Below are 72,089 nucleotides of genomic sequence, written 5' to 3'. Positions count from 1 at the left end.
GATATAAATGATGATTATGACTAACCTGGTACATATGGAGGGTTGTTGTATGAGTTATCTGGGCATCCATCTTTGGTTCCATCAATAAAGTTGGACGGTTCGTTCATATCCTGGAGAAATAATCACATTACAGATTTCATTTGACAGAATCATATCAATCTCGTGATAACTTACAACCATTCATTTTTTTTTTTCACTTCACTTGGTCAAACTGACTGAGTCAAGTAATGTGCCATCAAAACACTCAGCTATATAACTCAGCTCTAAATGTTAACATTTGAATCTGTGATCTGCAACAGATTAGAGACCTAATCAATAAGCTGTCACGACACTTAAATGAATTTGGTTTCCGCACTGGCCCGCATTACGGTATGTTGTGCCAGTGCATACTATTTAGTGGTACAAAGTCCATTTTTGGCCATGTTTAATTTACAAATAGTTTACGAAAGGCAAAATCTTCAGGACACGCGTTGAGACATCATTTTCATGCTATGGATTAATACACATTGTTACACATTAATATTAAATGCCATGACCTACTTGCATTGGTCACTTTTTTCCCCTTTTTAGGTCCTGTTTCAACTTGTTTATATAGGGGCCTACTTCTGCATTGCCCAGCATATGGCGCACACACTAGAAAGGCTAATTTGTGCATACCATGAACAGAAGGTTCACAAAATTTGTCCAAAATTTGGTCGTGCCAAAATGTTGAACATGTTGAACATTCTTCATGTATTTCACTCAATGCCAGCATTGGCCAGTACTCTCCGACATGTCGCCACACATGCGTCCTTCATTGGCACGACATCGAACAGTTGTACATGCCAATGCGTAAACCGAAATGCCTGCAAGTGTCTGCAAGGTGGTTTTACAAGCAATGTGCATGGGTCCACCCCATCATCTCAACATTTTCCTTCTCTTCCATGAGCTGAATTGACTGATACCTTTGACACGATACAAGCCAACTTCCTCTGTGTGTTGGTAAAACTGATTCTAAACTTGACTTGGTGGTCAGGCCATCTTGGCATGCAACTGAAACAAGATCCTGTTTGTCTTATTGAAGGTTCTAATAAGAAAGACTTTCCTAGAACTATAAAAAGTGAATTCAATTCTATTTGCTCAGCAAACTTAAAATCAATGCAGAACGTGGCAATTATGCATCCACATGTTAACAAAAAAGAAACTGCCCAGTAAGAGTTCTGAGATAAAGAGCGTTTGATGCTTGGTATGTAGCAGTATTCAAATCATTCCTTCCACAGCAGTTATGCAGCCTACATATCACAATCTTGCACATTCAATGTACACTGTATATATGTATAGGAGCTATGCCATACCACAACATGTTAATTGCTTGTGTTCAAACCTACACAAGGCAAAGATTATTAACCCTAACTAGGCCGGGCTATTTACTGTATACGCCAATATTTTCGCGTACAGATATTTTCGCGAATCGCGGTATCAGTGGCATTTTCGCATGTTGCTAAATTCACGATTGATACTAGTAACGTTAGTAGTAGGGTCTGCTGCCAAGCCCGAGAAACACGTTCAAACACTTGCCAACGTACTCGTAACAATTTTCCATTTGCATTGTGACTTCCCAAACATGACAACAGAAAAGACACAGTAGAAGATTTATAAAATGAAACAATTATGGGAACTTGCAGTGAGGCACTCACACACGGCATTCACAAGCACCTACCAAATGTTGCAACAAAATGTAGATGACAAATTTTCAGAGCTGCACTAGCGCTAGCGAAAGTTTTACATGCATCCCTTGGCCTCACCCAACCATGTCGAGCCGGTGTTCGTTCACGTAGGCAAACGTAGCACGTAACTGCGACAAGCAGGCCCATACGCATATAGCATATAAATGATCCTAAATCCTAAATGCTACAGTCCGCAGCCCCACGGCCATAGCGTACGTACTAGTAGGGAGTGTGTGTACGTACTGGCCGGTGTAACAGCCACATTGGTCTGGCCAGCGTTGGATGCATTTTGTCATCGATTTGTACATAAGGTATGACGGGGTAATATTTTCGCGTGTTTTTAATTTCGCGATCAGCCCGAAACTCGCGAAATTTGCGAAAATAACTGCGTATACAGTAGGTAGATCATAGAGCCGGAGGGGCCTCCCAGGCCCCCCCTCCAGATCTCGGCCGTCGACTGCGCGATCGCGACGAAAATTGGCACACACATTGCCTATGATGTAATCTACAGTACCACAAAGTTAAATTGAAAAAAAATTATCATTTATGCTAAATTATGCTAATCTATGCATAATGATGCATGAAATCACACAATTTGGTATAAATCACTAAATAAAGCTCAAAATGGGCACATTTTTTGTGTAAATATTCTTTTTAGTGTCCTGATCAAATATAAGACAAAAAAATTGTGCCATCAGAAAAAATATCTGATGTATTTTATTGTTTTTTGAATTTCTTATGTATTTCTCTGTTTTTTCGACCTTATGTTTTTCAATGTTTTTTCAATGAAACTTGTCTCCGACATTGCTCCAAACAAGAAAATATATTATTAATTGATTTTAATCAATAAAACCCCAAAATAATCATGCTTTTGTGAAATTTGCCTGTAAGCACAGTTTGCATTGAAATTGTACACGAATTCATGTTTTTGAGCAATTTTTGGTCTGACATGCACGTACATATTTATGCGAACTTCGGAACCGCGCACCCGGGCATCGCAAATTTGGTGTCAAAAGATGCGGAAGACTTGAAAGAAAAAAGTCATGAAACGTCGCGGCGATAGCTTTTCGCATTAGCGATACATCGCGCGAAACGACGAGGGGGGGGGGCCTCGGAGGCCCCCCCGCCTAGTTAGGGTTAAAGTTTGAAATATTCCAGCCACCATTAAACAAAGTCTATCACAGCTTGATGTCTTCCTACCAGCCACATGCCATCAAAGTCCACAGTGTCATGAAACTTTTGAGCTAGAGTCTCCCACCAGGAGGAGGTGTTTGGATGGAACCAGTCTGGGAAGGCGGTGTCACCAGGCCACACCTATCGGTTGGAAGAGAAAAGCTGATGATTAGGCAATGTATCAAATCCTCTCTTTCATGGTAGAAGACTATTGGAGATTGAAATAACATGATCATAGTTGATGTGCTCAATTGTCTGGTGAGGAAATGGCCTCTCATATGAAACAGGCTACTTTCATTTAACAAGTCTTGACTGTCTTGGACTATTTAACATAACTATGTCAGAATTTCAGAGCCTGGGTATTTGTTACAAAGTCATCATGTCATTGCCAGCAACCAAGGATAGCCTGGTAGTAGCATCACTGCCCTGAAAGCAGATGACAGGTTGGGGTTAGGGTTAGGTTTAAGGGTTAATGCCCACTGGTTCCCTTTTCTGACATGGTTGTTAAAATGTAGATCAGCAGTTGCAATCTTACAAATACAGTTGTACAAAGAGTGACAATTGAAAAAAAAAAAAACCTGCCACAATTGTTTCACTAATACATTATTTAATTTTCTTTCATATTCTACAATAACTATCAAATAACACTGACTTTTGGTAATTTTTTTGATGTGTGCTATACTCATTTAATTTTTGTAATTTCCTTTCAATGTAAGTGAAGTGAAATAACAGTAAGATTCAGTCATTCATTATTCTACAGGACGTACCTGTCCAATGAAGACCTTCCCATCCTCAGTCTTGATGAAGACATTATCTGTTATCCCGGTGTCATATGGAGGGTAAGTCCCTGGGGTCTGGGAGCTGCTGATTGCTGGATCCTGGAAGAGGGTGTGGCAGGGGGGCAAAGTTACATCACTCTCTACCACTCATCTACAATCTAAGGCATAAGTCTCAAATGTAAATGAAGATCTTGATTGGCAAATTACAACTGTTAAGTGGCTATCATGACACATAACATGACAAAAGATGACATCTTGATGTGTGATTCAATACAATAATCTTGACAAATCAATCATGTCTCTGTGAAAATAAATTTCAATCTTTTCTGGTTGATGCTGATAAACAAAGTTACAACAGTTCAGATCAAGCATTGCTGAAAATAATCTTTTGAATAGCTATGCGTAGTGTTGTGAAGTTTGTCAACTTATCAACATTCGATAGTACTTAAATGGTCTCTCTCTGTGTGAAGACTGTCACATTAGTGAAACAATTAAATAGCACATCCAGTTTCGTCTAAAATACAATTCATATGGAGTTCAAATACCAGTCTAGAATGGTAATACATGTGAACTCAGCTAAAAGGCCACCCGTACAAGCATGATATCCTACAAGGAATGACAACAATCCGATATGGACCGCGACAGCTGTGACTTGGCATTGACACAATGATTTTATAATTATGTTACTATGTAGCAAAAGTCTTAATTTTGAAGCAAACAAACAAACAAACAAAAGAAGCATGCAAATGCTAGCCAAAGCATGTCAGTGAATGTTGCAAACAATATATGTACCCTAAAAACTGAGAACAACAACTTAATTTTTTCATGAACACTTCCTATTACTGTTATAAAGAAATGGAATGCGATTGATGATTTACTTTGCGTACAGCATAAACATGAAATGAGTTTGATTAATGCAGTACTGTTCTTCAATACACATTTTTAAACCTGAGGATTTCACTTTTAAAAATTCTGACTGTTCTGTAAAGTTGCTCATGGCTAATGACAGCGTTTGTATCTTTGATGCAAGCCAGAGCTTAACACCAGGGCATATTTTGATATTTTGCTTCAGTTGTGTCTAGAGAAAATCTATGATTTTCCCTGAAAGAGGGCTGGTCTGACATGACGAAATGTGGTTGTGCATTTGATATTTCAAAAAGCAAAGCAAACAACTGCTGAAGGGTCACATTTCCTTACACTTTGTTCTGCCGGATTGAAGAAATCAAAATGTATTTGAGGGGACAGCTGAAAACATAAGGACATACTTTTTGAAATCTATATTCCATTGCGGATATGTCATGCTATTGTTTTACTATTTTACATGGTCTGTCATTTTGTAAGTGCTGTAATACTTTTGTGAATGGCATCGTCACTGATCAGTACTACAAAAGAAATTTGTACAAATCAAAATCAAAGAATGCTGGCATGAAAAAGAAAGTCGCGGTGCATGACGTACAATGATGGGAATGTAGTGCTGACCATGAGCATGAATGTTTGCGATCAAGTCTGGCAGCGAGCCAAACGTCTCCGTATTTAAAGTAAAATCCTTCCGGCCGATGGAATATTCTATATCATTCCACTGTACATCCTGCATGCATTGAAAAGGAAATAATGCAGAGTGGACTGACGTTATCATGTCTGATGTACACAGCAAAAATGTAGCAAGAAAAGACAAAAGAATGTTCAGCCATATCAGTCAACATAAATTGAATATCCCATTAGCATGTTCGGTAATATACAGAGAAGGAGAACTGTTCGTTTTTTTTTTTTTTTATTTTTATTTTTTTGGTCCCTGACTCAGATCAACATCTCTGTGCTTTGATGGAAAGAGTCACCATACATGTTTTGGGTTTCTTTGTACTCACATTGGCAGGTAAAAGCAAACACAAACAAAATTATTTTACAGAAACTAAAAGTAAGAATACATAGTAAGAGGAAGTAAGGTAGTCTAGAGTGACTTACTGATTGGTTCTCCAATCTCCTTATCACATCTCTCTCTTTTTACTCACAGTGTTCTTTCTAAATACATATTGACTGATACGGCAGACACTGCTTTTGTCTTTGGACTACAAAATGAGAATAAAAAAATTGAGACAGAAACACTCCACAGCAAATGGGGGATAATGAGCTACTCCTCAACATACTAAGATCATTATGTAGCGCTGGCCGTTGTCATGGAGATTGCTGACTACATTACTCATATCATTATATTTGGTCGGATCGAGAGTCCAGTCACGGTGGCTGTTCATGTAATCGATGTCATTCCACTGGACGTCCTGCTCAGAGACAAAGAGTGGAATAAGTTAAGAACACAAGGCATGTCTGCAATCAGTGAGGCAATCAATTCTTGAAACATTTCCAGTTTATAGAATTAATAAATAACTAATGCAATCAACCAGTTATCTAGCAATATCCATGGTCATTTAATAAGATACATTAATGTAAAATCTAGAGCAAGACCAATGTTTGTGAAACTGGTGTCCCTATTATCTAGTCCTACAAGAGTTTAGTTGTTTAGATCCAACAATTAGATCAGTGCTGTGAAACATACATAGGGGCAATTACCATAGATTTACAGCAGCTCCTGATATCCATGCATTTGATTGACACTGCAGTACACACACACACAAAAAAACCAAACACTTGTATCACATCACAACTTTACAATCTTCTTCTCCAACAGCAAGAGGAAAAAGGAGTGATAACATTAGTAGGAAGCATGTATAAAATCCACCTTTATCAATTTAAACCTGGACTATCAGATATAACTTTAAGAAAAACATCCCAAAAGTACAGAAACTGAAGATAATCTGCTTACAAAAACCAAACCAATGGACTAATTCCTCTAGAACCAGGAAGCAGCACCTGAAAATTCAAAGTTACAAAAAAGTCAATTTGACTTTTATAAGTGACTTTTTATTGCTGCATATTTCAGCCATTATGTAAGATATTTCCCCAACCCAAAACAAATCTGGTTCCTTTAAAGGGGGTGGCTAGTAACTGATCAGTGGGAATCAGTGGGAATGCTGGGGATGATTGTTCCAATCCTTGTGGGATTCATTTAAGAGTACATTACATATCTATTGTTGTGTGAAAATTATTTGCTTCAAAATGGTCTCATATTCGAGTAATGTGCAGTTTAATGTTTCCAGGTTAGCATGCCTGTACAGTGACAGGGAATTAAACTGCACATTACTCGAATATGAGACCGTTCTGAAGCAAATAATTTTCACACAACAAATAGATATATAATGTACTCTTAAATGAATCCCACAAGGATTGGAACAATCATCCCCCAGCATTCCCACTGATCAGTTACTAGCCATCCCCTTTAAACAATGACAGATAATAATGCATACAGTAACTTAAACTCACTTTAAAGTACAAATTAAGATATTTTTTTTCATATCCTGACCTGTGCTGTCCCTAGAAGAGTAAAGCCTTCTCATCAGAAGTCAACAACGAACTACAAACACATGGCAAGAAATGGCTGCCACCTTAGACATACCACTGACTGGAGCAAAGCACCCACCTGGGGAATCATTGCATTGCGCATCCTTTCTACTACAGCCAGAGTGCCGTTGGCTGAGTTATAACCCCAGCGGCACAGGTGAAAACCAAGGGCCCACATGGGTGGCATGAAAGGCATGCCCACGATCCCATGGTACTGGCGCACCAGGTCTATTGGGTCTGGACCAAGCAGTATGTAGAAGTCTAGGATCCCACCAATGGTACGGTAAGTGAGGGCTGGAGCTGGTTGCAAGATCACATCTACAGTGCAGGGAGAAGATTTGTATGGCTCATGATCAGATTCAATCCAGCACAATTTGGTTGAAAGTCATCAAATCATCTCACTCTGTTATGACAGCTGAAAAGTGTCTGTTGCATGAAATATTTGTGACTCAATACCATGGCAACAGAAAACATTTCTTTTTTTATGCATTAACAGGTGTTGTGATTGGCTGATTGGTATAAGTTCACTTTTAAAATCTGTATAAAGACTTACGTAGTACAAAGGCTTTTTAATAGCTACAGTAGATGAGAGAAGAGGGGAAAATATGATTTTCAAATGAATATATTCCATTTTGTTGGGTTTGTTAGAAACATGACTATTCAAAAGTCTCCTATGTACCAGTAGATATGTGCCTGTAGTACATTTGTATGATCCATATGCAATGATCCTGAAAAAAATACACAGACATCTTTAAAGCAATTAACCAATTGCATGCATGTTTATTGAGTAGACACCCCATCATCAAAGTTCAGGGCTCAGAGTTTACACTGCAAACAGTAAACCATGATATAAGCTTCTTAAAAACTAGCCAGGAAAAAGGTGCAAAGAGTTCATTTTGTATTCATATCCAGTGAGGATAGAGACTCTCTTAAACATATGTTCATGTAGATTAATGATATGAATATCGCCAGTTCTATAAAAACATAAATTTACTAGACAGTGATTGTAGTGTTGGGTGGTAGAAGGCTTAATGGTGCACCACATATTCTTTCTAGGGTATGTGTTTGGCCGTGAAGGGGGCCTACCCAATCCAGACGTTTCGGTAAGCATGTTCTCTTCGTTCTCAAGGGAATGGCGAGAACATGCTTCCCTTGAGAACGGTGAGAACATGCTTGCTGAAATGTCTAGATTGGGTAGGCCCTTTTCAGGGCCAAAGACATACCCTAGAAAGAATGTGTGGTGCACCGTTACACCCAATGTTCTACCGCCACGGAAGCCTTGAAAGATTTCAGTGTTTGTAGTGGCCTGGGTGACAAACTTTGTGAGATTGAATTCCATTGAGGACCAACTTTCGCTGAATGCTGTTCACTCTTGAAGAGAGAAGTCATGGAGAGAGTACATATAGACTAGGCAGCCTTACAGACATCTACAGAATATGGAACTTTAAATTGGTTATCTCATGATGAAATATTTAAACAATGTCAGAACTGTGTTAACTTATTTTGATTATGTAATCATACAATAAATCTTCCATGCATGTTATATTTGAGGGAAGAGATTTTTTCTCACCCATGGCATTGCTGTTGAGTAGGAAGACACCGTGAGCCAGACCATCTGGTTCCATGTTGATGTAGAATGGATGAACGCCATAGAGATTGGAGTTTAGCTGTGTCATGTGAGAAGTCATGTGACACACAGAGAAAGATGCTATTACATGTCTGAAGATGAACTGAATTTCTTAACACTCATTTCCTCTAGGATATAACATGAGTCTATGATAAACTACAGTCCTAGATGGTCATAAATCAATATATTACTGTAAGAGTGGAAATTTTCGAGGTGCTGAAATTTTCATGCATTTCGCACAACCAGAATCTAGCGTGAAAATAAAAGGACACAAGTATTTTTGCTTGCCATATGTGCCAGTAGTTAAAACATCTTGATTCCGTGAAGTTAAAAACGCGCAAAACTCTTCTTACCCTGCCGAGCGCGAAAAATTAGTCATGCGAAAATATCTACTTCTCTTGTAATCATACAAGTTGATCACACAATAACTTTGTTTAGGTGTGACATAGAGAAAATCCCAAGAACATCAACCTCATTTGTAGAAAAGTTAAGTTCAGTGGTCTCTGAAATACACTTTTTTTTAAATTCAATCCAAGCCATTTAATTGGGAACAGCACTCCAGTTTGATGATAATATCCATAACTCAAACAGACTAAAAAGACTGAAAAATAAAGTAAATTAGATAGAGTACTAAAAGCTTGTCTTACAGAGGGTGGTTGGTCTCGAGCCCAGAAGGTGAAAACCTGCCAATCAGTGGGCAGGGCTAGGCTGCTCCTATGTTCACCAAGACCATAGATGAAGGAGGAGCTGAGGGGCGTCGACATCTGGATGAACTGATCTGCATAGATGAAGCCCGGGTTGATGCTGGTATTGAAACTGGAGAAAAAGAGAATACTCCAATGTTCATCATCCGCTGAAATAGTAAATAGTGGTCATTGCTAGCAGGCATGACACCTTGTATTCCTCTAAATATTGGTGAATAAAATAACATATTTGTAAGGGAGCACTCATTATCTATTTTCTGAACTCTCTATAACACCGAGATTAAAACAGGTAGGACTAAGATACCCTGACTTTACACAACAAAGCTTATCATAATAATCATCATCATCATCATCATCATAATAATAATAATAATAATAATAATAATAATAATAATAATAATAATAATAATAATAATAATAATAATAATAATAATAAAATGTAACTATATTATCATTAAGAACCACAGTGCAGATCAGTATTATTAGGTACTGAAAGACAACCTTCTCATTAAAAAGATGAATTATTGACATCAAACTGTCACAGCTTGGAGTCATAACTTTATGGTTGATATTTAGTCCCCACAAAGCTGAGGTTAGTAAAGTTTCCTTGATTTACAATGTGAGGGAAGAATGGACTTTGTTCCAATACATTAATCAGCCTCCTATGACCGGAGATGACATAAGAATGTTATATTCACACCTACTCATACCTTAACTTTTCAGTGACTTTAAATACAATGTACCCTTGTTTTGCCCATGGGCAGAACAATGGTATCATAAAATAGTCAGGAAACACTGTGGAAATTGAGAAAATAAAAGAAGATACTAACCTACCAATCCCATATTTACCATTTGTAATGGTGCTCAGAATTTCACAATGTTGTGAATTTGACACGACAAACACTTGGGAGATATTGCAGTAAAAAGAACATAAAAAGAGTGACCTCATGGCAGATCAGTATTATTTTTTAACACAAATAACAACATAAAGTTGTATGCTAAATCATACTGCATTTAAATGACATCTAGCCTAAATCCTTTGCAGTTCTAAAATGCTATTAAGATTGCACCATGAGGCTATAAGCACACTTTTCATTTATTTTTTTTTTAAATCATACATTAACTCAAAATTCAGGTTCACATGACAATATTGTACACCATGACAACTTGAGATACATGTACTCTAAATATGGAAACACCAGGAACAATGGTTTATTGTGATATTTTGTGTTTTAATGTAAACAAGCTGAGCTGTGCCATGTTTCAAGAATTACAATTTGTACCAATGACAATTATTGTACTCATGTGACTCCATTGTGAGACTGATGTACACAAACAGATGAAGGCAACTATTACCGTTGGGCAAAGTTAAGAATTTTATATTTAATGAAATGGAAAGTTCTGGTATTTTCAGACACAAGCAAAAGGTCCCTTTGTTATCTCACAATGTACCATATGAAACTTCTCCACACTTTCCTTGTGTGTACACATCACTCAAGTAACAAAATGTATCCTTCACGAATTTCATGAGCTCTCCACTATAATCACGACCTGAAGTAATCCCTTGTGAGTATACTGGCAATTTGGCATTGAATTTGACAGTAAGTGACCAGGTTGGGAATGACACAAAAGTTGGGAAATAGTTCCAACACAAGTTTGCTGAACATCACTGCCAAGGAAGTCCTAACATTTTGTTTGCTCGTCAGAATAATAATAGTAATGACATTTTTATGGCGCATATAACAAATGTATGTTCCCTATGCGCTTTACAATCTCATCACAAAACATACTGTAATCAACAATTTACTTTCAATACACACATACATGTACATAGAAAAAAGAAAATATCAATTCACAAATAGATAAGTCTTCAAAGAAGATTTGAATGAGACCAATGAAGACGACTGACAGATATGTTGTGGCAGTGAATTCCACAATCCTGGGGCAACAACTGAAAAAGACCTGTCACCATAAAACTTTGTATTAACTTTAGGTATGCGGAGAAGGGATTGATGTTGTGATCTCCGACTACGTGTGGGAACAGATGAGGTGATCAATTCCTTAAGATATTGTGGACTAATTTCATTTTGAACTTTGTAAACTAACATGAGAATCTTAAATATGAGACGCTTTTCAATGGGGGGCCAGTGAAGTTGAGTAAAAGTATGTGAGATTTCACTATACTTGGGGAGCTTTTCAATGATGCGGGCAGCAGTGTTCTGAATCCTTTGAAAATGAAAACAATCAATACGAATAAGTTGAAGTCCGATCTTTCCAAGCCTGTGTGTAGGTGGGGTGGGGATGAAAAGTGGCAGTGCACATAAAAAGAGATTATAGCTCATGCTAAGGGTTTCATCTTGGAAGTAAAACTGAAACACTCCTCAGCACAGCACTTTACTGGCAGAGAGGAAGGACCATCAACTTACATGACTTCCCCTGTGGATATCCTGAGGACTGTGACACCAAAGGGAGGGTCGAATGCCAGCTGGTAGAGAGGGTTGCTGGCTCTCTGGGTGAAAGGTGGTGTGTCAATGGGCACCTCGTACCTCGCCTGACTGGGGTCATAAATCTGAAGAGATTCAGCAGCAGAAGACAATGGACATGAGGGTCATCAAAGAAAACACTGCCATAGATGGCAGAGTAATGACAACAATGAATAGAACAACAGAGAAAATTTCACTTTTAGAGGAGACATCAATGTACTGCACATAAACTATCATTTAATGACTTTCCACAGCTTGGTAAATTGATAACTCTCAATACCACTACATTAATATTCCAGAGCTTAGATGAAGGGAAGCATGATAGTCATGTCATGACTATCATGTGACATGAAGCATCATTCATTCTTCCACGTGAACAAACGATAAAGCTGACACATTATGCAGCTTCCTACAATAAGTGACATCATCTAGAACAATTCGTGGCCACTGGAATTCAGACTTCTATTCATTATCATCTTATCAGAATAGGACAACTGGACTTAAGCAATAGGGCTGTGGCATTTGGCGTTTTATCGATTGGTTTGGACGAGTTAGTGCGTTTGAGCAGAACATTATGCGAACTTGGCATGCCATCGACTGAGTGGGATGTGTGAATGTTGCACATAGAGAATTAACATACACTCTTTAGTCCATTGAAGACTAATTCTCTAATTCTAAGTATTCTTGGGCTTGGGGTAAATAAGAAATTGGTCTAATAAGAATATCAGATTGAAATTGCATTTCGCTAGACTGACAAAGGACAACCATGGCCTCACTAAACTGATATCAGTCAAATTTAGAGATTCAGGCAAAGGATAATTGTAAGTCAGTATGGCACAAGAGAAGGATGGTATTACATATAAACCTCAACCGATTTGATGTTCCCAAGCATCCATATTCCAAACCAGCCCGTTAACCCGTTGAAGACGAGTCCCGAGAATACTCGGACAGGCATTTATGGGAAATTATGTACAGCAAAATCAGTCCATCCTCAACTGGTTAAAATACAATCCTTCTCCCCCACATCAAACTTCCCCTCCTCAACCCTTCTTTCTTCCTCATCCCCATTCCAACTCCATCCCTCCTCCTCATCTTAGCCCCTCCTCTATCCTAGAGTCCTTCCTCCTCAACACCCCTGTGGCCAAATTTCTTCTCCTCCCCCATTCCAACTGCTCCTCTTCCTCCATCCCTTTCTCCTCCTTTTTCTCCTTCCCTCACCTTCTTCCAACTCCTCCTTCTCCCCTACTCGATCGCCCTTCTCCTGCACCCCAACTCCTACTCCTCTTTGTCGGCCATCTTCCTTGCCTAACCCTTTCTCCTCCTCCTCCTCCTACCCTTCCTTGAGCACTTCCACCACCTCCTCTTCCGAAACCCAATCCCCCTTCTCCCGCACCTCAAGTGATAGATGATTTTATCATCTCTAACCAAGTTGACAACATGGAACGCTTGACACGACTATTTTGGCCTACATTATTTCCCTCTGTACATCTACTTTGGTACCAAGTACTCAACAGGATCCATCACTCTGAATGTAGCGTCAAGGAGACCAGTGAGTGTCCTGCGCAGTGCAGACAGACTGTGCTAAGTTATAATACAGTATGTCCACCAAAAAAATTACAATCAGATTTTCGCATTGATAACACCCAATATGATCAAATTGTCAAAATGCTACTTCAGGGTCTTAAAATATAATATCTTAGCTCTACTTTGCCTTTAACCCCATTTAATTTGGTTAAGCAGTCACAGAGAAATGTGGATTGTTGTAATGCATATCACGAGTCTGATTCTTCCAAGTTTAGCACTTGGATGATTTTGTGTGTCAACACAATAGACAGAACTTGGAAGGAAGAGATTCCTGACATGCTCTACAAAATTCCTCAATGTTTCTCTTTGACCACAGAAGCAAATCGAATGTGGTTTTTTGTACAGCAGATGTGGGCAATGAGTTATAGTTTCGTACCCGGAAATTGTATTTGTTGGATTGACTCACTATTTTTACAGTTATTATTGCGGAGGGTCCCGTTGTAATTTTTTTTTTTTTTTTTTTTTTTTTGGGGGGGGGGGGGACATACGGTACAGGGTGAGTAAAAAAAGCCATATGATAATTTCTAAATTTCTAACATTGTTAGTTGTTATTGGTAAACCAGTGCAAGAAGAAGAAGTTAATAACTGAAGCTGAACAGGTTTCTCACCTTGATCCGAAGTCGATTGTCATTTTCAAAATACGCATCCAACCTCAAATTCATGATGTCATTGGGATAATAGCTTTTCGTACTCCGAGTGAAATTGACGGTGTAGCCATAGCTCGTCGTGGCTATCCCGTTGAAGCTGTAGCCAGGATAGTCGGATGGGTAGTAGCAGTAAGGCACGTTGATCTGTGGACCGCCTTTCGTGGTGTTCCAACGCCTCGGTGGCTTCACATCTCCCGACTTCGCCGGCGCCCAACAGCAGCCTCTCGCCTCACATTTCGACTGCGAGGCACCAGACTCTGGGTAACAGTCGAAACGCAAATTGTCATTTGTTTGAGTACATTGCAGCGCTAAAGAGGCCCCGAAAGTAAGGGAGAGTAGAATAAAGAGCCGCTCCATTTTTACTTTTTGACACGGCTGAATGGAATAAGCAGGGAGGTGAGAGAGCAGACAAATCTCCCAGACTACCGCTAGCTAGCTGATTCCGCAAGCTCGGCTAATCGCGGGCGGGCGGGCGCGGCGATGATCGATGCGATTAGCGACCACACAACTTTTGTCCAGGGGAGTCACATGTTGCGTACAGGAGCCCAACAATCATGTGACTGCATGCCGTATTTTCCAAGGACTGCGCTTCGTCACGTGATCGAATGCTCCTAGCATAAGACCGTGCATGAGACAGATCGACGAATGGTGGTGAGATTGTTTGAATATAATTGTTTTGTGTTGTTTTGTAATATCTATTGTCTCTTTTACGATGTAATTCTATGTGCAATTCAGTCGTATGACTGCGAGACATGAATACTTCAATAAAATATCATTTATCTATCTATCTATCTATTTATCTATTTATCTATCTATCTATCTATCTAATATTTTCTAGTGGTTTACCTTTCTTCTTCTTCCTCTTTTTTAAAATTCTTTAATATCAAATATTTGATATTAAATATATACTGCAACCATAAAAAAAAAGAAAGACCAAGCCAAAAAAAAAAAAAAAAATGCATGGCTACAGGGATATACATTGCCAAGTTAGTAATTATATGAATTTCTTTCACAAGGTAAAATGAAGAGTAAAATCTTCAGCAACTTTGATAATTTTCTCATTTCAGTTGAACATTCCACCTGATCAAGATTGAATATGATCATTTCTACAGAAATGGGCCTTGTTGAATTCCTATGTGGACTATAGGCCTCAAGACCTACCTTTGTAATTTAAATCGACTATTATTGTTTATCCGTATGTGTATGTGTATGTACACAGTATTGTTTGTTTATTGTTCTCATCATTTTCTGTGATACTCTGTTGTAACGTGAGACATATGTACTCTGTTCTACAGCATCACGAGTATCTTTTTAGGTATAGAATGAGGGTTTTATAAGAGTCTCTCTATTATCATTATTATTATTGCTTGATATGTATATATATATATATATATATATATATATATATTTATTTATTTATATATATATATATATGTACATGTATATATATATATATATATATATATATATATATATATATATATGTTTGTCTTTCATTTCTAATATTCAAGTACGTAGGTGTGATGATGGTTATTATGCCTACATATAAAAGTGTAGGCCCTAAAGGGGAACAAAACCCAAAGGTGTATGTATTGAGTGAATGCAGCAATTTTTATGGAACGCATCTGCAAAATTAGAGGAAACTCAAATAATCAAGAAGTTATGAATTTTTAAAGTTGGATAACAAAACTGCATTGTGTGACATATAATGCATGATGGGCAATACAAAGAACATAATTATGAAGAGAATTCCACAAAATGTCATTCTATAAAATGAAAATTACACATTCCCTCAACTCATTACTGACAAATGCTATAGGTAATATAATTCCCCCTGGTTTCAAATTCTGAAAGAAATAAGTCCAGTGCTCTTTATTATGCTGGAAAAGTAAACATATGTTGCTTTGTTTTTTACATTTTCTTTATGTAGCCCAGTTAAGATATTCATGCATGACATATATCACAAAATATTATATAACTTTAAATATTCATAACTTTTCAACGGAATGTACGATGTTGTCTGATATGTTCCACAGTACTATTGTCTTAATTAAATTGCTGCATTCCCTCAATCCATCTTGATTGGATTTCTAACTCTTTTAAATCATGTTACCTCAGTAGTGAGAATATCAATGGAAAATGAGCAACATGGTTACTGTTAAAGAAATAAGTTTTATATAATAAATAATATATAATATATAATATATATACAATTATATAATTCATACACTATGTACAATGGCTCTCTCTCTCTCTCTCTCTCTCTGTATGTACATGTATGTATGTAGTCATAATGAAGATGGACAGACAAGAGAACTTCACAGATGAACTCGATCCCAGTTTATCTATTTTATATTCAATTTTTCAGACAAGGAACCATCCTGCTAGAAAGCGTTCACCCTTTTTTACCATTTTTTTCCTTATGCTTCCTATACATCAGCGAACACAAGTCTGCACCTCTTGAACAAAGAACCTACCCCAGACCCATTTTTTCACACCACACATTCACCTTCAATCAAACATCCACCATTCCATCAACCCCAAGCTAACAAACAATAGGTAAATATATTTCCACTGTTGTTTCATTACAACTTTTTAACTGTGGTATAAACAGAGCAATCCGGTACTATCTCTTGCTAGATACTAGCATCCAGCAATGCATTGTTATTGTTTATCACAATCAGTTTGTCTGGCAACTGACAAAGGTCCAGAGCAAAGAGTTATGAAATAAACAGACTCTGGGAGTTTGCACTTGTGAAGTCTGTCAATGAATCCATCTTATGCTATTTAGCCTCCTTGACATGACACAATTAAAGTGAACTTGAATGCATTAATGAATGAACGAACGAACAAACGAACAAATGAACGAATGAACGAATGAATGTGTGAATGAATGAATGAAGACCTTTATTGGCAAGGTCCTGTCTTGGAAAGTACATGTACTTTGTTCTTTTTTTAACCTGCATTTACTCTGAAGGGAACAATTTGGTTTGCCCTTCAAAAATCTAATACGTGAGATGCTGAACCTCTGACAGAGAAGGTAACATGATAAGGTTAGCATGTGCCAGCAAACAGGATTTAACCTGGAGTTTGCAGCTGCCGGACATAGTACTGTATGATTTATTACTTGTGGGAAATAGATAATTAGGGTCTTGTCTACTGGCATGTTATCATTGCAACCAAGATCTCTACATATGATCACTCTATTGGGTAGTTTGAATTCATTACAGAAAGCAGCTGTGTGCTGCTTCGAAATGAATATCGCCTTGAAAACAGATTAAAGATTGATTGAACCTAAGAAACTCCCGTAACACGTAAAGTGAAATTATTACAGCAATAATCGTTGCATGCACTTCTTCAATGTCAAACAACAGTCAAAATATCATACACACGAACAGAAATAAAAATACAGCAAGCCTTTTGGTCTTTTAACATATATTTACTTTTTCTCCTGTTTCACAGAAATGAAATGAACATATTAATGACAAATAAAGGAAAAATGCTTTGAAAGCAAGTTGCAACGTTGTTTTCCTAAAAAACAAAATGAAAAGTTTGAACACATCACATAACAGTACATTTTTTTTCTTTTTCTATGACAAACTGAAATGATTTTACAAATCACAAAATAATATGTACTCAAATTTGACAGACAATAAAGCCACCAGAATTTCATCTATAGACTAAACATAACCATGAAATTAGGTCAGTTTTCTTGGCTAATCTGTGATCACCTTCTATACTGTACTGCCTTCTACCTTTAAATGCTGAGACTATAAGACCCCAAATGTCTCTTAAAAGGGAGATTTTCCCACCTGGACACCCGCCAAACCAGAAACTATGGCCTGAATTCACAAAGGTGGTACAATCTTTGTCTGTGGTTTAAACCATGGACAAAGACAGTGGTTTTGTATGGGGCACCGAGTGTCGCATGACCTATTTCGTTACAAAGACAAGTCATTTCGTCAACGAAGTTTTGTTAATGAAATATTAACATTGTGTTGATGAAATGACTGATTTTGTAATGAAATAGGCCATGCGATACTTGGCGCCCCATACGTTTGTCCATGGTTTAAACCGTGGACAAAGATTGTACCACCTTTGTGAATTCGGGCCATTGATTGCACGAACAGGTTTACAACATTGTGTGCATTATACACATACACACTTCACGCACCAAGCGCAATGCTCCTTGCAGAAGGTCTGGAAGCTCTAGAGTTGTATACACCTATGGTGCTAGCCAACTCTTATTTTTGTTTTGTGGATTCATTATAACAAAAGACAAATTTGTTGAGAGAAAGCTAAATTTTGAGCAGGAGAAAATGCATCTTAAGCGCGAAACACACATCTAGAGTGGGAGAAATTCAAACTCGGTTGGAGAATGGGAGATTTTTAGAAAATGGCTTCAAAGCAGGAGATTTCCAGCTGAAAGCAGTGGAGTTGGATTCTTTGTAAATGCCCAGTGTCCACTAACATTGGTTAATTGTACTCCAATCCTTTACAAAAGCATGTAGGAAGGCAATAGGAGTGGTATTCACATTGTTATTGATCATTACACGATGCACCTTAAATTTTCCTCTTTTTTTTCAAAATTGGCAATGAATGCAGCCACTTTGTGGAAAATACATAGTTTTCCTTCTTTTCTATCTATTCATGGAACAACATGCTCCATATTACATAGTCTGATCAATCTAATGCACATACTCAGCTGCACTCTGCAAACACTGGAGATGTGGGAGGTAGGTCTGTAACAATATAAAATGATTACTGCATAAATTTAAGCTGGCATATAGATACTTACTGGCTAGATGTAATGCATTGCAAAACACCACAGGGGTCTTCATCAGTACACATGCTAAAAATGTTGGTACTCCATGATTCCTGAGGTTTCATACAATAATAACTGGACAAAGGTTGCAACTGATTGAGAAGTTTATTAATTTGAAGAGATGAAAGTTGGTATGCCTTCAATTCACAGTAGCCCCTACATTTGAAATGTCTCATATTTTACTGAACATTATTCTGAAAATATCCTAGTGAATATTTTACATATATCATTTTTTGCTTAAAAGAATGAGGTAGACAGTAAATGTAGCAATCTAGAAATATATTTGATATATTAGATCTCATATTCTATATATTTCAACTCAACAGATACACATATTTATCAAGGGATTGCTCAATCTGTGTCTGGAACTTCCGATTGAAGATGGTTGCTATGGAGATCACATCACCATGCCTTCATAAACGTATCCTTGGTTTTTCCTGCAATGATAACAAGCATTCCGTTGATAATTTTAGAGAAGGTGTGACAACAGGGAAAATCATTCATTTGATAATATTGCCTGTTATCAATCTCCCATAAATATGGATACCTTCAGGTAATAATTTCTAATTTGATATCTCAGTGAAATTACTCTGACAAAGTTCAACTTTATATTCAGTTCTTAACTTATAATGTTCTTCTCAGATATGTATGTCATTACAAGGAGGGTTGAAGTGCCCTACTTAGTAATGGTGGACTTGTGCTCTGCTCGCTCAAGTAGCATTTTTACAAAACATACTTGAACTTTTGAAGTTTTACACAAGAAAACACTCCTTGATTTGGCTGCTCCTTGGATGCTCAAAATGCGAATGTGTTATCACAGGGGTGAGCCTAACACCTCACGTCTCCGCCCCATGTAATCACATAGTAATTACACAGGGCGTATGGCGAGTGAGCACTCTAGAACCTGCTCATAACATTATAAAGTTCTTTGAGATACAGTGCACTCCCGTTGTAACAAACACTGTTATAACGAAATTCCAGTTACAACGAAATAAAACTTCATGCCGCAACGTATTGACTCTTTAATTTTTTAACGTTTATTTGTTCGGTTAATTATAACGAAATTTCGACATAAAAATAGAAAACTACTGGTCCCGAGGACTTCATTATAATGGCAGTCCACTGTATACTTCCTCACCTCTGACTGTCGCCCTCATGAGTTTGGATTTCCAGGAGTAGATGTCAACCGAAGTAAACGCAGGCCTGGCCAGGGCTAGCATGATTTCACCATTATGGATGAAGGCATGTGCGCTGTACTGGTTACTAAAGGGCAGCTCCTGGTAGACTTCAAACATCCCGGCATGATGCCACTCAAAGACGGATAAAATACCTCCTTCAAGACTCACACTCACCAGGTAGACAAACTCTGTGGACATGAATAGCATCACATGAAGCAACAAGTTAGAATGAGAGACTGCACAGAGCCAGATGGTCATTACTTTGAATTCATCCCAGGGTCCAAGGTCAATTAGATATTTCTATATGCTTTATTGGTTTGGATATAATGAAATATCTATATAAGAAAAGAAAAATGTCATTCTCCAGGACTTTGTTTAAATAAGAGTTGCCTGTACTTGGATGGTAAATGTGCATATTGGATCAAGAGTGTGGAATTCACACTATCATCTTAAGAAAGATGGGTATACAAGACATGTGAGCCTTTGATTGATATATTGTCAACCCATAGTATCTTATTCCCCGGGCCTGTATCAAGACGTTTGTGTTTAACCACAGTGTCATGCCATTATTGACATTCTCAATACAATCAACTCCCATTATAACGAAATCCTCAGAAATAGTAGTTTTCTTTTGTTATATCGAAATTTTGTTATAATCAAACAAATACAGTATACAACGATGTATAGATAATGATTTTTGGACCTGAATCTTTTAATTCGTTGTAACATGAATTTTATCATAACCATGTTCATTGTAACTGGAGTGCATTGTATTTAAACAACTTTCAAACTGGCCATTGCACTACATTCTAGACATGTCAACTGCTAGTGATAAGAAAGAAAACTTGGAAAGATTGATTTCTATTATGATAAACTTGTAAAAGACATAATTCCTTCAAAACACATATGAATGCACCACTATATGATGTGAACTGAAAGTTTGGATGTTTAAAGATTCTGAGTTGTGAAATGTTATCAACTGTCTCTTCCTGTTTCTCCTCAAAGAAAGTAGAAAATCAAAGTTGAACCCAAAACAGAAAAAAAAAATGAGAGGAAGCCGATAAAAATGACAAAGAAAGAAAGAAGACAAAAAGGAAAGGATAAAAAAGAAGACAATGTCAGAAAAGATAGCATATAAAGAATCTTCAAACTCACCACCAACTGCAAAGACTGTGGTATCAATGATGCCATAAGCCTGAATACTTTCCAACAACACCCAGCCACCATCCCGGTAGGCCAGGACAGTGAGATCCCGGTGGAACTCTGCCTCACGCTCATCACCAATGAGCTTCTCACTGGAGATGACAGTAAATGGAACACCGTCCACCAGGAACATTGATACATCAGAGGCATGGTTTGTGCCTTGCTCTTCATCTATCACAAACTGAAATGTGCAACAGAAATGGAGGAAGAAAATGTCAAGATGATACATAGGTAGTTACAATTGAAAATGAATTACAGAATCATAGAATCATGCGTATCAATAGCTCAATATCACTTTCAAAATCCAGGGATGAGTTTTCTCCGATCATGTAAAAGAATGCATTTTGACAACATCAAGGAATTCCTCTTTTACAAATGCAAGATGCAAAAGCTCTTCCTACACTATCTTTTGTGTTTTTCAAGGTGTCAAGATACCGTCCCTTCTAGCAAAAGGCAAAATACTCTGTAACTCGGATAGGACATAACATTTGAGGTCCCGTGTATGAGAGAATCACAACTCATGTAAGTAAAAGATCCTGCTTCATTCATTCATCCATCGCAAAGAGCAGGGTGTTTAACCCAGTGAAGTGGTCCCACCTCACATCCAACTGGACCCCATGGAAGACCAGCTTAGCTTACGTAGCTGAATGTGGGCTATCCAGCCATCTTCTCAGATGGAAATGAACAACAAACAGAGATGAAATTGACTTAAATGACAATGTGTCATTAATGCAAAGAAATCTTACCCCGTTAACTCTATTCTAACTGGGGGGGGGTCAATTTGACCCCCCTCGACATTTCGCGCCGAGATTCCGCAACGCGCAAAGATTTTGACGCGTCATTTCATGACTTTTTTCTTTGGAGTCTCCCGCATATTTTGAGACCAAATTTGCGATGTCCGGGTACACCGTTCTGAAGTTACGTAATGTTTTGCATTTGCATGTCAACCCGAAAATGGCTCAAATTCATGATATTGTGTGCAAATCCAATGCAAATTGTGTATTTTGGTTAAATTGATATAAATTAGATTATTTCAACTTTTAACCATTGAAATTAATCAATTTTAATGTAGATAGGTTTGAAAAAGTGCCTGCAACAAATTTTGGCAAAAAAAAGCAATAGAAAACAAAAGGTCAAAAAACAATGAAATACATAAGAAATTAACAAAACAATAAAAAACAAAAGAAACTGATTTTGATTGTACAATTTGTTTACAAGAAAATTGTTCAATGTGTCTTGAGGAACTCTCACACAAAAATTTAGCAATCATTCAGTCTTTTTAATGGAGTTATAGGTGAAAATATGATTTCATGCGTAAATTTGCATAATTTACTAAAAATAAAAAATAAAAATGTTTCTTTTGTATTACCATGTAATCTTGTAGTTGACATCCGGCTCTATGTTAAGGCAAAATTTTGCGGCGATCGCGTGATCGGCGGCCGAGATCTGAAGGGGGGGGTCAAATTGACCCTCCCAGTAAAAACTTGGTCTCAAATGGCCCAGTTAGAATAGGGTTAAAGACAAGTCCCAAGTAATACTCAGGCAGGTGTCAATGGAAAACATATATTATTACAAGTGTGTAAAAAAATCAGCTCATCATCTATTGGTTAAGACTATGAAGTAACAAGGAATGCAGACCAATATATAATGTCCGAACTATAAGCTGGCTGCCAGGAAAGTTTTAATTGATCATAATCACATAACAGGCACAGAATGAATGTCGAACGGGAAGATAAATTACCATGGAGTTTTAATAGGCAGTTTTCATCACAAATGTTGGTATACTCAAGCTTGGGAAGAGAAAAATGAAGTATGTTGTAAAATCAATGGAAATTTTGTACGATACTTCTGTGTAACTCTGGTAACATTCACCTGGTTGGTTTCCTCATCAAAGACATAAATTGGCGACTTGTGGTCGAGAGCATTGTTTGCAAAACACAGCCAGGTCTTGTCTCGCCAAGAGAGATGAGCGACAGAGTAGGCACCGTGGGTTATTATCTTTTGGAAGACATCAAAGTCTTGTGTGGTGTCGTTGAACTGGAATATGATGGAACTCGTATCCGTGTCATCTGGAGAGCACATTGCAGGCACATGTCAGAAGTCATTTTTGAGCTTGGATGTAGCTAAAGTCGTTCATCACTGCACCATAGTATCCTGACTACATAAATTGAGTCCAAAAACAGTTAACACCTCCATGTAGAGAAAAGTGGAAAAACAGTTGATTTATTGGGCAAAACATGAAATTTACTTTACACAAGATGTGACAAGTAGATTTGGCATGCATCCAATTTAAGAGCAGGTTTAGCTTCTCATAAGAATTCAATGGAAAAAAAAAGAGGAAAAATCCTAATATGCTGTCAAATATTTACTCTATAGGTTATTAATGAGGTTAGGTTGCTTTTGTTCATATGGAATGGTAAAATGAAGAGCAAGAATGGTTCAGACTTACGATTTTCATCATCCATGAAATCTCCTACAGCAAGAAAGAGATTACCATCCATCTCGAACATGGCTGCCCCCAAAGCGTGAGGGGTTTCCAGAGTGACATTGAAATCCTCATCCTCCAACTTCAGCACGGTTAGGACGTTGACCTTCTCATCGTGATGCTCATCGCATTGTCCCGTCTGCTGACTGGGGAGGAGGACAATGAATGTATCGCCACGGTAACTGTAGAGATACGCTAAGGTGGCTGCAGGCAGTAGGTCTTCCAGAATAAGAACGCATGAAATCCAGTCTGCAGGGCACAGGTAGAGCTGTGTTCCAATGCAGCGATCAACAGCAGAATGATACGATTCCGCAAGGCTGAGAATGGTGTCACCGCCCTCTAAGGTCACGGAATGGAAATGTCCCGCAGCAGGATTCTCAATGTCCGCTACGTCTTCCCAGTGTGTTAACACAAGAGGTTGTTCTGCAATGAGATTTTAAGTTGCTGTTGGTTACCTTCAGCTTCAGGGGTTTTGTGATGTAATGTAATACATTGTACATATTTATGCAGATTTGACTGTTCAATACTGAAGAGACACTTCATTTACTTTGGTTTTTTTTTCTTTTGGCAGTCCTGCTATTTTGAGCTGTACTTTGTGAAGCAGAGATATACACACTCGCTGCCTGGAACAACTCTTTCTCATCTCAAACACCAGGCCTGTCTAAAACAGATGTGAACTTTTAACCCGTTGAGGATGGATTGATTTTGCTACAACACGCATTTCCCATAAACACCTGCCCGAGTATACTCGGGACTTGTTCTCAATGGGTTAAGTATACATGGAGAGAGAGAATGAAAGAGAGACAGAACTTTCTTCCTGTGTCCACATGGTGTTTGTATCAATGGGTTCAATCAGCCAAGAACTTTGGCTGCCATGCTGTACTGACATTTGGCATTAACATCTCTACAAACTTAACTCTCTACAAAACAAAAGCTTTCAAGCTGGTAGTCCAAACCCTGCTCAGAATGAAAGCAATGTTTTCAGATTCTAATTGAATATGTATATTTTGATTTTTTTTTTTAAAAGACACAAAATTGGCAGGACTATATAACTTGGATGAAACTTGGATGAAAATGGCAACACATCTGGATGATGTGTTGCCATGGAGACTGATATCTATCATCCTCACCTCCTAGTGATGACTGCATGCTGGCAGCTGAGATGCACTGGTCCCTCATGGAGGTGTTGAGACTGGCCAGGGAGGAGTCAAAGTTTGAGGTGGAGGTGTCATAGCTTGAAGACAGGAGGCCCACATCTACACAGTTCACCAACCCTGTGACATCAGTGTCTGTTTCTATGGTGATGGCTGACTCGAATGTCTGCCAGAGAGTGCAGAAGCGACAGTAGAACTCTGAGGATTTGTCATGATTTTATGAATAAGACAGAAATAGAAATGAATATGATATCCTTAACAGTAGTCGAGTCACAGTTAAAAATAACCATGTCTCTGACAATCTGTACACAAAGTGTCATAGTTGAATCAAAAGAGCAAACGTTTTTAGGGGAAGAAATATTTGCATATTTATTAGGCATCCTGCTAGTTACTATAAGTTGACACAATTTACAGTCGAATCAGTGAGATCAATACCTTCTCATATTCTCTTCACTGTAAACAAAAGCTATGTTTTGGTCTTTAAATTACAAAGTATTTCCAAGGTGTTGGAATACACTCATATGAAAATTACATATAAATTACATACAGGACGTGTATGACGGACACTGGATAATTTGACCGCTGATGCATTTTCTAACCTTTTGTCCATCAATAGAAAATGATCCCTCATTGAGAACAACTTTCTGAGAAAGAGCCACTATGTCGACATCATTGATCTCAGCAGAGTCCAGGTCTTCGGTGACGATGATATTAGCATCAAAGTCTTTTGTTCCTGTGATGACCGCATTGTCAGAGATGGTAACCAGATCTCCCCCAACATCAATGTCATTCAGTGTCCCATCGATGTCCACATCACCTGGACAACAGGAGAAGGGATTGAGATATGAAGCACATCATCAATCAACATGAGAGCTAAAACTGTCTCGTTCTTAGAGAGGGAGAGAGTTGATGGGACAAAGATTCCATGACATTTGCTCCTGCAGCAATTGCTCCTATGAAATATCTGCAAGCTTTATAGCCAAACATAAATTCTACCCATAAACATAACCCTAACCCTAATTCTTATCCTCACATCAAATTAAACATATGACCCTATCACAACCCTTACCTTAAGTCCTGAGAGAAATAAGATTGGAATAATTGTCGCAGGAGCAAACGATATGTCACCGTTCCAAAGTTTTAAAAAGGATTAGAAAACTTACATCTCTATTGCATTTGATTAAATAAGCTTACCCGGCTTTCCTTTTACTTATCCAATTGTTGTAAGTCAGAGAGAGAGAGAGAGAGAGAGAGAGGGAACATCGTAGAGAGCTGATAAATATTATGTAAAGATTAAGTCGTTATGTTTGTGTACAGATATTTTCACGATTGAGGAGGTCCGGGACATTTTCGTGAGATGCACTAGTGGACTGACACCGAGGCCATGGTCAGTGCACCATTACCCTAGCGCATGGCGACATTTTATCACGCTGTTTGATTTACAGTTCAACTGTAATTCATGAAATTGAGAAAATTGAACCCTTACAAAAATAACAGCTACGGTACAAAACAGTACAAAATAACAACCTGCCAAATATCCATCATGCCCCCTTCCCCATCCCTAATCTGGAACAATTGCCCTTACCATCAGTAGTTACAGCAACTGCAGTTCCATGGCAAAAGGCAGTTGCTCAAAGCTAATTGGTTAGTACTGGCTGTCGCCATAGAAACTGCTATTGCACATCATTATAATTGTAAAGATTGTTGAAAAATGGGTCCCTAGTTGATTAACATGTAGTGACTGAACGTCCTTTTACCATTTGCTGTGAAGTCCGCCAGAGTCCATGTCCCAGTGATGGTTTGAGCGGTTGAGTACGTCACTCTCTCTGAGATGAGAGTAGCGAGGTTGACATCATCCACGGTCCCTCCCACCGTCATGTCCCCGTTGACACGGAAACCAGCCTGGAAACGGGTGCAGCCTGATACGGTCTGCTCTCCGCTCTTTAGGACAGCATATTCCGACAGGTCGATGTTATCGGTTGTACCTGGGGTAAGAAAATAATATTTCAAATCCAACTGGTTTGATTTTTCAATCATGTTTTTCAGAAGCGAGGTCAGCACTTGGATGCTGAAAAACAGAGGGCAACATTTCGTAAAATCTGTTATAGCATATATTCTTCCCTCTAACCTGCATGAATAATTTCTTTAGAGAATAAAGTTGTCGAGAAAGAGAAGATTATAAAACTGTGATTGATGATGAAAAAGGTATTGACAAAGATATTAGAATACCATAGGAGAACGCTTATTGTCTGATATTGAAATGAGGTATATCATATGTACATCAAATGAGAAATAATTTACACGTACAAGTTACTTATGCAACACGTGAACAGTTTTTGTGGAAATACGACAGCATGAACTTTTACAACTAGTATAGCATGAACTGTGACACTAGAGGACTATCACAACTTTAGGAAAACCTATTGTTTCCTGTGGACTCTAAAAATGCCAACTCCAAATTTTGCTCGTGATTTACCATCAATACTCAGGCATTTTTGGAGCACAACGTTGTCATCAAAGACAACATTGCCTGTGATCTCTTGCTCTGTCGAAGCCAGGACAGTGGTGGTCAGAACGTTGCTGAGTGTCGTCCGGTCTAAGGTGACCGTCAGAGTGAGATCATCCTCAAAGGTCATGTCGGTCATTATGATGACCGCTTCGGAGTCAAAGACCACAGTCCCGGTGATATCCTTATAGAACAAAGAATGAAAAAGAGTGATAGGCAAGATGAGAGACTACAATGTTGGCTTATATTCAGCATATAGCTGACATTTCAAAAATGTTTGGGTTTAACAGCTTACTACCACTGTTGATCAAATGGACAGGATGAATATTGATTACCTTTTGTATGTTTCTACAGATAAATGGTGCTACTTAAATGATGTTCATTATATCATAATCATCATCATCATCATCATCATTATCGATATCATCATCATCATCATCATCATCAGGAATTTGAAATCAAATTAAAATATGAATGCAGGCAGTGTCTATGCCATGGACGTACAGGGTATGAACTAGAAATGCTCATACTCTTAACAAAGGTTTTTCTCGGAATGCACTGTAAATCCTGAAATTTTCCAATGCATGAAGCTTTTGAGAATTTGCAAGGAGCCAAGATTTACCAAAGTAAAATGCATGTGAAAGTATTCGTCTATACAATGCATTGAATGTCAGTGGCGATTCACAAAAAATTCACGCAATAAAGAAGACCATCAGCTCCAATTCGCGAGAGTTTCATGCAGTGAAAGTTCTGGTTTGATGGTATATCCTTGTGCTCAACAACTTTATGGAATGGGGAAAATTTCTGTTCTGAACTCACAAAATTCTCACTGAGCAAGACTGCATCCTGAAGGAGATTGCCGATGTTGACTCCTCCTATGTTTGCTTCCGTATCCAGGTTACCAGAGATGGTGACACCACCACTAAACACCGTCCTCACTGAGATGTCATTACTCTGAGTGGAGACGAGAACTCTGTCTGCTAGATCTAGACAGAAGGAAGAAAAATGAACACTAGATGTAACACAACTTGACCTTGCAATGAAGTGCATAAAAACCCAACCTTCCGTGGTAAGGATATCTACCCTTTAAGATGACAAGTGTCGCCAGGAACATCTAATCGTGGCAAGCAAGGCTTACACCCTCCTACACACCAGACACGTACGTACATGTACATGCCTTGTTACACACAACAGATACCCTGATACTGCCAAATAATGTAACTGATTGTTTCTTACTACTTACTCTAAAATGGATGAGAATGATAAGTATGTCAACAGAAGAAAAAAAAAGTAATAATCTTGTAATTAACTCTTTATTTGCCATGATGGAAACCCCCTGTGTGCCACGTTACTCTGAGACACGAAGGTAGTCATGCTTTCATAAAGAATTCTGTTTTTCCAATCTATATAAATTCTACAAATTTCTGTTAAGCTTGGCATAATAGTAAGTAAAGTTGAAGAGGAATGCCAAGCTTTGCTTTGATATAAATTATATGACAAATTTATTTCTGTTTATATTTTTAATAACCAGTTGCTACATTACTGTAAAGGCATGACTTCTGCACATAAAACCGTGAGAGAAACTTAGAATTTACACACAAATTTAGTTGGGAACACCGCTTGATAGTCAATCACCACATAGAATGCAAGCTGTTTGTAAAAGGAACAAAAGGGCGAGAAAAGCTTTCATTGTACTGCAGGATAAGGCTATTTATCAATCGGTTTACACGAATTAGTGTGTTTGAGCGGAATATGCAAAGTTGGCATGCCGTCGACTGAGTGGACGTGCGAACATGGCACATAATTAAAGAGTTAAAAAATACACAATTCGAAAGTGAATACGAAATAGCAGTAATAATGTTCTCTGACAGTGGTCATTTCTGTCAAATTTATTGTATCATAGCATAACTTAAAACTTCAAAGCTTGCAGTTGAAATGTATCAAGTAAATAGAAGCCAAATACCCTGTGTGAAGTACTGCCAGTCAATCTAGTCATATCGGTGCTAATAAGCACAGAATGTTAAGAGCAGCAAAGTAAATATTACTGGATCAATGACATCGTCACATAATAAAAAATGAAAAAAATTAGAAACTCCACCTATTATATACACATACAGGCCTAAGTCAAATAATGCTTTACATACTCCAAAGCCTTTGACCATATTGAATTTCTACGCACACCTCCAACAGTATCATTTTTTTCATGATTCAATTCTTACCTGATACATCCACACCATCCACCAGTCCTAATGGTTCGATGACGATATTGTTGTGGACTGTGATGGAAGGAAACGATTTGGCTCCATCTACAACCTGGTCTGCTCCTGTCAGGCGAACAACTGTGTTGCTCAACTAGAATAGAAAGTGAGCAAAGACATGTCAAGACTTTAATATAATCACCTAGAGAACTATATTGGCATAATCTCTATCAGACATCCAATTGTAAAATTTCTTGACTATGACTGATCTACTGTGTACCTGAAAACATCCCTAGGAAGTACAACAAGACATTATGATTGCTCACTGATGCAAATCTTTTACTTAGTCCTCGGCAGTTTTAGCTACAATGACCACAATAATGAATTCCTTAGGAGGACATAAAGATTTTGATTCAAGATTTACCATGTGAAGACAGGCACTAATGAATATCAAACATAAAGTAACAGTGATGCATCCATCGCATCTGTGCATGCTACTGTATGATAAAATGCTTCCTTTTCATATTCATAAACATGAATATCCAGTCATGGAACAAGAAGCACTCCTTCTTTTCAGTGGGAATTAACTGTTACACTTAAAAGAAACACAGTCAAGAAATATTCAACTGTTCACGTTCCATTCATGAAAAAATAAACCCACTGTACAGATGGGCACTGAATGTTGCACATGAATTCACAAACCTCAACAATATCAACAGTATTGATGTCGCCTGTAACAGTAGCGTCACCCTCTACATCAAAGTCATCTACGAATGTGATGGCAACATTAATGCCTTCATCACTGCTCAGGAGGAGAAAGTCACTCGGATCAACATTATCTAGAGTTTTCCCTGCCGCCAGCTTCAGATCAGCTTGATGGAAGAATAAAAAAAAAGGAGAAACATTGCAAATCTGTTCACAAGAAAGGATCAGCATCAGTGATGTACTTATGGGTTTGAGCTGTAAATTGCAAATGACGTTTACAAGTGACAAACAATTACTTAATTGTGGTATGGAATGGCAACACATAAATTAGCAATTAGCATTTGAAAAAGTGCAGCAAATGCACATCAGTTTAAGTGAAAAGGTGCAAAATAGAACTTCTGAAATCTATGTTAGTCAAGATTGGGGGAAAAGAAATCCGGAATTAACAAATTTTGGAATTACACTGTATGTTTCACATCAAGACACTTAGTGGAATCCAGATAAAAAATGCACTGAGATAAACAAAGCTGAAGAAACTCACCAAGATAGAGTGACTGTGTGAAGGTCTTGTGACCAGAGACAACTTGTTCAAACTCCTTGGAGAGGTAGACTTCCTCAAACTTGGTCATGTTGACACCGTTCACCAGACCGTTCACATCGACATCACCATCTACATCCATTCCTCTGTGAGGTGAAACAAATCAGCAGGTGTCATCATTCGCGAGCGAGCATACACACACTCTCACACACACACACACTAAAACACACATACACATAAAAACGGTGGAAAATACCCATGGTTCATGACGAAAAACGGCAGAACGAACATCAAGAACATGAAGAGTCACTGATATGCGAAGTCTTAGAATTGGCAGTCTTAACTATACACTGGACTAAAAACATTTCCTCATAAAATGTTCCCTGAAATCTTGGATTAGCAGTCTTAATTTAAATTGAACTACAAAACATTTAGTTCATATATTGAATGTTCTCCAGTTCTCAGGTGTAACATAATGATAATAATAATAAAAGCAATGTACTTTCTTTCTTTTGTTTATACTGTTGATGTGTGTTTTTGTAATTAGTCCTAATTTCTATGTTCTCTACACACTGCATGCACACTTCATTTTTAAAATTACATGTAAAATTTAGAGCAGGCTGCATGAAGATGGTTTATCTTTTATCTGTGACTGAAGTGGTAACACACAACGACCCTTGGTTTACACTGAAGAAAGAGAACTTGATTGATTATGACAAACGTTGTTCAGGTTGAACTCTACAATATCCTTTCTCCAATATTTAAGGAAATAATTTCCCTAAATCTTGTTTATTCAAAATGATTAGGGTGTGGTCACAGACTTAGCCAAACTGAAGAATATGCATGCTTACCCTGAGAAAGTTTTCTGGCCTCTGATTGGTCCAGCTGCGATCTTAGATATTACAGTCTCAGCCTTTTCAGCAAAGTCTAGTGAGTTGACTTGGTTTGTGACAGACACGTCTTGGTTGAAGTGAACATTGGAGGTAAGCGTCTTGTCTCCTGCAATGGGCAACAGTTTACAGAATTTGTGTAATAATCAGCATTTATGATGCATCAGATTTGTTATTATGAACATCTTTATTATGTGAAAGAAAGAAAGATATTATTCAGAGGAGTGAAGGTTCAGGTGCAAGTTTCTTCACTTTGCCTCCCTCTACAAATTAAATTTGTTTAAGATCACAAGTGCTGATCTGTAAATTAACAAACATGTTGGAAGAGGAACCAGTGGGACTCAAACCTGTCATCTACTGCTTTCCGGGCAGCGACACTACCACCAGGCTGTCCATGGTTGCCGGCAGTGACACGATGAACATGGAACAAATACCCAAGCTCTGAAATTCCGACATTGTTATGTTAAGTAGTCAAGGCAGACAAGGCATTTTAAAATGAAAGAAAGAAAGATATTATTCAGAGGGGTGAAGGTTCAGGTGCAAGTTTCTTCACTTTGTCTCCCTCTACAAATTAAATTTGTTAAGATCGCAACTGCTGATCTGTAAATTAACTGGTTCCTTTTCCAACATGTTTGTTAATTTACAGATCAGCAATTGCCATCTTAACAAATTTAATTTGTAGAGGGATACAAAGTGAAGAAACTTGCACCTGATCTTTATTATGTCTCAGGGAGTGACATATGAGGGCTCATATGCCTCTGGAAAATAGCAAAGAACTTTACTTTTGTGAGCCCTGGCCCATGTGTCATTCCTTTACATTTTACATATACCTTTGTATGAATGTTACACACATATTGTAATTGTATGGCCAAATAAATAATAATCATAATTATTATGGTAATTATAACTCATGACAATCTGAGGAAATCTTTTTGTTGAAATGATCATTATGTCATCATCAAATTGTATTGACTGTTCACTGCATCCCTTATACTGAAGAAATATTAGCTGTAATTGTTTAAATTCATCAATACTTGCACACAAAATCAAGCAATTGGAGGGCTGAAAGATCAGAGTAGAGATACATGTACATGTATATGGTAACTAGACCTGATTTATGCAAGACAACAGTTTGATGGTAAATCCCTCGTGATATTCCATAAGTATCAGAAACATACTTTTAAAGGAATATTTACCACTTCATGGAACTCACTACTTTCCAATAAATGTATAACCCAACTCTATGTGCAGAAAATATTACATGCCTTCAATGAAGATAGGAGTTCCTACAATAACCCTTGACATTGCACAGAGGGGAAAAATTCTCACTACTTTGAGAGAGCCGTGGCTTGTGACAACACTAATCTAAACACGATAATTACATGGTGGTCAAACTCTTTATAAATCTAATAATAAAGCATTGCATTAAAAGACAGTCTGTGCATCTACAATATGTGAGCAGTAACTTGTTATAAATCTCTTTCTTTGTTTCTCTTTGGCCACTTTGCTGTTAACCCGTTGATGATGAGTCCCGAGTATACTCGGGCAAGTGTCTATGGGAAAGTACACGAAGGAAAATGAAACTCAACGGGTTAAGGTATTAGAGTGTCACCTGCTATTGACTGAGTTCCATGAAGGTAGACAGCAGTGGAGGTTAGAGTGGCCAGGTTGACTCCATCAACTGTACCAGTTACTGAGATAGCACCATTAACTGAAAAAAAAATATCAAAACATTAATGAGATATACCCAGTACATTTATAAACAATGGTAGAAAACATTATAGATCAGACATCACACCTCAATCATTGGAGTGCTTAAATGTCAGGTATCTAATAAAATAGAAATAATGTTTGCAACAATTATGATTTTTTGGAAAAGTTTTGTGTAACCACAGTATCAGTTAGACATTAATGTCTTTTTGTAAAAATGACTTTCAGTTGCAATGGTTATGAGACCATCAATGAATATACTGCAATATCTCGACTTATTGTGACTGATTAACAAATTGCCACACACGACGTATTGTGACTGATTTGTTAATCAGTTGCAATAAAAACAACTCGACGGAAGAATTTCATGAATTTGAATATCTCTACTTGTTGCGAGATGCCTATAGAGTAACTTTTATTTCAAGAGAAATCCACACAAACACAGTAATGTAACAAACAAATGCAAAACACACACAAGTTGGACATTTTGTCAGTGCCTACTAATCATCTATTAATCAACGTTTATTACTGTAAGAGTGTCAAATTGGTCCAAAAATACATTTGTATAAATTCAGTTTCCCTTTAAGCTTTCCAGAGTTTATTTTCCATATACAGACCCCTTATCTCTTCTCACACTTAGCCTTCCATACATCCCAATTCCTTTCCCCTTCCTCTGTGCCTATACTTTCCAGTACCTTCTTTACTTTCCACTGACCTCCACAATTCATGATTCTTTTGTTTTGTTCCATTCATGTTCAAGTTTAGCTCATACTCTCCCCATATTTACTTTCCATTGGTTCTTTCTTTGACCTGAGGTCACACTCTTCTTTAGAGCCTCTTGATCGGTTTGTGTACTCACGATTGAAATATGTAAATGGAAATACTGTACCCTGTGGGTTCTGAATAAAGAAAAAGTCTGCCACTGGAACTCACTGAGAGAGGACCTCCTTCTCCTGCCTCTCCTTTGCCCTGAATGTTTGTTGGAAATTAACTGAATGTTGCCCAGCTTGTGAAGTGTCTGAGTGACTAGCTTGATGATTTGGACACCAAGATGAGTGTTACATTATGAACACACAGAGGATATCCTAGCCATAGAATCTCACCTGCCAAGGTTGGAAATGATTTCTGACCAGCCACGGTGCATTTATTGCCATTTGACGTCAGCAAAGCCTGGCGGTAGAGATTGTTAATATTCACATCATCTAAAGTCCCAGTGACAGTCAGGGTGACCGTTTCCATTAAGGTGTTCACAGGAAGAGATGGCTGGTTAAAAGTCTTGCAGCCTGAGGGAGGAGAATTCCATCAATGAATAGGTCAAAAATCACTGACTGAAATATTCAAGTCTTCCAACATGGCTTTGATACAGTCCTTTTAGCAATAACAAACCTGGTTCATGCTGCTAAATACACATTTGACGTAGAGAAACAGAACATTACAGAACAGCAGTAAAGTTATGCCCTAAACATAAGAGTAATGTTTTAATCATTTTTATCATGACTTCATCTTATTTTCTTCTAAATTCATGAATGTGCTCAATATAAACAAATTAAAAGTAATCTACATCCACAAACATTATCTAATTAAGGTATGAAGGATTACAACCATACAATGTACTTTATGCAGTACAAATGACAGTTTGGCCAATTGCCCTGGCAACCAGCGATATGCATCTGGAATCATCAGAATCTTTATATCATGTTATATGATTTTCTGTCTGTATTCTATGTCCGCTCATATTTTATGTTGAATTGCCAAATAAATAAATTAATAAGTAAATGAATGAATGAATGAATGAATGAATGAATGAATGAATGAATGAATGAATGAATGAATGAATGAATGAATGAATGAATGAATGAATGAATGAATGAATGAATGAATGAATAAATGAATAAATGAATAAATGAATAAATGAATAAATGAATAAATGAATAAATGAATAAATGAATAAATGAATAAATGAATAAATGAATAAATGAATAAATGAATAAATAAATAAATAAATAAATAAATAAATAAATAAATAAATAAATAAATAAATAAATAAATAAATAAATAAATAAATAAATAAATAAATAAATAAATAAATAAATAAATAAATAAATAAATAAATACATACATACATACATACATACATACATACATACATACATACATACATACATACATACAGTTGAACCTCTCGTATCCGGACAAGTCGGGACCGGGGCTCATCCGGATAAGGGATTTGGCCGGATACGGGAGACTCAATGCTTTATACATGTACATATACATACACATGTACTGATGTAGCCCGTTGTAGTACCACATGTAGTAATGTGCATCCTGCAACCTTTTCATTGTTACACTCATTAACAGACCCCAAAATAGAGGTTCGTGTTTGCAAGAATGAAATCATTTTCTTTTATAAATTCTTGGGATGATTTATCTAAATGATTATTAAGAAATGTATCAAGTATATGTAATTCATGTGTGTTTGTGTAGGAGTTCTCAAGGAGTTGGGAATCCCCCTTTCCTCCCGTAATCATAAAAAAAAAAAAAAAAATCACGGCGAGATTGCGTCCGTATAATAGAGAGATCCGGATAAAGGGAGGCCGGATAAGAGAGGTTCAACTGTAAATAAATAAATAAATAAATAAATAAATAAATAACAAAATTCCACTACAATGATTTCCTTTCCACTTTGCATCTGAACCACACCACAGTGCACATGAATTCTAAAAAATTCCAGTCTTTTCACCCCATGGATAGTGAACATGGTGAAAAAAATATGAACACTCACTAATTGATTCTCTCACCTGATATTGTTTGTTCTCCTGCTAGGAGTAGAAAGTCATCAGGAATAGTGTATCCATTCACAGTCCCAGTCACTGACACGTCTCCACTGACAGTCAATGCATTATTAAATGTGATGCCAGTTGTAGACACAGATTGTGCTCCAGATTTTTTCAGGATCTAAACGGACAAGAAAAAAAAAGTTTAATAATGCAATCTATAAATGCAACGCTACGTCATGCAAACCGGCAAAATAACTATGGCTATAGAGAGGATATTTTTCATTGCGTTAGTGACTGACTTGCTGCATTCAATGTTTTGAGGCTCCATTTGAGAATCACATAGGCCTGTTTGAAGTCATTCTGTCAATATATTAAAGGGAAAAAAATTCTTCATTAAGCTACTCATGTTTCCAGCAGACAACAATCAAGTAAATGAAAGAAAAAAAAAGGAACAGTTAGCAAACAGACATGACCACTCGGGGCAATTTTAAACTTCAGAATTACATTCTCTGCCAAATCGTATTGTTCCTCAATCTAGCTGTCCAAAGACAAAATATCAAATTACATTTCACTTTTTACATTTCACTCACACTTGTATCAAAGACTGATAGATCCTTGCCGTTCACTGTCTTTGAACTTGCCATATTCAGATTACCAGTCACGTCAAGAAGTGCTGAGAATGTTTTCAGACCTGCAGTAAACAAAATCAATACAAATTTTGATTTTTTTTTTCGAGGCATATTTATATTATAACATCAAAATGAACACTAAATTCACCAATCAGAACAACCTTGAAGTATTCATAAATCTTTAGGAGTGTAACAGAAGTTTGATTTTCTTCATGTTTTTCTTATTAGCATTTAACAAATACTATATATTGTATCACATATTGTGATGTAGAAAAACATAACCTTGTCTGAATCTCAGGGGGAAAAAATGGCTTGCAATAATCTTGAATAAACAGATGATCTGTTTATTTCAGAAGCATGACAATGTCATGCTACAAATCATTGTCATATTCATGTTGCAATTAATGTACTCTCCTTTCAGACAAAAGGAAGGAGCACATTGTGACAAGACCTTGTATCTGCAAAATGTCAAACGTTCAAAGGGAAAAAACAACAACAACAACAAACAAACAAACAAACAAACAAACAAACAAACAAACAAAAATGGCAGCCAAAGCACCATAATTATATCAAATGGTATACATTTTCCTTTGACATGCCTTGGTGGCTTCATTTTTGGGGTAAGACAGCTAGGATTTGGACAGGACATCACTGAACTGATTATCTGACCATTCATCAAAAAAAAAAAAAAAACTCATTTTCACCAAACTCTGAGGTACAAGGTCTAGTCATCACAGAGATAAAATACAAAAACATCTTATAAAAAAGGAGAAATGGGAAAAAAAACATAACATTGGGATTGCCACTCACCAGAGATTGAATCTGCGGTAGACAAAAGGACCAAACTTTCTGGAATCGATAATGTATCTATTGTATCCTGCAGTGTAGCATCACCAGACACTTCTATGGAACTCTTGATATCAACTGCCACGTCAAAACTCTGAGATTCAGACATCAACAGCACATCAGTGTACAGGACATCCATGTCAACATCATTGATGGTACCACCAACAGACAGGTCTCCAGAAACTTGAGAAAATGAAAGGCAAACAAAAGCCTGAATATTGCAACACATCACCCTAGTGTCATAAAACATACACGGTAAATTATAGGCCACCCTGACACTTGGACGTACATGTATCTGGGTCTGTGCATCACTTGCGCATTGGCATTGAGACCACTTTGTGGCAACACAGGAAGCAATCTTGGCAACATACTGGCACACACAACTAAATTTTGAAGCAACTTTTGCAAACCTTTCTTGAACTATACACAACCTAGGTGCAAACTATCTGTTCCAGCACATACCGTATGTGGAGCAGTGCAGGCATACATGAACAATCTAAACTAGGCCTTGTGACTCCCCCCATGCACTGAATACCCTGAGACTACATCCTAATAGAGAACAGCAATGAATTTGAATATGTCAGAATTTCAGCATATTGCAAGTACAGTGTACCACTCTGATCCTATGAAGAATTAGTCACTGTTTTTTTTTAATTATTATTAAAAGTTCATCAATATAATAAGCTCTACTGCGTAGTATGTTCAGATATGCTTTCTTTGGTTTGGTTTGGCCCAAGTCATACATGTAAACTTGGGGCTTGTATAGGAGTATATATCAATTTGTAGTGAAGAGACTAACTTGTAAGGAGCTTTGTGAAGGTCTTAGCACCAGCGATGGTTTGGGAGTCCTGGTCGATTCTAGCAACAGATGCAGCATACACACTGAGGTCTACACCATCCACAGTTACACCATCATCAGCATAGGTGTAACCATTCACGACAATGTCTTCTTCAAATATAACCAGGCCTGAGATAGAGTAGGAAAATCAACATTTATATTCAAAAGCAGACTCAGATAAAAAGCAAAGATAATAAAATTGTTTGTAAAAATGCATGTATGGTCAGACTAATTAAACATGCGTTTGGCTATAATTGACCGTGCATCACAAAACAGACAAAAAGTCGCACCCCTTGATTTTACGTGAGGACTCAAGAAAGGTGAAATGGGTCAAATTTTTCCATATGTTCTGAAAGAGCTATTTTTCTTCTACATTACTCATAAGTTTGGGATCATAAATTGAATGGGAAAGTGGGTTTTCCACAGTTTTTCTACAACCCCTTTTTTGGTGAGTATTGTGATCCGGTTCTTCTTAGTGGCCCCTTTCATTTCCTGAAAATCCTTTGCACCCTTTTCACTTTTGAAAGGATGATGCTACTGCTCTGAAAGTTGAAATTGTCTGATTTATCATGGTCATAATGTGGTTATAGCTAGACCATGCTCAATTTCAGCTTAATCTAATACTGTAAATGTGGAAATTTTCACGGTACATTAATTTTCGCGGATTTCGCGCTACGTTCGGCTTGCGCGAATTAAAAAACCCGCGAATATATCTTCGCAATTTTCTATGCACATTTTGAACGGGCTGAATTGTGTGCGCTTCGTCGATGATACTGCTACCAAGGAGGTACTGCCTAGTACCTCCTTGCTGCTACGTAGTACAGACAAGGAGGTACTAGGCACCTTGGTACAGACATGTTTACGCATATAGCAGTATCATCGCACGCACCGCACGCACCGCACGCACCGAGCCCACGGCCGATTGGTGTGCTACATCCCCGCGACTACAGTACTGGTACTACAGTAAATGTATCGAGTAAAATACATGTACATGTACTACGTAGTTGAGCGCTTGTACTCGCACTCGCGCCGCTCGATATGTCGCTTATCGAGGCTCTGGATGAAAACAGCGACTGTGTAGTATTAACCTGCTGCGGAGCGCGAATTTAAGAACCCGCGAATATGTTTTCGAGCCGCGCAGCGCGAAAATTAATCGCGCGAAAATATTGACGTTTACAGTAATCCCTTCATTGTTGGTGCTACAGTGGTTAACATCATGTTTTTGTCCCATTCATGGCAAAGGTAGCACGGCTCAGTTAAGCACTTGAATAAACCCTGTACTTCAGGGCCTCTTTTCTCACTTCACACTTTGCAGAGTGTGTGCTCTTTCAGAACTGCCCTTAACTAAAAATCTATGTCTGGCAACTTTTTGTTTGTTTTGTGGTGCAGGGTCACATATATGAGAGTGCTACGTATCTGAAATGGTTCTGCATAACATTATATATCAAATGAATACACAATCTTGATCAACTACATTCCCTTCTTCAATTTTTGGATGATCTCCAATTTTATATCATATTCACAGAGCTTATTCTTCATTTTTGTAAATGTATAGATCCCAACATGCTTTTTATGCCTGTACTACAGGAATATGTCTTTCATTACTCTGAATGAAGTTTCAATATCTTCTTTGCAAACAATACTGATGATGAAAGAAAGATATTCAGAGGGGTGAAGGTTTAGGTGTAATTTTCTTCAATTGTCTCCCTCTACAAATTGAATTTGTTAAGATCGCAACTGCTGATCTGATCTAACTTACAGATCATCCGTTGCAATCGTAACAAATTTAATTTGTAGAGGGAGACAAATTGAAGAAACTCACACCTGAATACTGATGATATGGGAAAAAAAAAACCACAGGGTAGCGATATAAGAGGAATATCTCTATTGTATTACCAGTTCATGACCAAAATGATAATTTTGGGAGCACACCACTGACAAGAGCAGAGGGTTTGTTGGTGATCACAGTCACACAACCAGTGCTACTGGTGGCAAAGGTAATGAGTGTTTGTGGTAATCACACTATTCTGATAGCTGACTCTTTTCCCCAGTGAGACATGCATGTTCATCTTGAATTTTCTATTTTCAAATCACCATTGCATACTTTTTTCTTACCTTGTATTGTCTGGCTGGTGTTGACCAAGACCACTTCTTCTGACAGGTCAATATTGTTGACCTCTCCTTCAACAATGATGTCCTGGTTTGCGGTCACCTTGCCCTCAATCACTGTGATATTGGTAGTTACAGTCTGGTCAGTGGAGAGTGTGAAGAGCTGCTCAGAGATGTCCACTCCATTGACCGTTCCAGTCACATCAATGTTGCCTGATGCTTCAACATCATTCAGAAATGTCTTGCTTGCTGCACAGAAAATGGGATGACAGGGGAAATTTCATTTCCATTTCTGCTTACACCATGGTATGCTTATATAGGCTTGATATTTTGATAGAATCTTCTTCAAGGTAACTCAGACATTCAACAACAAAGAAATGATGGAACTTAATTCAAGAATCTGAATTCCTCAGGTCTTAGATCAATCATTTACATGCCAACGACAAATACTTAATCATTCACTTCAAATGTTAGGTACTATTACCCCCCCCCCACACACACACACACAAATGCAAATTTTAAAAAAAATGAAAGTTTCCACATAGACAGAGGAAAACACTGGCAAGAAGAGAAAATATAGAATTTTGTGCACAAGTTGTAATACCTTTTGAGCAGCATTAACAACATTTGAAAAATGAAAAGGTGGAGAAAAAAGAGAAAGAGATAGAGGAGGAAGATAGAGCAAAGGTGGGAGATTTAAAAAAAGAGATTGTGAGAGAGAATGAGAGAGAAGTGTTCATCCTTACAAACCTGTGATTGTCTGAGTAGTGTCCACAAACACAGCATCATCGTAGGCAGCCACAAAGTCCACTCCATTGATCTCATCGTTGTCAATGACGACATTACCATTGATCGTGAGAGGACTGCTGAAGTCCACATCCCCAGTGATCGAACCACCTTCACTCACACTCAGCACTAAACTGGAAAACTCTGATACATCAACCTGATAACAGGAGAAGGAAATACCGTTGATGCTGTCATGAAATACCATTGATGATGTCATGAAATACCATTGATGATGTCATGAAATACCATTGATGATGTTATGAAATACCATTGATGATGTCATGAAATACCATTGATGATGTAATGAAATATCATTGATGATGTCATGACATATCATTGATGATGTCATGAAATACCATTGATGTCATGAAATACCATTGATGATGTCATAAAATACAAGATTGAAAATAAAAGGTGTTTTTAAGACTACTGCATAACATTGATCCTAGCATTGACATGTTTTTTGCAAGAATGAAAGACTGCAATGTGAGAATGAAACACAAACTGACAGAGTGAGATCTCATAGACTTTCAAGAAACAGCATATTACACACTACTGCCGATACAGTTGAAAATGAAAATATGTTTTTGTCTAGGAAACGTTAAGAATTTTTATATGATTCATTTCAGTGGAGATACCTTAAAAATGTCAAGAAATTCAATATTCAGAGTCATCAAAAGTTGAAACTTTGAAGACATTTTGCTCAGAATCTATAATCCATCAGTATGTTTAATGGCAAGTTCAAAATTTCTGAAAGAACCATTTTGTATCACGTCTCCATCTAGAATTTGTTAAAAGGGCACATGATTTTTAAGGTAAGCTGCTGGGATATACATATCAAGCATACACTACCCTAATTGGTGTAAGATCTCTTTATCATGTTTGGATGGGAGCTGATGAGACCTCGGTAAGGTAAGTGTTAATACATGTGTATATGATCCGCCATGGCAAAAGGCACCCCTTGATTACCGTATCAACAGTTTTTCCACTGGCGACAGCCAAGGGTGTGCTGAGGGTAATGTCTTGGGAGAAGGTCTTAGTCCCAGCTACAGTGGCAGTCCGGCTTGTCAGGACTACGTCAGTGTTAAGGTCAAGACCATTGACGGTGCCGTCAACGTCAACGTTGGCATGGAAGTTGACGTTTGCATCAAAAGTTTTCGATCCATCCACAGTCTGGGTGCTACTCTTGTCCATGACATTGGCTGTGTGATTACACAAATGGAGAGTGTATGACAGCAATGCAACCTCAGTGTCAAAAGAAAAGGTTTACAAAATATGCTCCATTTGATTATGACATCTCTTGCTAAAAATTAATTGTTGAAACAAAGTGCTGTGTACCACAAAACAGTAAATTTGATGCTCATCTGTGTCATTTACATGTGTACCTACTTGATTTCTGTTATCCCAATTATTTCAATAATACAAACTTGATAATACTGGAGACATTAAAAAAAACCAACATGTTTTGTTGTTTGTGTTTTGTTTTGCCTTTTTTTTGCCAGAAATTGCCATGTTCATTGAATATTGGCATTTGATATCATGACATATTTGCAAAGAAAGTTATTGAATTTTTTAATGTTTGATATTAACCCGTTGAGGACGAGTCCCGAGTATACTCGGGCAGGTGTCTATGGGAAATGCGTGTTGTAGCAAAATCAGTCCGTCCTCAACGGGTTAAAACACCATCAACAGTTATCTGTATCTATGGGTATTTGAGCAACCGTATGACCATACATTTCACAGTAGATATTACAAGTTCCAGAGCTGCACAAGAGCAAAACAATGAATAACATGCAGTGTGCTTCAACTATGAAAGGGCAAAATAGAAATCATACGATATTAGTTATCTTTACTGACATTGGGCTTGGAACATTCTCCTTGGATACAAAGTTTTGAATAGGAATATAACCTATGGAAAGATATCCTGTCAAAACCAAACAACATTGTACTGATTTCACTGTAAATGACAAACACACTTTGTTCATTTACACACAAAAAATAACACTTTTGATATTTTCTTCCTTTTGCTAACACAGGACAAAGAGAGTACACAAATCAAAACACAGCAAAAGCTATATACCCCTGTCAGTACTTTTTTTAATTTGAAAAACAATTGCACACATAACACTCAAATCAAACCAGTGCTTAACACTCAAATCAAACCACTGCTTTTTTGTTTGTTTGTTTGTTTGTTTGTTTAAGAATTTGGAATAGTCACTGAGGGTTATGTCCAATATTATACATCATTCTACAATGACCTTACCTGGTACTGATATCCCACCGATCAGCCCACTGACCGTCACAGCTGTTCCAACGGTCAGATCAGCATTAAATGTCACCTGACCAGTCATTGTCTGATCTCCGGTGCTCCTCAAGGCTACGCTGTCAATGTAGGGAAGGTTGACATTACTGATGAGACTGTCGTCTGATGTGAAGGTCCCAGCAGCACCGTTGCCCGTGACGATGGTCTGTGTCGCTGTGGCAGTAACAGGTCCTTTGTGGATGGTGGAAAGGTTTGGTGAAAGTTTACATGATGTAATGAATGTGTGTGTATGTGAATGACACTTCATGAATATTCATACATGAGAATCAAAAGTCAGCTTAAAGGGGATGGCTAGTAACTGATCAGTGGGAATCAATGGGAATGCTGGGTAATGAGTGTTCCAATTCTTCTGGGATTCATTTCAGAGTTACGTTATATATCTATTGCTGTGTGAAAATTATTTGCTTCAGAACGGTCTCATATTCAAGTAATGTGCAGTTTAAAGCCCCGTCACTGTACAGGCATGCTAACCTGGAAACATTAAACTGCACATTACTTGAATATGAGACCATTCTGAAGCCAACAATTTTCACACAACAATAGACATATAATGTACTCCTAAATGTATCCCACAAGGATTGGAACAATCATCCCCCATCATTTCCACTGATTCCCACTGATCACTTACTAGCCATCCCCTAGGATTTATGGTTTGAAGGATATTATCAATATACAGGAAAATGAAGGGTATACCTCTATTAGTTTGTAGCAAGTGATTGCTTCTAAACCACTTTGTTCACATAAATTTCCTCAACGAATGCATCAAAGTTTCAAGTTTGTCCTTCATCAAAAACCAGTTAACCTGTGTGTAAATATCCTTTGTCTTGCTATTTCTATTAAGGAAATAAAGAAAAAAAGTATCATCTACCTACAATTTCAGAGTCAAGAAGAACTAGGAGACATATTTTCCAAAATAAATAATGACAAAATTAATCTCTTATTGCCCTAAGGAAATTCCTCAGTGTAAGCTATATTCTCCTAGAGGACTCTGGCTTGCTTTTATTAACCTAATATTGCAAGGTTTGCATGCATGCAAGCTCCTCGGTCAAAGAGAGGGGCTAAACATCTTGTCTAGAGTCATACAGAATCAACACCAAGACTCAAAGATCCAAAGAAGAAGATCCAAAGCTTTGCCTTCTATACCACAATGGATCATATTGTGATACAAACTTATATGTCATAAAGACTTGTACTACATTATTCAATTAAAGTTTACCCCTATGCATTTGACCCTGCATCACAAAACCAAGAAAGAGTCGCCAGACATGGATTTTCAGTTAAGAGCACATTCTGAAAGAGCAGACTTTAACCTTTAAAATGATGTATAACTCAAATCAAATGGACTCTCCTAACCTATCTAAATATTGGAAAGAAAGCATACACTCATGAAGTACAGGGTCTACTCAAGCACTTAATTTTTACCAAGTCATGCTAGTTGTGCAATGAATGGGACAAAAAACAGGATGTAAACCACTGGAGTAACAACAATGAAGAGATTATAAGATTAAGCTGAAATTGAGCATGCTTTATCAACCTGCTCCATACAGGAACCTGGTGGCCTGTGCATTAACCCTAACTAGGCCGGGGGGGGGCTCCAAGGCCCCCCCCCTCGACGTTCCGCACGATGTATCGCAATCGCAAAAAGCTATCGCCGCGACGTTTCATGACTTTTTTCTTTCGAGTCTCCCGCATCTTTTGACACCAAATTTGCGACGCCCAGGCGCGCGGTTCCGAAGTTACGCATAAATATGTACATGCATGTCAGACCAAAAATTGCTCAAAAACGTTAATTCGTGTACAATTTCAATGCAAACTGTGCTTACTGGCAAATTTCATAAAAGCATGATTATTTTGGTGTTTTATTGATTAAAATCAATGACTAACATATTTTCTTGTTCGGAGCAATGTCGCAGACAAATTTCATAGACAAACAATGAAAAACATAAAGTCGAAAAAACAAAGAAATACAAAAGAAATTCAAAAAAACAATAAAATACTTAAGAATTTTTTCTGATATCACAATTTTTCTTTATTGCATTTGCTAAGGACACTAAAAAGAATGTTTACACAAAAAATGTGCCTGTTTTGAGCTTTATTTTGTGATTTATACCAATTAGTCTGATTTTATGCACCATCATGCATAAATTAGCATAATTTAGCATAAATGATGATTTTTTGAAAAATTAACTTCATGGTATATTAGATTACATCATAGGCAATGTGTGTGCCAATTTTCGTCGCGATCGCGCGGTCGACGGCCGAGATCTGGAGGGGGGGCCTGGGAGGCCCCCCCCCCGGCTCTATCAACTACCTAAATAGCCCGGCCTAGTTAGGGTTAAGTCTATGGGGGTTTCAGAATTCAGTATGGAACGGGTTAACACATTCTGTTCATGTTCAAAGCATTAGCATCATCCTTTCTAAAGTAATAAGAGTTGAAAGTGGAAAGCGAGTACAGGGTTTTTAAGAAATGAAAAGGAGACTCTAAAGACACACCTAATCACACTATTCTATTAAAAAAAAGTGTTCGAGATAACCCACTAAAAAACACACTTTCCTGTTTGTTTTATGATCCCAAATATTTGCATACTGTAGAAGATTTGCTCTTTCAGAAAATATGAAAAATTCAAGAATGGCTAAGTTGATCCATTTCACCTATTTTCAGTCCTCATACAAAATCAGTGTGTGCGACTTTTTGTTCATTTTGTGATGCACAGTCACAAATTGTACAAAATCTCCAACCTTCAATAGTCTGTTCAGTAGACTTTGTGACGAAGGAAGGTGTTTCTGCCTCCAGTGTGTCAATTCTGCCAGCATTAGTATTGATGGATTCTGGTAAAGCGGGATCGAGTTCATAATCCTGTCCTTTCTTGATCGTTATCTTCTTGGTCTTCAGAGCTGGTAGCTTCACAGTACCTGTCAAGTGACAGACAAGACATCAAGTAACAATTCCATTCCAGTGGTGGATCCTGAGGGGGGAGCACTGGGTGTGCACTCCCTCTTTATTTGTTGTTAAAACAAGAGAAATAAAAAGACAAAAATGAGATGAAACCCGGAAGTAGCACCAGAAATATTGGTTACACCCCCCATCCCCTTCATGGAATTCAGTATCCACCCTGCATTCCATGCAATCCTTCAAAAAGACATGTACTAGAAAAGTAATGTATTACTTTTCTCTATTCTTTATATTTTACTATATTTAGCAAGTCAAATTTGGGGGATCAAGACTTCTTGACAAAATGACAAGTGATTAAATTTGCCATCATGGATTACAGCAATGGATGAATGGATGAAAACATGTAGGCATGCATGGCAAATTCCTGTCAGGATCAGAGTAATATTCAATTCAATTCAATTCAATTCTATTTGACAAGTGATTAAATTTGCAATATATATTTGCATGTTGTTAAATCAATGACAAGCACCTGACCTGTGAAACTTGTGAATATAAACCCCCCGCAAAATATATGGTATACTGTAAAACGAGGAATTTTCACGTGCAATTTAATTTCGCAAATTTCGCGAGTGCCAAAATTCGCGAAATTAAAATGCACGCGAAAGCTTTTGTCTACACTACATGCATTGAATGCCAGTAGCAATTCGCAAAAATTTCGTGCCACGAAAAAAGGCTGTCGGCTCCAATTCGCGAAAATTTCATGCCGCAAATATATCATGTTTTACAGTATACAGTAGCAGATTTTAAGGCTGTTAAAGAGGGTAGTTGTGTGATCTGGTTGAACAATAGATCTGCAATTTGTTACAAACTGAAACTTTCATATCATATCTAAGACCCTGTTTACAGTGCGGGGCTGGGCTGAGCCGCGGCTGAGCCCAGCCTCACTTGCTGGGCCGAGCCCCACAATTTTGTCCGTTTACACTGCCGGGCTCGGCCGCGCTTTTAATTCAAACCTTTCAATATTTTGTTGTAGTGGCGCTCTGCTTGTAAACAAACGCAATTTGGTATAGTCTGGTTTTCAGACCCTTTGCCAACTGGATTCCATGGCGACAAAGTCATCGTTCCGGCAAAGGCCTTTGCAGAAGGAAAAATCCTTTGAAGGACGAAACCACCTTAAAATATACTAGTTTCCGATGTTGAGGGGGTTAATATCCTGAATAGCGAAGTAGTACGGGCAGAGGGTCTGGAAGCCAGACTAAAATGGGCCACGCATTTGGCCCAGTGTGCGTTTACACTGAAAAAAGGCTGGGCTCGGCAGCGGTAGAGCCGAGACCACCTCCAGGGTGTGGCCAAATGCGCGGCCAATTTTGGCCCCGCATTTGGCCTTTTGAGTGTTTACACTGAAATGAAGGTGGGCTCGACCGCGGCCCAGCGCCGCACTGTAAATGGGGTCTTTACTACCTACTGTCCAAATTTCACACTCATTGTCTCCTAAAATTAGAAATTTTTGGTTGCAAGAAATGTAACCTTATTGTGTTTTCAGTTGACCAATTATTTTTAAATCCCTAAATTTCACCACTATTACTCTTGTGAGCTAATTTTAGGTCCAAACCAATTTGTTTCCATAGATAACATATAAAGCACTCACAAAGTTAAAATTGTAATGTTTGACATTGATGATGAATAATCTTATGTCATCAGAATGTGGGGAAAAAGGCAACTGTATTTCATATGTAAATGTACACTGACAGTCAGTTACTATCAAGATCCCATAACTGATTTCAAAAAGAAATGAGCAAATCAAAATCAATACATCTCACTAAACATGAAACATTAGTAGTGGATCCAGGGAGGACTGCACTGGGCGCTCATCTCCCCTCCCTTTATTTCTTGTAAAAACACAAGAAATATAAAGAAAAAATGGGGGAGGGGTGCGTGCGCCCCCTTTAATTTTGTAAAGGCCCCCTCTCTACAGAATTCCTGGATCCGCCCTTGAACATGGCTGATTTTTACCCTACACAGTAGCTGGGGTGGAGACAAAAAGATAAAGCTTCTAATTTCAAATAAAATATTATTGTTGTTTTTTTGTACTATGCAATACTGTATAAGCTGTTGAGGGTTTGATTTTTGCGAATTTCACGAATCACTACTGGATCGCGAATTAACAACACGCGAAAATGTTGCCAAACGCTATGGTAGGAATGCGTTTATGAAAGCTTCGGTGTCAATTCAAGAAAACAACATCTTACGAAAATGTCTGTGACCTCCTAATTCCTGAAAATATCTGTACGCAAAAATAGTCTAGCTTATACAGTAAATGGGCACACTTATACATCCATAGCATTACTGATAAAAATCGAAAACAAAGTGCAGGCAGTACCAACCTGTTATAACGATATCACTGTTGACAACTTGACCCTCTTTTGTCTTACTCAGACCTTTTCCTAGCTTCTCTATCGTCTTGCTCACGTTTTCTGTGCTCTCGTCCACAGCTGAAGTCATGTTCTGGATACAACTTGGAAGGTATACAGCAGTTGTATTGACAAATGTAGTTGCTGTAGAGTAGTAGAGAAAGCAGACACATATTTCTAAATCCCTGGCTGTAGAGATTTATAGAGCATAGAGTTTATGTGTGCACCACACATAGTACTGGAATGACACAGCTCTTGATTAAGGATATTATGCAGTGAAATAGACAAATGTAAATATTCTGTGCTATTTTTATAATTATTTTGCTTGGTGATCTTGTTTAGATGTGAACTCACACTTAAAGGGACTGTTCAATACTGGTTGAGGTGGGGATTCAGATTTATAACATTCCTAAATGAGATAGTGAGAAACCTCTTATGAAATATGAAAGAGCATGTAATTTTAATAAGGATTCAACGTTTATTTGACGAAAATTTGTTTCCAAAAAATTGATAATAATAAAAGGCGACAGGCCACGCCTTTTATTAGTATCTCTTTGTTTCACCTTGTTTTTGGATATCTCAGCCATTTCAAAACAGATTTTCATCTATTTCATATGCTATCCTTATGTATACGTTGGGCAAGCAGAATTATATGTTATGCAATATGTACCTTTGAATTATGATGAATTTGTCAATTTGTAATATGTAATTGTAATTTTTTGTCTTGTTCACTATGTGGAATACATGTAAAAAACCAGTGAAAAGAGAATTTCCTTTATGGACAATAAAGCAATTCATTCATTCATTCAAATAAACTTTTGATACCCCTTAGAATTGCATGCTCTTTGACATCTCATAGAGTGGTTTCTGAACATTTCACAAAACGTTGAAAGCTAACCCTCACCTCAACCAGAACTGTACACACCCTTTAACATCCAACAAAGACTTATCTACATGTAACCTATAAAATTGTTATTAAAAAAATGGATTGGTATTTACGTTGTGTGATGTTTTGCCGATTAAAAAAAGTCGAACATTGTAACTTTCCAATCCGTTTTTTGACTTTTGAATTTTATAGGTTTCATTTCGACTGGATGAATGATAATCTACATCAGCGTATGCCTACATGTACTTACATAAAATGCTTGAAACTTACTTGTCTCATTCACATGGTCGAAGGAGAAAAAGTTTGAGGAAGTAAGATTTCGGTGCTCAGTTGTCCAAAAAGTGCTGCTAGCTGTAGCCAGATATTCAGTATTATCCATGCTGAAGGACTCGACATGAATATTAGTGAGTCGGACTGAGGGATTGTTGAGGTGGAGATCTGTATCTGCTTCTTCCCACCATGCAACATCACTAAAGTGGTAGAATTTCAGTCCCTGGAAGAAAGTCAAATACAAAAATGGAGAGCAATACTGTAAAAGAGGAAATTTTCAGGTGTGGAAAATTTTGTGCATTTCGTGAGACATAAAACTAGGGCAAAAATAAAAACACACCATATTGTTTGCTTATTACAATATCCAATAATGAATATGTGATATCGCAATTGTACTTTATATTTTGAATCAGCAGAATCAACAAAAAGCAAGATTCTCTTTACTAAGCTGTGTGAAAAATTATTTGTGCAAAAATTTCCACTTTTACAATTATGGTAACAACTCGAGAATAGATGAAAATATGGGAACTAATCTTGTTATTTCTTCCTCTTTTTTTAAATGAGGGATCTTTAAACATTCCATTCAGATTATTTGTGGAGATAATTAATTCTATCAGTAATGTACCAGAGATAAAAGGTGCATCATGTGAGTGATGACATCTAAGGGTTCCTAAAATAGCTTCAACTTTTCTACTCTTTCAATGTTACAAGAATGAGATACAATATTCATGACTATTTTCTCTTCTCCACTGCCATGGAAGATTTCAAAGGAAGCAACAAATTAGTTAGATGTACTATATAAGTGAGCTACATTGTAGGGCTTCATGGTCTGCAAGAGATATCAATGGTAGGGTTTTCTTCAATACAATGGGTCACAAAGCCGAGTGGTTTGAATAGGACAGAAAATATCCAGAAATGATGTTTGGCTTACAGTGAGATCAGCAACAGCGAGAAGACTTGGTGAATAAGAAAGCTCCAGGTGTTCAAATTGCATCGCTCCATCTGTCTGTATTGTCTGATATTCTATGAACTGATTATCTGGGAAATAGAATGAAGAAAGATGGAACGTATTTTTGTTGATATTTTACCATGGCATTGCAAAAACTGGAGTCTTCAAGCAATTTGTATTATGATGTAATTTCTGTATTCAATTTCTGTAAAATACATGTTTCTGTTGGAAATGGAAAAAAATAAATGAATGAATTCACAACCCATAGTTCTTTAAGAGCTGTAGGAGTGAAAAACAAAGAAGAAAAAAGACAGCCATCACAGCAAAGCAAAGATAATCCTACACTTTTCAAAAGCTATGTATTTTCAAGTTAAAGTCATAAAACATATATTCTGTCTCTCTACTTCAATTCATTCTGGGAATGTTACCTTCTACATTTATAATGTTTCCTGTTTCTTGAACACAAGAATATCTTTGGAATGAACATTGCATTTTTCCCATAATGTGTTGAAAGAAATTTGTTACCAAGATGCTAACGGAACAGTACAAAAATAACTGAAATCTGGGTTAACTGGTAGACTAAGTTACAAAGAAATGAAAATTCTTTTTGAAGTTGAAGAATGTAAAATGTCAGTTTTCCTATCAAAAAATAACACATTAAAAATCATATATAAATGCAATTATTACTATTATCATTATGCCTATTATTATTATTATTATTATTATTATTATTATTATCATCACTATTATTGTTGTTATTATTATTACTACTATTATTACTATCATTATTATCATTGGCTTATGTCTGCAAATATTAGAGGCTGACATGCATGGAGATGGAACATCAAAAACTTGACTCTCTGAAAGCATACAAGCATAAAAGAATATTCTATGATATACGACTCACTCCGTTCTTAACATTCTCTGTCATCAATCATCATCATCATCATCATCCACATTATTCTCCTCTTTCTTCTTCATGTTCTCTTCATACTCTTTATTCTCTCTTCCTCTTTCTTTTGTCTAAATAATCATTGTTTGGTATGTATGATGCAGGCATCAAAAGAAACAAAATGACCTATATGTTATGATCTCTTACACAGTTGATATTCTAAAACACTTCATGACCTATAATTTCAGAGCAATATCCTACTCATGGTTAAAAGCAGATATAATTATATACTTTACAATCAGTAAAAGAATATTTCTTGGTCCCATTAACTTCTTTTTCCAGTACTGTGAATACGGGTGTGATGTACCTGTGGCCCACCAGTAGATGACAGAATCGGTGATAGGATTCTCAACTTCATTTACCACAGAGAGGTGGTTTGCAATGGCCAGGTAGGTGTGACCACCCTCGATGAACATCTCCAGCGACTTGGGAGCAGAGCTCGGAATTACCTGTAGCTTGATCATTTCAACCAGCAATTCTCCAGTGCCTGCTTCAGTGCCTAAGAGATGGAGGTAACAGTAATTGGGGGAAAAAATACCTTCAGCATTAGAGATCGTGGTGATCAATTTGAAGGGTTTGAATTGGGGGACACACGGTAACACCATCTCGAACTGATGAGGAATTTCATACAGATATTGCTTTCAGGTGTTTATCAACTGTAGACTTTACATGGTATGCATATCATGGTAGGTATTTTTGGTTCCATCGAATAAGACGTTAGGTCTTAAATTCTTCATCCTGAAACTCAGACATCTGCCAGATTACATCCAGGAGCAATTACAAACAGGGAGCACAACTAAAAGAGAACAATCTATGTTGTGACACTTGCTTACAAGGAAGAAAGTGGAGCAATGATATTTCAACACGTGTGGGCATTCCCATGTATTGTTTGAACTCCAGAATTCAACCATTGAGCCTAACATGATCAATTCTATTCATTGCAGCTGGACAGAAAGTTTAGATCAGGTAGTAGCTGACTAAAAGACAAAAGTGTTTTACTGTAAAAGTGGTTTCTTTCGCGTACAGATACTTTCGCGGTTTCCATCGGTGCCGACTTTTCGCGAGCGTTTAAATTCGCTGTCGGGAAATTTGTGAATTCACAGTCGGCAAAAACTGTTTTATTTTGCACATGAAAACCCAAACTTTAATCCAATTATTCTTTTATTTCTTATATAGAAATTAAAATTAAAGGCAGGCATACCTGTAATCCCATCTCTCAAGTACTTTATAACATGCCTGTACCTACATTGCGCGGTATCGCTGTGTGTGTGTTGACCATCAATACACTCAATGCGCGGAATCTTCGTGTGTGCATAAGCGGCGAGTCCAAAACATTTTCGCGTGATGTTAAATGCGCGGTTCAACCTCAAAGCGCAAAAAGCGCGAAAATAAAACCACCGTGAAAGAAACCACTTTTACAGTACTCTGTAAAATCATAAAGGTGGTTCTGTACTTTTTCCACAGTATGTCAACATCTCATGCTGATGACATTCATTCATAGCTTTTTCTTTAATGTATGCCACATATCTTTTGATACCTTCATTACTTTTTTCCCCCAGTAAAGTAGATCCGAATCAACAATTACCACTAAAAAGCTAGAATCTCTTTACAAGATATGAAAAAAAAAATTATGTATTACGATGAAATTGCAATTTTAATAGAATTAAATATACATTTCTTCATCAAAGACAACAGAAAGTAAAAGATTTGTTTCACTGCAAAGTTCACCATGACTCACTTGTATCCATTTGATATAGCATTGTTCCTTCTGTGTAGCTCCCATCATTGTCTACATACTGAGCAATAGCAACATACAGATTGAATCCAATGGTCGCAGCAGCAATGTCACTAGCACCATGGGTTGTCAAGGAAACGACCTCATCAAAGTATGCTCCAGCATAGCGATATATTCTGTTGATATGGAGAGATGACAAGAACATTAATGACAACACTTGATTATGCTTCATTACACTAATGCACATTGCACATTTGGTACAACAAATTAAAGCAATGAAGACATCCTGATTAAATTCAAAGGACTTAAATTAAGTGATTCAGCATAAGATTCATCATAATAATTATATTAGTTGTATCATATGTGCATAATGTTGTATTTTGATTAAACATTTTTTCTGTACTAATGCACTTAGAAATGTCCGTATTAAAGGGGATGGCTAGTAACTGATCAGTGGGGATCAGTGGGAATGCTGGGGGAGGATTGTTCCAATCCTTGTGGATGCCTGTACAGTGACGAGGCGATCGTTAATGGCCCATTAACGATCGCCCGACACTGCACAGGCATACTAACCTGGAAACATTGAAGTGCACATTACTTGAATATGAGACCAGTCTGAAGCAAATAATTTTCACAAAACAATAGATATACTGTATAATGTACTCTTAAATGAATCCCACAAGGATTGGAACAATCATCCTCCAGCATTCCCACTGATCAGTTACTAGCCATCCCCTTTAAGCACTCTATAAGTGTTACTTATCATTTATTATCATTCTTATTATTATCATTATTATTATTATCATATGTATGCACTGGGTTTCTTTAGTTCTATTTCCTTATGTTGTTTTCCTTATATTTTTCTCAATGAGGACGAATTTCAATTTCTTTAACAGCAGTGTGAGCAAGTACCAACGACTTTTCCACCTGACGCAAGATGGGTAAATGCATGAACGTCACTATCATTAGTTTGGTGAAGCTCACTTAATCATCATGTTCTATGTGATTCTTATGTTTGACTTCCGTTTCACTTATACATAATTAAAATTAAGTTCCATTATAATCTGTCTATGATAATCTATGGCATACCACAGTACTTACTTTGAGTCTACCAAATATCTGAAATAAGAATTCCTGCGTTGGTTTGCCACTGCTAGGTAAGTGTCGCCTTCATAAAGGAAAGCCTCCAGTGCTGATGCTCCGTATGTGTACATGTACTGGACATGGTTGATTGAAGGACCAGCGGGGTCAAAGGTCACAATTTGGGAGAGACCTTGATATGACGTGGCCCCAAACTGGCCATTCGCCACAGCGATGTAGATTTCATCAGAAATGAGAAATGGTTCAATGTCAGCGAGTCCATAGGTTGTGAATGTAACACCTGTGTGAGTAATCACAATATTGAAACATAAATCACTTATACAAGCAATGTTCTGAAAGGTAAAGTGAATTTTGAATCATCTTTGGATTGCTAAGTGGTACCCTCTGAAAGCCTCCACAATCATAGCAAATATGTAATATGCACCAAGTTTCACTGGCAATTATTTGAACATTTCATTCATTGCATGATATAACCTTTTATGTCAGTCCATGAATAATCTATCACTTGCAAGCTGAATGAGAGTAATTTTTTTTTCTGATTACCCACATTTACAGTAATGTCAATTTTTACTGATCAAAAGATTAAAGGTAAACCCACTGCACTTGTTCTTGAACTATAATTTATTACACAATAAATTTTATAACAACTTTGATAATGATGGTTTTAAAAGTCAAATCTTGTCATTCTGAGCTACAGTAAAAATTAATATTCATTTACTAACATCTCAACATAGAAAGTTACATTCAATTTGATTGAAAACATTCCCTAAACTTGAATGCAGGATGCAGCAAATATCATTCAGAATTATGATTATAAAGCATTGATCTTCTTGCAATTGAAGAACGTTCAAACAATTGCTTCCACAAATAATAACTGAAATTAAAGGATTTTTTTTTCAATAACATGTCATATTAAGAGAAGATATCCTAACTGTACTTTGACTGAGTCAATCTTGTATCAGTTTTCATCAATTATTTTTGGTTAAAAGAGGTGAAATCAAGAAGAGTTGCCAGTAAAATCAGTAAAATCAGTAAGATATTCAATACCTGGTTCTCAATTTACCTGTAGTTGTGAAAGTCCCAGTAGTAGTGCTAAACTTGAAGATTTCTGCATCTGTGGTATACGTTCCCTCTGACACTTGATTGTAGCCCAGGATAAGATAGTCATCTCCATCACTGTAGAAATGTTTGGCAATGCTGAAGTCTGTAGGAATATCTGTCTCAGTTTGAACGTCCCAGTACAGGTTCTCATTCACTACAAGTTCTGTGATGAAATAGAGTTAGATTATTACCACATGAGTTTCTTTCAAACTTTCTTGACATGACAAAAATAAAAGAGATCTTGGCTCTTGCTCAGATCTTTCATATTTGCCCATACACACTTGAAGTAATCAGAAAATCACCAGCAGCAATCGGTAGAATTAAGGAATAAAGGATGAAGAATCACTTTCTGAACTTCTTCCATTAAAAAATTGTATTATTCCATGTTATTATCAATCAAAGTTACATTATACCTGTCCACATCTCCAAAGATGAGAGAAGACATTGATCATTGAATGACATGAAAAAGGTTAATACAAAATTTTGATGCTTCCACAGCACAGATTTTGTGAAAATATGTATAGCATGTTAAAAGCATGCTGAAAAGTTTCATCACAAGATAAATGTTAGCATGAATGCATGTCAAATGTAAGTGCTCTACGTACCAGATGTTTTCCCTTTCCTATATATAGGTATGACCTTGATAACATTTTTCTTTAACTTATTTTCATTTATGGATTTTTTTTCCAATTCCTAGTACCGGTACCCACACTAATCCTCTTTAGTCTCAGCAATATAATGATGAAATGTGGCAGTTTTTCAGAAATTCCTTCCATGTCCAATCTGCCTTAACAATCCTGAAGATTTAAAGATAATATAAAGTTTTGGTACCTCGAAAGTTTCCCCGAGTTTCCTTGTCTTAGTTTGTGTTTCAGGTTAAAGTACCTTTCATATAACTAACACTGTAAGACTTACTCGCTCTAAAGTGCTCTCATGTCTTAGTAATCATGCAATAATGGTTTCGTAAAACTGTTATATTGATTGTCGCGGAACCGCGTCGAGTCAAACTAACAGCTCGTTCGAATTTTTCAGAGCCCGCTCTGCTCTGGTACGAAACCATTATTGCATGATTACTAAGACATGAGAGCACTTTGGGGCGAGTAATTCTCAAAGTGTTAGTTATATTCATCCTAAAAAAAATTAAAATGTGTATAGTGAAAATTTCTGCAAAGATTTCTAATGTATGACTCATTGACTTGATTTGTTCAAGAGAAAACTATGAAAACAAGTTACTATTTGATAATGTATTTACTTAATCCAAATTATTTTCACTTGAAACATTTTTCCCCACATACACTGCCACTGCCAGAGAGATTTCCAATATCCTAGCTATTTTACAATGGACACCGGAAACTTGCCTCGTCTTTTCCGACGGTTGTACACATGTAATTCTTCTAGCAGCGAATGGTGAAGCTCGGCCTGATAATTTCGAAGAGTTTGGTTGAGATGTCCCTTGAAGGCTACAAGAATTTCTTTCTCGCTCGTCTCTAGCTCTTCCTCCGTTCCAGCATTTTGAAGATAATTTTCTGGTAGTCTAGAGCACTCTGTGGGTGGAATGTGCACGAATGGTATTGCAAACAAGATGTAGAAAATCGGCAAAAGAAACGACAGCGCCATTTTAACGATGGCCGAGGCAGAGCAGCCCTACTACTATACTTGATCACAGCTATTCAGGCGATGCTGAAGCGGGAAGGACGCCCCGTGGCTCGGGTAAGCGACCGCTTGAGTTCTGCCCTCGAGGATGCTGACCAGCTATCGGCGGGAGTGCTGCTTTTGGCTGCAATCGCTGCGACGGTTGAGGATGAAATGAGTTGAAGCTGGGAATAGCTAGCTCCTTTGATTGTTCTATGCCTGTAAATTTTTCCCTCCGATTCTGTTTTCCTGGCATTTTCCCACTCTTTTGACGTCTCCATTTTTGTTTCATCTCGCTTTACACTTCTAAAAACCCAATTGAAGTCGAAACAATAACAGGGATGTTGGTGCGATTGCTACCACTGATGCACAGCATGGGCACTTGCTGTACGTGGTGTCAAGGTGACAGCTACAGGTGAAGAGTGCTATCCGTGGTGATCACCACCCCGCAGCCATCCATTGGCACGCGGCAATCGGTTACGCAATATGAGTAGCGCTTTTGTGTGTATGTGAGCAATGCCTCCCTCCACTGGGCACAAAACGATATAATAAAGAAAGGCCGGTGCTTCACACGACTGACCTTTCTCTTCGACAAATCTGTTGTAATGTTAGGAATTGTGACAGGGACAGGTGCCTAGTGCATTGCTTGATTGACATCAATCCCGTTGTCATCTCGATCCAACTCCATTCTTTTATGAAGAAAAACCAGAATGGGAATTTTCTCTCCTCTCGGACTCTCAGATTATGCTCACATTCCAGGGCCGGCGCAGCCGTGGGGGCCGTGGGGGCTCGGGCCCCCACACTTTTTGTGCACCATACAAAGGAAAACATAAGGTGTCATCACTTTGTTAGCTCATGAAACCCGGAAGTGGGCCCCCATACTTTTGAAAACACTGCGCCGTTCCTGCATTCCTGGGACGCATTATGAGCATTAGCTTGAACAAAGTGAAATACATTCGCCAGTTAAAACAAGAGAGAGAGAGAGAAAAAAAAAAAAAAGGAGAGAGAACTTTGCAAATATTGCCAAATACATCGCCTCCAGCTGCTCCAGAACTCTGCTGCTAGACTACTAACTCTAACGAAGAGAACTTCACACATCTCTCACGTCCTCCAGACACTGCTTCCGGTTGACAAGTGAAATTATTGTCTTCAAGATTTTGGTCCTGGTTTTCCGTTCTTTACATATGGCACAGCACCCAGTTACCTTCAGGAAATATTCCATAAGTACCGTACAAACCAAATACATTTCTTCGTTCATCCACTGCTCATACCCTTCGAGTTCCCCGTACTCATCATTCGTGGGGCAACAGAACTTTCACCCAGTCTGGCTCTTCTCTCTGGAACTCACTGCCTTTGAAACTGAGAATGGAGACCTCTAACCCTCTGTTCAAGAGGGAACTGAAGACCTTTTTATTTCAGTAACTGTCCTTTCTTTCAATTGGGATCTTTTCCTGAATGAAGCAATGTGGGAGGAGGTCTTACCTTTCTGCGCCAGGAGTGCCACTGTGTGACAGACATGGCGCACTACAAGACTCCATTATTATTATTATTAACTTTACTTTACTTGGAGGCAATAATTACGTAACATATGGATGAAATAGAAAAGACATAATATATTGACATCATTAACTTTCCTCAAGGACAATTTATGTCTTTTAATCGCTATGTATATCGAGTTTATGTTATATTAAATCAACAAAGACAAGATAGTCTGCTCTTTATTTTGTTCATAATAATAGGATACTCTATATAGACCAAGGCCTATATACATCTACGATCTCTCTTTACTCAAGCCTATACGTGCAGTATACTTTGTACTTTTTACATTCATCTGGAAATTCAATAAGGGAAAAAAAAAGAAGATTTAGAGGAAGAAGAAAAGCGGAAAAGGAAAGGGTTTATTGGCTGTCTTTGCTGTGTGCAAATTGATGAATTTGCTCTTGGATGGGCATGTGGAATTGGGGTAGGGATTGTAAATTGCCTATACGAAAGTCTGTAAAATAGACTCAGAGAATTCGCCTTATTTCTTATATCATGGGAGGCTTCGAGGTTTAGAGCCAGTTCCTAGCATTCCTTCGGGCAGAAAGAGATGATAGGTTCTCCGTTTTATAGGGTGTTGAAAAGCTATTCAGGTATAGGTATATACCTTGATGCTGTGCGGCGCCATTTAGACCCCGTCCGATCAGTTAAAATCATTTCACAGTTCACATTCTATATTGTATTATGATCCGATCCTTCAACACCAATATTACTTCCCATTTTGTGAGTTCACTTATCAGATGTGCTAGTTAGCAGTAGCCTGAATGAAAGATGAATATATTTCAATCATATCCTCATCGCCTATATGCCTCCGCGCCTGAACCAAGGTGGAGTCATTCCCCCATCCATCGATATTATTAATAAACACTATAAAAGCATGCCACATTAGGCGTTTTCACATCAGCCCGATGTTTCGAAATAGCGCGATATTTTCTGACTTGGGAAATAGGAAAATATCTCGAGCTTGGATTTTTATCGGGCTGATGTGAAAACGCCTATCGTGTGCATTTTGACTCGACCCTCCACCACAGATCGTTATCCACAGAGAATGAGGTTCCAACATAACGCGTATTATCAGAGCTGCTCGATTTTAAATTGTTACAGCGCCACCTCGGGGGACCGCTGCCCAGTTTTCGATTTAGATGACCGAGAATTAAAAATGAGCAGTTGACAGTCAAATCAAAGAGAGAGAAAAGGAAAGGGAAGAGAGAAGAGGGAGAGAGGTACACTAACGGCCTAAGAATGAAGGAAGTAGACATGGAAGGGAGTGACAAGAGAAGTAGCCTACATTGTAATGAATCGTAACGTTAAATCACATATTTATGATTAAGTGATAATTATGAAACAGAATTTCATTTAAGATGGTCAGTGTTTCATTGAAAGATGACGAAATCTAAAAAATTCTAAAATGTTATTAAGTTTCACATGTTTACCAAGTGTATATATACTGATCCTGGGTAAAATTATGACACCAAAAATGTAATCATAGATGAAGCGGTGATATCACCTTATGAACCCCAAGCTATTTCAAAATTTCCAGGCCCCCAAGGGGACACATTGTGCCCCCATATTATAACTTCTTTATCACCATCATATAATTTTGGCCACATAGAGCAATTCAACCTCTACACGAACCTATTTTGAACTTTCTCAAGGTCATCAACTGAGATCGCTATTCAGTACAAATTCAGGAAATAAGAAACATGCTAAGAGCATGTTTTTTTTTTACTTACTAATTTCTTTACCATTCTTTATTTTGATGTACCGCATCATTGCCATTATATTTGGCTCATAAGTCGAACAAGTTATACTCTACAATATTATGACCTCACTTTTGAATATTTTATTTTTCAAGGTCGGCCACTGGGGCGCTATTCGTTAAAATACAAGAGAGCTGGGATGTATTGTTTTTTATGTAAAGACCAAGTACAGTTATGTACCGTATCGCATTTCATATTTCCATAATACGGCCTATCGGAATTTTGTAAGTTTGCAGGTTGATAAAAAGAAATACTTAAGGCAAAACTTGTGCTAAATATTGAAAATGGTATACAAAATACATTGGAAAATACTGTTTGAACAATAATATCTGTTTTACCTAAAACATTTTTTCTTTGTATCTGATTTGGCTTAGATTATACAGTGCCAATGGGGCTGGGTACATTTTCATTTCAAAAAGAAAACAAAACCTTTTGACCTTTATAGGAATAGGTATAGGAGAAAATTTTAATAAAAAGGGGAAACATCTAACATGAAGTTAACATCAAGATAATTCAAACAAAGTACAGTGGAAATCAATTTGACATGATGTGCACGATGTGTCTATTCGAAATTGCAACAAATTATATAATATCAGGGTCACCTCCCCCCCCCCCCCCCATGACGTTTTGGGGTCTGAAAAAAAAGAAGCTGAAAATGGGGGAAAAGTCACAACACGGTGAACACTGCCTATGACTTTTCTTCGGAAGGGGAGGGGTGGGGTGCTATGGTGGGATGGGAATACCATTGAACTTATTGACTGAGACCCCCCCCCCCCCCCCCCACGCACCCCTATATCCGCCATCCCCATTCATCCTGAACACTAACGTGCGACCCCTGAATATCTGCCAGGAAGGTGGTGGAAAGAAGAGATTCCACCTCCCTGACAATGTCTGAGGTTCCTGCCATGCAAAGACCTCGTTTGTTTGTTTATTTATTCACCGTAAAATCACAAAAATAACAATGATACAATACAACTGGGATATATAACTAAAGGAAAACGGATGGATTGCCCTGCTCAGCTCGGACTTCATGGCCGTGCTGGTCTTCCGAGAGGTCCAACTTCACATGAAAAATTACAATAATCGAAACTCGATGCAATAAAACTAATTATACACACACTTTTACTTATACATGATAATGTGATACGAACAAAAAAAAATGATACATCAGTACAAAATCAACTTAAACAACATTACCAAAAAAAAACTTGTGAAAATGGTATACTCCCCCATACCATTACCAATATACCCTCCCCACCCACAACCCTCCCCATAATCATTAACATATACAGAGATACGTGATCATTATCATAACATCCAGTGTAAAACATATATAATTATTTATTGCTTTCTTTGATGATGAAGATACTATATCCAAGGGAACAGTATTGTACATGGATGCCCCACGATACGCGAACATGCGTCTAAAATATTCTGTTCTAGGCTTTGACAGCGTTAATCTTCCATAATATCGTAAAGAATATTGATGAGATACAAAATTAAACAAGCCCAATAAATAAGGAGCGCTGAAATTTAGAAGAGTTTTAAATAGGCTACCATTAACATTATGTTCTAAACGGCGTGTTAAGGATTCCCAATTTAGTGTCTGATGAATAACCTGATTCGAAATATGCATATACGGACTGACTCTCAGGATCAGTCTCCCCGCTCTAACAGTATTCTGTAATTTCTGCAATCGATCAGTATACTTCTTATGGGCAGAATCATAAAGTACATCTGCATAATCAAACAAAGGTTTGATTATAGAGTTGTAAATTATCCTCATACTTTGCTCATTTAAATTCAAACGGAAACGACCCAAAAACCTTATCAAATTACTTATGAACACAACATTTCTATATGAATATTCCATTTTAATTCTTGATCAATAACTCCGAGATATTTCACTGTTTGTTTGGACTGAATACGCTTACCATTTACCTGTATATTTATCAGATATTGCATCGTTTTAACATTGCGGGTGATCCTATCAACAAACATTCAGTTTTATCAACATTCAAACTCAACTTATATCTAAACACATCCATCTATCATGATGCCATTCAAATCAATGTTGTTAGCCTGTTCAATTTGATTAATATCAGAATGAGAAAAGTATAGAATAGTGTCATCTGCATAAAGATGAATACTGCACACTTCAATCTGTTTGACAATGTCATCGATATAGATTGTAAAGAGGAGATGCCCCAAAATGGAACCTTGTGGTACTCCGGCTTCCAGCATGCAGGGGATCCGACATTGCATTACAAAAGTATGTACGTATATTTGTCGACCAGACAAGAGTATTCTCAAACCAGCGAAGGCTTTCATCGGAAACTCCAATAGAGTGTAGCTTCGTTATACCAGCTATAACAAGGAAAGTGGGAACTCCCTGGCTCATGTACAGAAGATTCCACTGGGAGTGTGCCGCGTTTGAGTTATAACAGAAAATGCAAATTATTGTGTTCAATATGAGTGCTGCAGGGAAAAGGTTACCCCTGCAGTAACCAACTGTTTTTGGTAAATGCAGCGTAAAGCTGTGCAATGTATTTAGTTTTTAAGATAGCATTTGTCAGACTGAAGCAGCTACATGTGAATCCATGTTCTCAGTTCATGAGTAATGTCTTATTTATATTTTCTTCCTACTATATTTCCTTATGAATGATAATAATGATAATGATAATAATAATAATAATAATAATAATAATAATAATGATAATAGTAGTAGTAGTAATAATAATAATAATAATCATAATAAATTATCTTTTTAATCTTCATACAAGTATATGCATCTTGCAAAGATCGATTTCTTTGTCGATGAATAAAGCTAAAAAATAATGATTAAAGCAAAATAAATCAAATTTGAAAATAGTGAAAAGACATGCTCGTACAATGGTGACATGACTGCTCAAACTTTGTACCGCGACTACAGAATAGCTCCGGTTTTATTTTCTCTGAGGACTTTAGGGTTAGGGTTGGGTTGTGATATATTATGTTTGGTTTAAAAATAGTTTGATGTGACAGTGAGGATTAGGATTAGGGTTATTATGTTTGTGGGAAAGATAACGTTGGCGTGCTCGCTGCTACGAGTATCTGGAGAATGTATAGCGCAAGAGTAACTGCGAACGTCGGTAATGTTAACTGATAATAGCGCTAGCGGGAGGGTTGCGTGCGTGCCCGACTGGCGCGAGTAGTCTTGCGTTATAAACAATATTCGAATGTAAACTGTATGCAGAACGACGACCTTTTGGTAATCGCGTCGTCGCGTTCCGTTTCTCATCCATACCACCTTACCCACACTGCACTCTCGTGTACTCGTACTGAAACGTATACATAAGAACTAGAATCCAACTTATGTTTTGCTTTGAAATATTAGGAATGTGCGTACATTCGCCTTATTCGCTTGAGACGTCCGTATTTCCTGACTTTATAGCTCCCTCGTCGTGACTGTATTGTGAGAAACAAGCCCAGCCGTTGTCATCAGCGCAGTTTGTATTCAAACGTTCCCAGATTTTGTAGAGTGTTGAGCAGAGCCAGCGGTGCAGTGTGAGCGGTTGCGCGTCGGTCTACTATACCGGATCGCCTCGGCTGGAGGACTATACCCGCTCCGCTGCGACGCCCAGTCGACAGTTCGGACTCCACACCTCAATCAAGCTTTAAGCCTTCAACCGTGTGCCGTGCTGTAAATTTGCATTCATGATTCCCAAAACATTGCACGATTTCGTTGAGACACACTCACCGTCAGCATGAAGCAGAAAAACGTGAGAAGTCCGGAAAGTCCTTTTCTTCCGCAAAAGAAGTTGAGTGATAGGTAAGATCACGCTCCTTCTTACGATCTAACGCTAGAAATGCTATTAAATCCTACTGACATCAATCATTAGAATTAAAGAAATTCCACGTGAGTCATGATTTTATTGGAGGATTGATATTGACAGTGCGCGGTCTGATCAGTGATGATGACAGTTTGGATTAAAGGAAGGCTGCCTTAGAGGAAACCAAAACCCAAGACAACTGTGGATTGAGTGAAAGCAGCAACGTTAGTAGACAGAAAGATCCGTCTGTCCGGAGGACTCTTTTGTATTTTGCCATTAACGCCGTCCTCCGTAGACATTGTATACGGAGGGGATCCGTGAAGCCAGACGCAGTCTCCGCGGAACATTCCCCGACGGACAGATACAGACCGATCTTTCGGTCAACAACGTTAGTAGAGCACATCAATGAAAGTTTTAACTGTTACTAGGAAAATCAGACAATTGATACAAAATAAACTGTAAAAAAATTAATGACTTTTGCTTCATTTGATTTTCCTCAAACTTTCACTGATGTGTTCTACTTCTCTAGAGACAGTCTATCTGTTGCTGTTTTCACTCAATCCATTCAGCTGTTTGGGTTTTGGTGTCCTTTAAGAATGAAAACATGTTTGTAACATAAATAGGTCTATCATTTTGATAATAGCTGTTTTTAATTTACAGGTTGGTGGATCCAGGGAGGACTGTACCGGGTGCCCCCCCTTTTTTATGTCTTTTTTTATGCATTTATTATGGAAGTCAAGACTCTACATTCTTATGACTACAGTACTGTATGTCACAGACTCATATAGGTTGTGTGTTAGTTAAGTGGACAAGACTAGAAATGTCTACATTATGAAATATTCCAGGTTTGAAGTAGAAGATCTTTATTTTTTATTCTTTATTTCTTCTTTTTTTGTTTAGTCAGTAGGGCTAGATACAGTATCAGTACTCAGGTACGTTGTATTTAAGCAGAAACCTTCATTTTCTAAATTATAGAAAGAGAAATTCACTTTTATATCAATCGTCATAAAGAGTACCGATACAAGCATAGTGATCATACAAGTGGCAGTGCAGTCAGTGCAGTGCAGTGCCAGTGGTCTTGGTATCTCGTTGGTCTCTGGTGAGTGCATAATGAAAGAGCTTGTACATGTTTACACGCTCTGAGCTTGTATTGTAAACAACACATTGTGTGTGTGTGTGTGTGCTGGCTACAGTGTGATGTCATGGCCCATGTTTTGAAGTTTATGTTGTATAACATTTGAATGGAAGATTCAGTTTCTGACCCTTTTATTAGTCAGTCTGAGACACCATAGTTGTCCCAATCCTAGGCAATGGTGACAGTATTTGCTCTAACAGTTACAGTGTAGGAATTTCCCTCTGATATACAGTATTTTTGATATAAATCTGCAGGAAGAATTGAAGTGAGAATCAGATGCAACATTATGTATATATTAAACATTTATCAATGTTTTATGATAACTGTACATGTAGACTGCAATCATAAGGTTTGAATCTTGATTTTGGAAGACGACACCCAGGGTATCAAAAGTGGCTTCACCCCAGCATAAACAGTAGGCTTAGTTATTGTCTTTTTTCTTTTATCCTCTATTGATTACTGGAGCATGCAGTCTGGTGGATATAATACCATTGGTAATCTCTGTGAGGAGGCTGTGCATTCTCAGGTTTTCTTTGAAGGCAGTGTCTTTCTACATTGATTATAAAGGCTTCTATACGTTACAGGCTTGGGAATCACTCTAGAGGAGCAAAGCTATCATGTACCCTGGGCATCTTGTCTTTTTTGTTGACTGTTCAGTTCACTGGCTGTGTTAATGGTCACTAAGATTCCATCCAAACAATTAAAAAGCAGAAAAGTTGAACAGTCATACTGTGAAGTCCAATTTGATGTGGTATATAAAATGCTACATTATGCCAGATGGACCAATTAAAGAATAAAAAATTATTGGAGACATAGCCATGTTGACATCTATGCAATTAGGCATATGAATTGGAATTTAAATTGACAGATCAATGATTATTAGGTTCTGGGAGTCTGCTATTGTATCATGTAATGACACCTGCAGTGGAGATGACTATTACTTGGTGATTGATGCATACTACTGTAATGTTATTATTGACTGTGTGAAGGGACACGAGAAAGCAGGCAATTGATTCTGACTTTGATAATAACCAAGATCCATTTGCTTGCTAGCGTCCTTGACATTTCTTCAATATCAACAACTTTTCATGTCATAGTCTAAAGTTAGTCACATGACCAAGATGGCTTTGTATGGATTCTGGAAGAGGATCTCATCACCCACTAGACTGCCAAATTCAAACATTCATCCCAATTTGTTGCCATCTGTTATTCATGTAATTATGCTTCTTGTGTTAGTTTTTGTTTCAGGGCAAGTCCAAGATAAGGTCCCCTCAGAAGGCAAAATTTCATCTTTGCTCAATATTGACATATTTAGTATCATTTTGAAGCTTATGAGTTAAAGTTTTGATTTCCATGGAGGAAAAAATGATATTATGTAAATTTATGCAAATTTCAAGGGCTTCATTTGCATAAATGTAAAACACAGTGTTACGTATGGGACATTTATAAAAATTCATATTTATTCAAAGGAAAGCAAATGATATTTGATTAATATGTGGACATAAGAAGTTCATCAAATAGTTTAACTTGGTATGAAAATTTAGGGATTATGCAAATGATTATGCAAATTAGCTCGTGTCCTATCATGAGATGTCCCATACGTAACAAAATGAGGTCATTTTTTTAGGTTTTTTCTGAAATTGCTAAGGTTATTTGAATGCCCTTTTGGAAAGTTCTAATTTATTGTTTAGAGAAATTAAATACCATAGAAAAAAGAAAAAATAGTAAAAGAAGTATTTTTTATTAGGCATTGAAATAATGTTATGTATGGGACAAATGTGTTACGTATGGGACATCCTCATATATATTGCATGTAAATGCATGTAGCTGGCTGGGAAGGTCTCTCAGTACACAAATGGTCAATCATCCTGAAGAAAGCATCCCATCTTTGTAGCTACTTTGTGAGGTATAGACACTTGAAACAATACATGTACTTGAATGAACAATTTTCAGAAAGGGGGAAGGGAAGATAGCAAAATACACTTATGAAAATCAGCATTAAAGGGATGGTATAGTTTTTGTAGAAATGGGGATTCAGTTTTCAACATTTTATGAGATGACTGGAAACCAATAATATGAATTACTAAAGAGCATACAATTCTAAGACTAGAGGAATTCAAAGTTAATTTGATGGAGATCCAATTTGAAACGGTTGAGATATCCAAAAAAAAAAAGTAAAATGATTTTATTTTTATTGCAAGTGATACACAAATTGTCCTTATCAGTTTTCAATAGTAGCCACAACAAAATTCATGGGTATACATACTGAGGTGTGACTCAAATCAATGACCTGACTGCTAGACAGACATCATACATCTACTCGATTATTAGAATTCCACGCATCAGGTATTGCTTATCTATTAAAATTAATATTTCTTGTGTCAAGTTATTTTTTTATTGAAACTAAATGGCAAACTGCCCTTAATCAATGGAAGTAAACACTTTAAACTATTCAATTTTTTAGTAGTAACTATCCTGATGAAAATAGGGCATACATACTCAGGTTGGTCATGAAAAATATAGAATATGATTGAATATGATAATGATGGTAAATATTTGGGGGATATTGTTCCCTTGACAATCTGGATCAGTATATGAGTAATTTCAACTGATTCCATCTCAATAATTATGCAAAAACTTTGTTTATGGGTATTTTGCAAAATTATTTTGCAAAATACCCATAAACATGGTTCTCCACACACTAAACGAATGGGGGACAAAGGGCATGCATACTCAGGTTGGTCATAAAAATATAAAAATATGATTGAATATGACTATGATGGTGAATATTTGGGGAACATTGTTTCCTTGACAATTTGGATCAATATTTGAGTAGTTTCAACTGATTTTACTTCAATAATTATGCAAAATACCCAATAACATGGTTCTCCACACACTAAATGAATGGGGGACAAAGTGTCCCATACGTAACTGTCCCATACGTAACACGTCATGTCTGCCTTTAATTAGAACCTGTAATTAGAGCTTTTTGCCTAATGACATGAAACTTACCTGTGATAATCTTGAGTGTTGTGACTCTCATCACAGTGAGTTACAAGTTGTAGAATGAAATACTTTCAGAGAGTTTTGAGGTTGAAAAAAATGTTCAAAAAACCAAAATTTTTCTGGTCCCATACGTAACGGCACATATTTTCTCTTCTAGAATATAATTGTCAAGGTCATTTTTCTCAATTTTTTACATGATTATACTTCTCCTAGATATCAATCACCATGATAAATTTCAATATGATCAAAGGCCATTAACACTATTTTTCAGGTCATAAAAGTCTCTGAATGTCCCATACGTAACGCGCGTGTTATCTTGGACTTGCCCTTCAACATGCATTTGTGTGCTTTCCCTTCAGTTGACTGTAAACTTTTCAAATGATGATATATATACATTTTTAACTCATATCCCAGGTTATCTGCTAGATAAACATAAATAACCAATTTTATAACAGTTGTATGGCCTGACATACTGACGGTTGCCATTGTTGGATATTATGTATGACATATAAAGGATATCACATGCAAACTTGTATACAAAGTATTTACCGCAACCCAGTTTTTGGTAAGTTCCAAAGTTATTTGATAATTTGCTCGATCTTTGTTGCTACAGGACATTGCATAAAAACTTTTCTTGGCACACAAAAAAAGCAGGTGCGTCAGTCACCAGTCAAAGCCTGCCTCGCCGTCCATGTTTACCAATGTGCCCTGGGATGCGGTCAGTGGGTCAGTGTGTTAATGTCACGTACTGTATTGTCACTCTTGGTGTGAAGAAAGGATATGGTCTAAGATAGAGGTAATGCGTGTGTGATTGAAGTGTTTTCATCCCAAGATGGATTGGGACCTTTTGTGTGTCATGAAAGTCTCTTAAAATACTCTCTGGTTGGACAAAAACAGAAGAAGAACAAACCCCAACTCAGCCTACCAACAATAAATAATGTCTGCATCCATACAAAAATGCCAGCAGAGATTGATGTACAAATTGTACTTACAGCTGGTTTCCTTTTGAAATCTGAATGAAGTTCTGGCATGAAGAATGAAGCATGGCGAGGAAACCCTAAACCTACATGTGTGTATCAAGAGTTGTCAATTAAAGTAGAAGGATGATTCCTTTGTGTCTCATGTATAAAAGCTGGTATGTTTGTTGAGTCTGGGCCACTGAGGGAAATGCATTATCTCTAGTCTTTTTGAGCTCAGTAGATTCTATCATAGAATTTCCCTACACCTTTGTAACAAAGTGGTAGAGTGTATGTGATAGGATGATGTGTGATACAGTGTAATTGATAATATCTTATGCCATTGAATAAAATACAGTTGTACGTCACTGACTAACCACATATCATGACCTCAAGTTACGTAGCAGTGTGATGTCATTTCCTTATAATCGGCTAGCTTCCTTGGTAACGTTCAGTATCCTCATTAGGGAGAAAGTACAGTTAGTTTGCAAACTTTACTACACTGACATGTGCTTTATGAGGCAGACTATTGACTCTTAAGATAAGACTGAATGAATAACACTGTCTGCAAGCATACATTTTATTCTTCATTCAAAAGTCATCGCCACAAGTGATTAAAGGACAAGTTCACCTTCATAAACATAAGGATTGAGAGAATAAATGTAGCAATATTAGTAGAACACATCATTGAAAGTTTGAGGAAAATCAGACAATCCGTTCAAAAGTTATGAATTTTTGAAGTTTTTGTGCAGTACCCGCTGGATGAGAAGACTACTGCAGTGTATGAATAACTTCGATGTCACATGCGTACAACAATATAAGGAAAATATAAAGAGAATTTCACAAAATTCCATCTTTTGAAAAAAGTGCACATTCCCCTGACTCGTTACCGACAAATGTTATGGGTAATATTATTCCCCCTGCCTTTAGAAAGAGGCAAGTCAAGTTCACTTTTATTATGCCAAATAAGTGAAAATATGTTGAATTCTCTTTTACATTTTCTTTATACTGTTGTACGCATATGACTCACAAGCTGTAGCAGTCTCCTCATCCAGCGGTTCCAACACAAAAATTAAAAAAATTCATAACTTTTGCATCGATTGTGCAATTTTCCTCAAACTTTCACTGATGCGTTCTACTAATATTGTTGCATTTTCTCAATCCTTATGTTTATGAAGGTGAACTTGTCCTTTAAAGGTCCAGTTTACCTTTCGGAGCAGTGATTTAAAAAATGTTCAAGATATCACATTTGATGCAAGTATGTTTCGACCTGTTTGTTGTATCACAAAACATCCTACATGTACCATGTAAAATTTTCACAATAAAGCCTAAAATATAAGGAGACATCAACATTTTTTTCAATAAATCATAACTGTAAACGGTTTAGTCTGGAAGCATTCTTATTATAAATATTGTTCACATTTTATGTATTTAACAATATAAATCGATAACTGATTCAAATTTTTACAGTGGTTGTTTCTATCCCTAACTCACATTTTAGAACTATTTTAAAGCACTAATACCGGGTTTCTGTTTCATCTGCAAATGGTAAATTATGCCTTTAATTTTGTTCCCAGTCAGTAGTAATGCCTTACCTGTTGCAAATTATGGCAGCCGTACATTGCTCGTTTGTGTGTCATAATCACATGCTTTGCAATGTCTCACGTGATTGTCACAATAATTCATGCATAGGAATAACTCACTTTAATCGGATTAGTAAGATCTCTTGAAGATTATGCACATCCTAGATTATTATATCACAAGCAGTTGATCCCATGGAATTTCAGTTTTTGTTTAATAGCATGCATGTACAGATCTGTTCATGTAGCAAATGGAATTGATAATATTTTGGGGATGAATTGTCACAATCATTTTTTCCTCTGTTTGCATTTTGTTTTGAAGAAAAGTTATCTTCCACAAGCCTCTTTTGGCTGAAATTATCTCCTACCTCTCATAGGAGACACAGACAAAATATCAAAATAAATGCATTTAATCTACAGATTTGTGTCTGTTGTTGGCTGTTCAGTGGATGCTTTGCTGATTCATGTAAGGAAGGACTGTGTAGAACGTTCCCAAGGTGACTGCACAGTGTGTA

At 37.3% G+C, this 72,089-nt stretch overlaps 2 protein-coding genes across 2 annotated transcripts in view; both read right to left on the bottom strand.

The window, feature by feature from the left end:
* Positions 1–14,606, bottom strand: part of LOC139741070 (lysosomal alpha-glucosidase-like) — a 24,225-nt gene extending 9,619 nt beyond the window's left edge. Inside the window, exons 1-9 of the mRNA XM_071651656.1 lie at positions 14,118–14,606; positions 11,869–12,011; positions 9,386–9,554; positions 8,682–8,778; positions 7,191–7,429; positions 5,803–5,934; positions 3,647–3,757; positions 2,907–3,020; positions 26–110 (exon numbers count right to left, since the gene is read on the bottom strand). Of these exons, the coding sequence (XP_071507757.1) occupies positions 26–110; positions 2,907–3,020; positions 3,647–3,757; positions 5,803–5,934; positions 7,191–7,429; positions 8,682–8,778; positions 9,386–9,554; positions 11,869–12,011; positions 14,118–14,513 (1,486 nt within the window). The 5' untranslated portion in view covers positions 14,514–14,606. The remainder of the gene's footprint in view (positions 1–25; positions 111–2,906; positions 3,021–3,646; positions 3,758–5,802; positions 5,935–7,190; positions 7,430–8,681; positions 8,779–9,385; positions 9,555–11,868; positions 12,012–14,117) is intronic.
* A 4,777-nt stretch (positions 14,607–19,383) lies between these two features.
* On the bottom strand, positions 19,384–57,771 carry LOC139741059 (uncharacterized). Its single transcript, XM_071651645.1, has 34 exons — positions 57,513–57,771; positions 56,117–56,317; positions 55,054–55,333; positions 53,956–54,128; positions 52,525–52,704; positions 51,248–51,354; positions 50,317–50,539; positions 49,134–49,304; positions 46,596–46,769; positions 43,797–44,027; positions 42,503–42,735; positions 41,498–41,690; positions 40,754–40,996; positions 38,600–38,767; positions 37,765–37,983; positions 36,916–37,016; positions 36,331–36,503; positions 34,935–34,947; positions 34,652–34,823; positions 33,451–33,549; positions 31,800–31,947; positions 30,952–31,094; positions 30,408–30,577; positions 29,727–29,859; positions 28,327–28,493; positions 27,478–27,691; positions 26,759–26,986; positions 25,601–25,818; positions 24,978–25,167; positions 23,812–24,270; positions 23,235–23,431; positions 21,315–21,543; positions 20,120–20,347; positions 19,384–19,418 (listed from the first exon to the last, which is right to left on the bottom strand). Exons 1-34 carry the CDS (start codon positions 57,769–57,771, stop codon positions 19,384–19,386), a joined length of 6,372 nt encoding a protein of 2,123 aa, XP_071507746.1.
* Between the last annotated feature and the right edge of the window lie 14,318 nt (positions 57,772–72,089).

The sequence above is a fragment of the Diadema antillarum genome, unplaced genomic scaffold (assembly GCF_040938485.1).
Source record: "Diadema antillarum isolate AM-2024a unplaced genomic scaffold, OU_Dant_1.0 seq00000900_RagTag, whole genome shotgun sequence".
Classification (NCBI taxonomy): Eukaryota; Metazoa; Echinodermata; class Echinoidea; order Diadematoida; family Diadematidae; genus Diadema; species Diadema antillarum.
The sequence above is the reverse complement of the archived record's forward strand: the minus strand, read 5'-3'. Positions and strand labels throughout refer to the sequence as shown.

Excerpts from the sequence above, each read along its gene's own strand:
- LOC139741059 (XM_071651645.1), bottom strand. The coding sequence starts at position 57,771 with ATGGCGCTGTCGTTTCTTTTGCCGATTTTCTACATCTTGTTTGCAATA. Across the intron at positions 46,770-49,133 it reads CAGTGATATCGTTATAACAG|GTACTGTGAAGCTACCAGCT; the intron begins GTTGGTACTGCC and ends GTCACTTGACAG. Across the intron at positions 37,984-38,599 it reads CTTCACAAAGCTCCTTACAA|TTTCTGGAGACCTGTCTGTT; the intron begins GTTAGTCTCTTC and ends CATTTTCTCAAG.